This window comes from Acomys russatus, chromosome 13, assembly GCF_903995435.1.
Source record: "Acomys russatus chromosome 13, mAcoRus1.1, whole genome shotgun sequence".
Classification (NCBI taxonomy): domain Eukaryota; kingdom Metazoa; phylum Chordata; class Mammalia; order Rodentia; family Muridae; genus Acomys; species Acomys russatus.
Genome location: NC_067149.1, coordinates 14,245,204 through 14,314,548, shown reverse-complemented (window position 1 = coordinate 14,314,548; position 69,345 = coordinate 14,245,204). Strand labels below are relative to the sequence as shown.

At 49.8% G+C, this 69,345-nt stretch overlaps 5 protein-coding genes across 5 annotated transcripts in view; 2 read left to right on the top strand and 3 right to left on the bottom strand.

The window, feature by feature from the left end:
• Fbxo41 (F-box protein 41) overlaps positions 1 to 5,443 on the top strand; it is a 13,013-nt gene extending 7,570 nt beyond the window's left edge. Inside the window, 4 exon segments of the mRNA XM_051154832.1 lie at positions 2,510 to 2,628; positions 2,802 to 2,960; positions 4,920 to 5,035; positions 5,112 to 5,443. Coding sequence (XP_051010789.1) covers positions 2,510 to 2,628; positions 2,802 to 2,960; positions 4,920 to 5,035; positions 5,112 to 5,174 — 457 coding nt within the window. The 3' untranslated portion in view covers positions 5,175 to 5,443.
• A 5,023-nt stretch (positions 5,444 to 10,466) lies between these two features.
• Cct7 (chaperonin containing TCP1 subunit 7) lies at positions 10,467 to 30,592 on the bottom strand. The gene is made up of 12 exons (XM_051154831.1): positions 30,426 to 30,592; positions 20,514 to 20,667; positions 19,446 to 19,552; positions 18,296 to 18,421; positions 17,873 to 17,925; positions 17,136 to 17,307; positions 14,074 to 14,238; positions 12,850 to 13,038; positions 12,196 to 12,293; positions 11,677 to 11,809; positions 11,027 to 11,233; positions 10,467 to 10,745 (listed from the first exon to the last, which is right to left on the bottom strand). Exons 1-12 carry the CDS (start codon positions 30,429 to 30,431, stop codon positions 10,530 to 10,532), a joined length of 1,626 nt encoding a protein of 541 aa, XP_051010788.1. The 5' UTR covers positions 30,432 to 30,592; the 3' UTR covers positions 10,467 to 10,529.
• A 762-nt stretch (positions 30,593 to 31,354) lies between these two features.
• Pradc1 (protease associated domain containing 1) lies at positions 31,355 to 35,618 on the top strand. The gene is made up of 5 exons (XM_051154830.1): positions 31,355 to 31,471; positions 33,964 to 34,064; positions 34,465 to 34,574; positions 34,782 to 34,949; positions 35,120 to 35,618. The coding sequence occupies exons 1-5, from the start codon at positions 31,405 to 31,407 to the stop codon at positions 35,238 to 35,240; spliced, it is 567 nt and encodes a 188-aa protein (XP_051010787.1). The 5' UTR covers positions 31,355 to 31,404; the 3' UTR covers positions 35,241 to 35,618.
• Positions 35,619 to 36,931: 1,313 nt separating this feature from the next.
• On the bottom strand, positions 36,932 to 51,172 carry Smyd5 (SMYD family member 5). Its single transcript, XM_051154829.1, is given in 14 exon segments — positions 36,932 to 37,517; positions 37,599 to 37,669; positions 38,257 to 38,280; positions 38,282 to 38,352; positions 39,813 to 39,869; positions 40,210 to 40,316; positions 40,611 to 40,681; positions 40,794 to 40,856; positions 41,643 to 41,747; positions 42,236 to 42,305; positions 42,650 to 42,771; positions 44,041 to 44,180; positions 44,713 to 44,821; positions 51,034 to 51,172. Coding segments are annotated over 14 exon segments (1,248 nt in total). The 5' UTR covers positions 51,130 to 51,172; the 3' UTR covers positions 36,932 to 37,375.
• Positions 51,173 to 55,878: 4,706 nt separating this feature from the next.
• Noto (notochord homeobox) lies at positions 55,879 to 60,981 on the bottom strand. The gene is made up of 3 exons (XM_051154660.1): positions 60,597 to 60,981; positions 59,612 to 59,826; positions 55,879 to 56,034 (listed from the first exon to the last, which is right to left on the bottom strand). Exons 1-3 carry the CDS (start codon positions 60,979 to 60,981, stop codon positions 55,879 to 55,881), a joined length of 756 nt encoding a protein of 251 aa, XP_051010617.1.
• Positions 60,982 to 69,345: the final 8,364 nt, after the last annotated feature.

Genomic DNA, 69,345 nt, shown 5'->3' with positions numbered 1-69,345 from the left:
AGTTGGGTATGTGTGTGGAGGTCAGGGAGTCATCCTTTCTTTCCACCATGTGAGACTCTGAGATGATCAAATTTACGTCATCAGGCTTGGTGGAAAGTGCCATCCTGACAGCCTGGCACTGCCACTCAGCTCTTACTTTCACAGCTTAGATAATGAGAGCTGTTACTGGCTCACTGATGTCCTGTCCACAAAGACTGTAACGTCCATAGTGTGTGATCAGTCAGCAGTAGCCTGGTAGAGTGTAAGCAGGTCAGAGACGTCACTACAAGTATACAGAGGAAGCTGTCATCTCAGCTACCCCAGAGTATACAGAGGAAGCTGTCATCTCAGCTACCCCAGAGCTAGGAGTGTGAATTCAAGAACTGTATATATGGGCAACTTCACAGGATTCCATCTCAAAATAAGACCAAAGAACAAATCCGTTGTCGTTGCGGAGAACAGAAGGTGTGGATTGACCCTTGTTCTACTTGGGAGTTCCTCAAGTTACCAGGCTTCTGGGTGCTCTGCCCCTTACCCTCCCAGTGATCCCCGTGTGCCAGCTCCCTGCCAGGTCCCCTCCTACGCTTTTTGTAATACCCTGGTGAAGTCTGTCGTGGTGGTCCCCTGCTCGGCTCCCGCTGCCGCTCCCCCAATCCCGACCCTTACTAGCATCTATTCTGTAGTGATTTCTTTTCTTTTCTTTTCTTTTCTTTCTTTCTTTTTTTTTTTTCCCCCGAGACAGGGTTTCTCTGTGTAGCCTTGGCTGTCCTAGACTCGCTTTTGTAGACCAGGCCGGCCTCGAACTCACAGCGATCCGCCTGCCGAGTGCTGGGATTAAAGGCGTGCGCCACCATGCCCGGCCTCTGTAGTGATTTCTACTCCAGGCTCCTCTGCTAGACCGTTCCCAAGGCAGACTCTGTGAAAGTCCAATGTTGACACTTGTTTTTAAATTCTATTTTATTTGGGGTATTAACACCTCTACCTCAACCCCTTACTGCTGGGTGTGAGATGAGTGTTAGTGGGGATGGGGCACGGACCCATTTACTTCTCCTAGCAGTTTAGGGTCAGTGGGTTCTTTTGGGGGGGCAAAGCCATCTCTTATCAACAGCAAACGCAGCAAGCAGTCTCCTCCAAGCTGCTGGGTTGAAACATTTCTCTCCGTCCCCACCACACGGTCAGGCTCTGGTCTCCAAGCTGCTACAGGCCGCACTCTGCCACAGCATGCCATACGTTGTGTTCCTAGGCTCTCCTGTTTATCTACCTCAGAGTCCTAGGCTGTGCCCCACGAGGCAGGCTGTTAGCAGCTGGCAAAGACGACGCCCCACATGAGATGGTTACCAGCTGTGGACAAACTAAAGCCCAAACCAAACTCTCAAATTTAGGATTAAAATAGACACATGTACAGCACATAACTGAGTTTACAAAGGAACCAGAATTTCCGTTACAGTCCATTTTTGTGTCCTTGCTCCCATGGGCGTATCAGATGACAGAGATACTGTTACCTGAGTGGATGTTGAGGGGCGAGTTCGGTGTGAGGAGGGCAGGCAAGCAGGAAATGTCATGAAGGCCTTGCTGAAAGATGAAGATCTGCTGGGCAGTGACAGCGCACACCTTCAATCCCAGCACTCAGGAGGCAGAGGCAGGTGGATCTCTGAATTTGAGGCCAGCCTGGTCTATAGAGTGAGATCCATGACAGTCAGGGCTACACAGAGAGACTCTGCCTTGGAAAAAAGCAGGAGGAAAAAAAAGTACAGATAGACCTGTGCATCTTTTCTAGAAGGTACTAGGAGATTGCCAGTTTTAAGAAGGGTATTGAGCCAGACGTGGCAGCACACACCTGTCATCCTGGCTCTTAGGAGGTAGAAGCAAGAGGCTCCTCGGGTGCATCATAAGTTTGAAGTCACTCAGCCTGGGCTGCAGGAGACCCTCTTTAGGGGGAAAAAAAAAATCTATAAACAGCTGAGCGTGGTAGTGTACGCCTTTAATCCCAGCACTCAGGAGGCAGAGGCAGGCGGATTGCTGTGAGTTCGAGGCCAGCCTGGTCTAAAAGAAAAGTACCGGACAATCAAGGCTACACAGAGAAACCCTGTCTCATAAAAACTTAAAAAAAAAAAAAATCAGCTCTCAAAGGCCAGGTGTGGTAATCTCAGCACTTGGGAAGCTGAGGCAAGAGGATTGCTGCAAGTTCAAGGATAGGTGGCAGAGGCAGATGAAGGTCATACCCTTTGGATGGGAGCTGTGTCTTCATTGTCACCTTGCAGTCTGGAGCCTGGCTCAAAATGTCTCGGTTGTAACACACCCAGATGAGTATCTGGCCACTGGGTGAGGATGAATGGAGACTGGGGTGGGGCTCTTGTCCTCAGCTCTGGATGGTTCCAGAATATAAGGCTGCCAGATGTAGCCAGAGGGGAGAGGACAGTCAGAGAGGAGCTGTTTTCTGACTTGTTGGCAAGGCCCTGATGCATGATGGGAAAAAAAAATCCTCCATGGAAGATCACACTCTGATCACTCTCTACCCTTCATTTTTCAGCCAGCAGCCCACCCGGTTCAGCAACCGTTGCCTGCAGATGATTGGACGCTGTTGGCCCCACCTCCGGGCCCTGGGTGTAGGTGGTGCTGGCTGTGGGGTACAGGGCCTGGCATCACTTGGTGAGTCTTTCTTGGGCTTGGGCTGTGTAGGTACGAAGCAGGCAAGGGTGAGCTGCTGCCTGTGAAATCCTGCCAGTTAGGGACGGCAGCCTGGGTGATGATGGTGAGAGAGACTTGAGTGCTGGGCAGGTGGGGCAGGGAGTTTGTCACCAGGCCTCTTCTTTCTCTCCTAGCAAGAAACTGCATGCGGCTGCAGGTCCTGGAACTGGACCACGTGTCAGAGATTACCCAGGAGGTGGCGGCTGAGGTCTGCCGGGAAGGCCTGAAGGGACTGGAGATGCTGGTGCTCACGGCCACCCCTGTCACCCCTAAGGCCCTGCTACATTTTAACAGTGAGCAGTGGGGGTTTGGGGGTGCAGGGCAGGGTATGGCTACAACCTGTCCTCAGATACTTTGGAACACTGACTGAGCTTTTCCTGGGGAGATGCAAACAGATGCCAGCTCCTCTCAGAAAGGGCATCTGTGGTGTACCAAGCAAATAATGCCACTGGAGTCCAGCTTGGTGAACCGTGATATTTATTGGGCTTACTTAGAGAGCATGGGTGAGGATTATTTATAGAGTGTGGGTCACCCTAAAGAAGCCATGCCACTCAAAAGTCTAGGCCCAGATGACAGCCGCATCATAGCTGCATAGATGGAGTGCCCTTTGTGCTCTTGTGCCACCAGAGACCACATGCAACTGGAACAAAACAGCACACATCTGGGAGAGACAGGGAGGAGGGAATGGCTGACGGCTCAGGTGAGGGTCTTGCCTGATGACTCCAACTTTTCCAAGGGAAAAACCAACAAGACCAATCTTGAGAGTCTCTCACACTCTGATGAAATGGTAATGGCTGTTATGCTCTCTCCCGCAAGCAGGCAGCATTAACTATTTTCTAGTGCTCTAACTGGCATGTGCCGGTGCTAGGGCAGACAGCAGTGTTTTCGCCTTGGCTCAGAGTCTCTGAGGCTGGGGTTGGCACTCCAGGCCTGGCAGCATTGTGTCAGCTGTTTAGCTGCACAGGATGTCTGTTGCTCTGTGCTGGCTCACAATGGCAGCAAGTGTTGTGTGTGGGGGGCTGTTAGTTTCTGTGTGAGCCTCCCAGTGGGGCAGGGGCAGAGAACAAACAGGCAGAGAGCAGCAAGGCTGGTGATTCTCTCTTAAGCATGTGACTTTGCTTTCTAAATTCTGCAATTACATCTCTCTTTTTCTTTTTTCTTTTTTTGTTTTGTTTTGCTTTTTTGAGAAAAGGTTTCACTGTGCAGCCTTAGCTGTCCTGGACTCGCTTTGTAGACCAGGCTGGCCTCGAACTCACAGCGATCCACCTGCCTCTGCCTCCTGAGTGCTGGGATTAAAGGCGTGCGCCACCACGCCCCGCTGTGCAATCACATCTTTTGATTGTCTAGATGCTACAGGAAAGTATGCTGAGGATTTCACTCTGGCCCCTCTGCTGCCCACATCATCCCATCTGCTCAGTCACTGTGGACCACCACTCAGGATCATGTGGCCCCCGGGAGAAGATTTCCCCCCTGTGCTTTATGCTGTACCACTAAGTTTGCTCCCAGTCCCTCCCCTCCCACCTCATGAAACAACGTTTCTCTGTGTAGCCCTGGCTGTGCTGGAACTATGTAGCTCAGGCTAGCCTCTTTCCGTCTTTTTTTTTTTTTTTTGAGATAGTCTCATCAAGCTGTCCCAGCAGACCTTGAATTTAGGATCTTCCAGCCTTAGACTCTTGAGTAGCTGGGGTGACCGGCCTGCCTGTTTCCTTGACTCACTCCCTGGGTCCTCCTATTACCTTCTGCCTCATGTCTACCTAAATGGTCCACCGGAACTCACTGCCTAGTCTCCCCCAGATCATGCTCTCCAGGCCCCTCCCAGCTCCTGAGCTCACTCCACCTCTCCCGGACAAAACAGCAGCTAAACAAAATAGCCGCTATTTCTTAAAACCCTTGCTTGAAGGCTTGGCTGCCTCCCGCCTATGCTACTCTGCACTCAGCCTTAGTTCAATAGCTCTGCCCCTCAAGTCATTTCCAAGTGCCCCCAGCATGGGATAGCTGTCCCCTATACTGGGAAGTTGCTAGGGTACTGAGCAGCTTGCTGTCACACACTTGTCCTTCAGGATATCTTTGTCCATCTTCTTGAGATGCTCCGTTGTGAGCTGCAGCCGGCAGGGGCCTGGCTTTCCTCTTGTTGTGATGTGGCTGGCCCATGTGTGTTTCTTAATGGGGCTCTTGATTTCATTCATGAGAAGAAAAGATTGCAGCCCGCTGCCTTTGCCAAGCACCTGTCCCCTTCACTTGCCTTCTCCCAGGCATCTGCCGGAACCTCAAATCCATTGTGGTGCAGATTGGGATTGCTGATTACTTCAAAGAGCCCAGCAGTCCTGAGGCCCAGAAGCTGTTTGAGGACATGGTGACAAAACTCCAGGTGAGCGGTGGTGGGGGTGGCAGTAGTTCACTTGCCTAACACTGAGGTAGAGCTAATTTAGAGCTCCTGTCTACAGGCACTGCGACGGAGGCCTGGCTTCTCGAAGATTCTGCACATCAAAGTGGAAGGAGGCTGCTAACCCGGGTGAGGGGCGGCAGGGCCTCTGCCAGCCCCACACCAAGGCGCTCTTTGGACCTCTGGAGGGGCCCGTGGCTTGGACTAGTTCAAGACAGCGGTTGAATAACCTGTTCAGTTAGGACAGCAGAGTGACAGGTGACCCAGAGCACTGCCTCTTCCAGGGCAGGGGTTTGGACGGAAGCTGCCCTGAGACTCCTTTCACGTCCCCAGCTGGAGCAGCCTTCTGTTGTCCCTACACAGAGGATCTGCAGTGGCCGCCCAGTGGCTCCTCTGCTGCTCGGGGCGAGGTCTCTCCTTCCTGAGGCCATCTCCTGGTCAGGAGCCCATCAGGCCACAGGCCAGAAGGGGCTTAAGGCAGCTCAGACATGGCAAGGCGCACTCTTCTCCCCTGGACCTGCCAGGCCCTCTGCAGGGCACACTCCCTTCAGACAGAGGACCTGTCTTCCAGATCCTCATTCTCCAGTGATAATCCAGGCAAGCCTAGGAACCTGGTACAAGGTTAGCTGAAAGTTGGGGCAAGGCCATAGGGATGAGTTTCAAAGGGTTAAAAAAAAAAAAAATGTCTGGAAGTTTGTAGGATGAAACCCACACCTCCTAAGCAGGTAAAGGACTGGCCAGTTTGGAGGAGACTATTTGTTAGGACAAAGACGCCTCGTTAATCACATCCCAAAGCTAAGCTCCTTGCTGAGGGACCGCAGAGGGCAGGGGTCCCAGCAAAGCCCTACAGTGAGATGGGGCCTCTTAACTCAGCTGGTCAGGCCCCAAGGCCATTGGGAGAGGGGACCCTTTGATACCTGCTGTGCTGGGGTTTGGGGGTAAGGAGGGAGCTTTGCTTTACTTAACAGCTTGCTTGAGGAGGTGGCTTTGGCAAGGAGCCAGATCGTGGTGCCAAAGCAGAGGAAGAATTTCCACAGTCCATCTTACAGCCCTGGGCTGAAACTACAGTAGGAGGGTACTTGGGGTAGGGTGTCAGTGGCCTTGCACTGTACCAAAACAATCTGTTTGAGCACCAAAGCCCCACAGACTGAGCATCTAGCATTGAGTTCTTCCCCTCAGAATTTGGCACAGCTGCGGCCATGAACCTTGGCAACCCTCATTTGGGCAGATCTTTCAAATGTCTGGCTTGCCCTCCAAACCTTAGGGTTTCTTTGCTACTGTATAAGGTGGGATCCTCTTGCCAGTTTTCTCCAGCTGTGCCCACACCTGGACTGGGCACGGATCCATCTGTGGGCTGCTGCCTCACAGGTCCCTTCCATTGCTGCACATGCTCAGCTCAATGCTCCCAGATTCCATAGCTCTGTCCCAGTTCATCATCGTTACTGAGTTGTGTGGCTTCTTCTGTCCCTGCCCTTTGAAGACTGAACCGTCAAGGCTGTCGTGGCTGGATACTCCATGCCTGGTCCTGCATGAAACCTTGGCTGTGTGGTATCTCTGCCCCTACCTTTCACAGCTGCCCCCAGTGGCTCCCACCTCCCCAGCCCTGTCCCTGGGAGTCACAGGCCACAGCACAACTTTCCACTCCTTCAGTGGTGGCCCAGAAGGGAGGTGGTGGTGCAGTCGGGGGGGGGGGGTGGGGGGTGGGCCAGCTGCCTTTAGTAGGTCAGCTGTTTAGCCAGCTGTATCTGTGTAGCCTCTGCTCCATGTGACTCTTAAGACCAGAGGTGCTGCCCTTCCTGTCTCCTGGATAAAGCACAACAAAGTGATGTGGTAGTTGGCCAAGCCTGCCCCTAGGGACTTCTATTCCACAACCCCAGGATTTGGACATCTCCTTGGGGGAGGGGGAGGATCACACTAGAATGCCTGGTGCTAGGGGAAATAGGTCAAGGTGCACAGCTATCAGGGCAGGAAACAAGGTCTAGATGCTAGTCCCAGCCTCTACTACATCTCAGCATCCTGATCCAAGGAGAGGGAAACCTACCCACTTCTGTTGGCACAAGTCTGTCTTCTGAAAGGCTTTCCAAGAAACCCCAAGAGTTTTCACCTGTGTTGTTGCTCTGAGTAAAGGTGGATAGGGTGAAAATGGTTTGTCTAAGCCTTTACCAACCTAAGTGCCAGGGTACTGCGTCCTGGCTGAGTCTTGGGCATCTTAGTCTTCAGGCACTGCTTGAGAGCCAGCAGCTCTGTCCCTGGCTTGTGAGTCCTTGGCTTTTCCCCCAGGGGACCAACCCTGCTTCTGGGTGCTGTGCTAATGTCCATCATTAGCAGTCACACGGCCAGTTGGGGAAAGTGGCACCTGGCTTCCTTAGAAGCACCTTAGCCTTTCTTCAGCCACTCAAAGAGGACGAGCCCCTTGCGTCTCATAACTTTAATAAGGAACGAAAGTGCATGAGGGCATGCCTGCTCCAGAAGCACTGGGTCTATAGAGAAGGCTTTGCTAGTGACAGCCACTTGGTATCTCTTCCCTTCCCACCCTCTGCCACACAGCCTGGCCCTAGCAACTGAGCTGTGGCATGTTTGGCTTGAGTACTTCATGCTTATACAGGCTGCTTTTCCCCACAGTATGGCAGAAATGTATGAACCCTTGCCCAGAACCCCAGCTTTCCACTCATCTAAGAGAGAGCACCCTGAAATAATTTTTTTTTTTCTTTTTAAACCCCATTGACAGTCGAAGCTGAGTTAGCCTCAGGAACTGCCTCAGACCTAACAGAGGTCTCCTTCCCAAGGCCTGCTGCTCTCTGTTACGAGCCCTGATCTAGAACGCAGAACACAGGCAGTGAGCTGTAAACCCCAGTCTCTGTAAGGCGCTAAGTTGAAGGAAAACTTCCCAGAGCAACAGTTGGTGCCAAAGACATAGTTCCTGGTGAACTTGGGAGAAATGAGACTAAGTGGGATGGTCCAGTGCCCAGGAGTTACCCACTGAAGGGGTCTACCCTAGCCTGTCAGCCCTGGCTCAGGCCAGCATCTCTGTATATATTACTGTGTAGTGTGTATATTTACTCCTGGGCAACTGAGCTCAGCTGTAGTTCTTGCCCAAAAGGACAAGGCTGAAGGTTGGGTGAAGAGCTGAACGTTAGGCTTTCCTTAACTCTTTGAGACCTTAGTCCCAGACTGACTGACAATCAAGCAAGCACCCCACCATGAAGCCAGCTCTGGGCCTCTACCATTATCACAGCCCTGGGGAGGCTTGGCCTGGAACCTTCCAGCGTCTACTTAGCCCTGACAGAGGTGGCAGAGGCGGAGGCCCAAGGTGGCTAGGAGGGCATTGCTGGTAGGACCGCAGTGGCCTTCCCTTGCACAGCCAGGCCACAACCTGCCCCTGCAGGCACAGTAGGCAGAGGGATGGACAGCAACTTTCCTTTTAGTTCTGTTAAAGTGGTGCCTGTACCTCCAGCCCCCAGGGGGCCTTCCCTGGCCCCACATCTGCCCTACCCAGGCATTGCCATCCCAGCACTTTGCTCCATGTCACCCAGATGCCCTTTGCCGAATGTATCTGAGCATATGTATTTAAAAGGACTCTTGGGCATCAGAGTTTATGGTTCTGTATCCAATAAAAAAGATGGTGAAACTGCAGAGGTGGCGTGTGGCTCAGGGAAAGAATGTGACATGCAGCCATATTTCAAACCCTACCTTTTGTTTCTCCATGTAGCCTACACTGGCCTCAAACTTGATACTGAAGATAGCCTTAAGCTCAAGTGCTAGAGATTGTGTCCATCGTACCCAAAATTACCTGTTAACTTCTTCAAATTAGTGTTCTAGGTAAACCATTTAGGATATATTTTGTCTCTTTTCATATGCATTTCTTTAAACTTTTTAGTACCTCTGAAATTGGGGAACTTTCTTACATTTAATGTTTTTGAAAGACAGCATTGACCTAGAACCTTTTTTTGCACATGATGGGCAAGGACCTTACTAACAGACATCCTCAGGCGGGCTTATAGCCTTCCTATAATAAAGATGCTGAGGGTAGAAGGAAGCCAGATAGCCCAGTCAATGGAACAAATGGGCACCCTCTTAGGGCTGCAGACAATGCTGGAGAAAGGCCACCCATGCCACCAGCCTGTGACTACACAAGCTTGCTTTTGTCATCCAAACAAGCCAAACTTTTATTCTAGAGTAAACCCAGACAGGCAGAACAGGAGTAGGCACTGCCCGCCCTGCAGTGGCTTAGTTCCCTTTTAGGAGGCTCTGGCAGCCAATCACCCTGATCTTTGAGAGACCAAGTTGCTACCATAGCAGCCTGGCCTTAATTTCACAAAGTCGGCCTCATGTGATTTGACTAACAGGCCCTACCTAACCTGTTAAACACTCCTGCCACACACACAGCAGGTGCCTGGCCACAGGAAGAATGCTGCACACGTCAGGAACCCTACCCTGCTTCAAGGCCATCTAACCACGCATGCAGGGCTCAAGTTCTCCAGACACCAGTTTGAGGGAGCAAGAACTTCAGTTACTTAGGATGGTCCCTCAGCTTTATCAGTGACTAGCTTGCGGCTAGCAGAACCCAGGCACTGGTAGACCTGCCAGTCTTCTGCTCCGACAGCTCTTAACTCTCTTGGTCACAAGAAAGCAGGAGCTGGGATGAAGGCACGAGCTGCAGTTGACTCAGGACATAAAAAAGCAAGTCAGCCTCCCGCTTGGGCAACTTGGTGAGACCCTAACAGCATAAAGACTGATCAACCCAAAGTAAAAAAAAAAAAAATAAAAAAATAAAAAAAACGGGCTAGGGAGGTAGCTCAGCAAGTGCTTCCATAGCAAACACCATGAGGCCCTGGGCCCTGGGTTCAATCCACAGTACTGGTTTAAACAAAAAGGACTCTCACAGTAACTAAGCAAAAGAGAACATTTTCCAAGCCCAGAGATTATATAATGCCCTGAGCTGTCACTTAAAAGTATTTTAAGAAGCTGGGCATGGTGGTGTACGCTTTTAATCGCAGCACTCGGGAGGCAGAGGCAGGTGGATCCTTGTGAGTTCAAGGCCAGCCTGGTCTACAAAGTGAGTCCAGACCAGCCAAGGCTACACAGAGAAACCCTGTCTCAAAAAACAAAGTTTAAGAGGAAACATGCCTGAGCTCAAAACATAGCAAGGGCAGGACGCAGGGAACATATTCCAACTACTGTGATACAAGCGTTGTGTGTTGTGTGCAGTGTCTTGAGATAGAAGGGCTGAAGAGGATGCTGGGAAAAGCCACCATACATCTAGCTCCTCAGAACCGCAGCCACACTGAGACCTCCAGACAACAGAAGTCTTTATTTCAAGCACACACAGCTCAAATTCTGAGAGGCAAGAGAATATTTTGAGAAAAACTCTGACCAGGTAACTTTGAAATTTTATTTAAATAACCTCCAGTAACACAGCAGACCAAGCAACCATTTCCTCACCCCCATTCACCTCACAGGGAAGTGTGCAGACTGCCTCTTAATGGAGACGGCCCCGGCCCCGGCCAGCTGCTGGGGGAGCATCCACAGTGGAGCGGGGGTTCTTGATAGTCTCGTCCACTGATACAATAAGGCATGCAGCCTCAGAAGCCGCTGTGAGGGCGTTAATGCGCACCATGGCTGGCTCCCACACAAACGTCTGGAAGTTGTCAGCGATGTCTTCGTTGTTGATGTCTACCCCATACCACACGCCTCCCTGAAAGAGAAGGGAAGCACTATGGAACTGCTTTCATTTCTTCCGCAAACCTTCCTGAGTACTCAATTGCCGGGAACTTGGCTTGATAGCACATTCTCAAGAAAATGGCACAAGACATTTCCCCATCTGCTCCCAACTCCAGGCACGCTGACTGCAATATCCAGGCCTGACACTGTGGCAGGAGGAAGTTGCCCATTGTACCCGGTAGTGGCCACATTCCCAGTAGGCACAGCACATACCTAAAAGCCTATCCCCTGGACCCCAAAGAGCAGGGAATTTACCTGTGCATGTCGAGCCCGCAGCTTGTTGAGGATATTTGTGGCATCAAAGCCAGCATTGTCACATAGCTGTCGTGGAATAATCTCCAGGGCCTTGGCATATGCCCCAATCAACAGCTGCTGTTTCCCTGGAATGGTCCTTGAGTAATCCCGCAGGTATTTGGAGAGCTCCATCTCGATGGCCCCACCACCAGCCACCACAGAATCATTCTGCAGAAACCAAACAGCTCTCAGTGCAGTGGTCCAGCTCAAGGCGTCAAGTTGGACTTAAAAAAAGCAAGTCCTCCATCCCAGAAAGTGCATTTGCCTGGTCTCCCTTTCCCAGCCCCAGGAACCCAGCATCCAGCACATCCCAGTTTCAGTCCTAGGAACTGTGAGGTCACAGAGTCAGCCATAGCTTGGGAGTGGTCACTTCAGGAGGACAGCTAAAGTTCAGCCTCAGTTTGTTAACTAGTTTCAGCTTTTGAAACAGAACTATGTGAGGCTGAAGTTGCCTCTTCATGATTTGTGGGGCAAATGAAGACCTAGTCTAGTGATTTGCAGGAGGAAATCAAAGCCAAACATGCCACCTACGGAAAGACAGGTTATATTAAATCCAAGCTCTTATCAGCTCCAGGGTCAGGGGTCTGTGTAGGCAACAGGCATCCCAGTACCTTTATGGCCCTCCTCACAATCATGATGGCATCATGCAGGGACCTCTCTGTCTCCTCCATAAACTGCTCAGCGCCACCACGGAGGATGATGGTGCATGTCTTGGCCTTCGGGCAGCCAGTGAAGAAATTGTACCTATGTCCAGAACGCAATGGTGCACACATGAATTGCCGCCATCTTACCATCTGATCTCCCTGTCAAGCCCTCCCAAGAGGGAGCAGCTTTTGTTCACTCAGGCTGTTCATCCTACCTTTAAGGTATTTTTTAGGCAAGAGTGGGGTGGCATTACTGGAGCGTTAAAGCTTGTAGAATCAGATCCAAGATCCAGTTAAACCGTCTCCCCTTCTGTAACACGAAACCTGAGCTTTTTATCCTCTCTCCCCCCAAATATCACCTCAAATAAACATCAGTACAAGGCATTTACCACACCCACAACAAGACGGGGTGGGGGGGCGTGGCAGGGGGGGTGGCGGGGTTGGGCAGACACAAGCAGTTCTTGGGCGCTGAGCACATAGGCTCACCTCTCTCCTCCAATTTGAGTTTCTTCAAACACCTGACAGCTGCCCAGGACTTCTGGAACCAGAGCGTTCACACTGGTCTGGATTGAGCCTCCACAGGCCTGCGGAGCAAAGAAAATACCAACGAGGCCAGTTGGCTTCTTGCCACCCACTCAACAAGCCAGTTTCCAAGCTGAATTTGCCACAGAACTGTAGAGCCCTCTGCTCAGGATAGCCTACCTTTACCCTGGTCGCTAGGTGATCCCAACTGCTACTCAAAAAGATGACTTCAGAACAGAACCAAACACGCAAAGGGCAAAGGCCCTATTGAAAGGGAGCAGGGACCTGATGTCTAGTGCTCTGGGTCCAGCAACTCTGCCTGGGAGCAGCTCTTTAGCCTACATGGCTCATTGAGATATCAACAGGGAAAGCCCAAGCTGGAAGCAATACTTGTTAAGCCTGGCCTGTGGACCACAGTGCTGCGGCTGTGCACCACCCACTTCCTGTCTTGGTGAATTTGAAGCAGTTTTATTAGTGGGTATACAGACACTCAGATGAAGCATTTCTTGACAAACAGTCAACACAGGGACAATCTGACAAGTCTATTCCTTTACATCAGGAACAAAGGAAACAACCCAGGCCCACAGAGGATAAGCAACGCCCATGGAGGTTTCTTACCATCATCGTCCTCTTCAGATCCTCTTCAGGCACGCGGCCAGCACAGAACATGTCCCTATCAGCAAAGTACTGTGTGGCCACATCCCCAATAGGCAGTTTGGACAAGATGACTTTGGCTCCAGACTGATGGATCTTCTCTAACTTGTCATAGAGAATACTCCACTCGGCGTCAACAATTGCCTGGTAATCCTAGAGACCCAAAAAAGATGGTGTTTTGGGATGGAGGTTAGTGTATGACAGGCTAACCCAATTGCTCCCCACACAGGAAACATGCTGATTTATCTGGGAATTAATGGGCCAACAGTCCAAATACACAAGGACTGTTAACAGCAACCACTTAACACTTCAAACACAAAATACAGAGTAGCCTCAGGGGAGAGTTTCGCTAGAACTTGTGGCACTGCTGAGGTGTGGGGAACAGTTTCACCTCTTCTGACAGCTGTGCCTATGGATTTCCCAGTAAGACCTCCTACCGCAAAGGCCATTCTGTGCTGGCAGACACTGCTGCCTAGAGGCAGTCCTGGGAACCACAATGGCAGGAACAGAGTCCATGAGGCTCAGCTGAAGGAAGGGAAGGAGACCTGTCTGACCAAAAAGAACCAAACTGCAGGCAAGCTACAGCTGAATGTGTAAGCTTGTCACTCCACACACTCAGGACTGAGGTAGGAAGAATACGTTCAAGGCCAACTTGAGTAACTTAACAAAACATCCTCTCAAGATAAAAAAATGTTTAAAGGCTGGGCAAGCTGGGCATCACAGTACATGCCTTTAATCCCAGCACTCAGGAGGCAGAGGCAGGTGGATCTCCATGAGGCTAGCCTGGCCTACATAGTAAGTTAAATGCCAGAGCTAAAAAAACAAAACACAGAGAACCGTATCTCAGAAAAACTAATGTTAAAAAGGGGGCCAGGGACTGGGGTATAGCTCAGTGGTAGAACCCTACTTAGTGCACGTGAGCTTAAAACAAAACAAAAACTCAGGCAAGCTGGAGGGCCCATCCCTAAGAGACAAAGAGCACAGTCCAGCTATCCCAGGTGGAATTTACTTAGCGAGAACATTAGTTGGCCAAGATATGCAAACATGGGAATGGACGATGAGCAGAGGCAAAAGAAAAGTGCCTACCAGAACCTGAGAAACGGAGAGCTGGTCCTCAGTAGCCTATAGACCAGAGGCCCACCCAGAAAGTTGCCCACCTCCCCACTCCTGCTGGGGGGGGAAGCCTACCTCCACCGTGTGGACTCTGATTTCAGCATTATCTTTCTCTGCTTTCAGCTCAAGTTCAACATTTAAGAGGGCGATCTTGGGGTCCATATACTTCTTGGGCTGCATTTCAAACCCAGCGTAAGAGAAAGTCTTCTTGAACGCAACACCAGCCACCAGCTGAGACTCCTGGTTAAAGCAGACAGCTCAGTGGTTTGGTTATAGACAGAAATCCAATCAGTCCATGAACTCAACAAGAGTGAACTCCACTGCCACAACTGTGATATTCTTACCACCACCACCACCACAAAATTTGGGACAAATTCACCTTTCTTAGTGAAACAGAACACATTTTACTCGCCCCTTTAAGGTAAGACATCATTCCATTTGTAGAGATGAACATGGTATCTGGGTTGTTCGCTAAAGCTGGCCTCTGAAGCAGCTGCCAGAGGACAACTACAGCAGTGCCAACAACGGAGCAGGCGGATAGGGGAAAGGCGGACACTGTGCCATGATTCTGTCTAGGCCTCAAGTCTCTTTATTGCCTGTATACATACAGCATAGACGCTGGGGCTTGAATGTTTCCTTGGTAACTGTTGCTGTGGCCCTTTACCCCTCAACCCCTCCAGCCATGACCTTTCACTTCTTCAAACTGTACATAACTCCTAGCAGCCAAATTTAAATACAAGGCACAACAAAAAATAACGCTGCATGTGGGACTGACTTCACTATCACTGACTTGACAGCTCTCTCAGCAGCCTTCCTTAGCAAAGAATGCCACAGCTTATCGATGAGCAGCAAATATCCCCCACACCTGCACCACACACATCCATAGCCTCAAGTGGCATGCCTACGCTGATCATGATGGCAAGCAGAAAACTGTCAAACTGTGAAAGAAATGGTTAGTCCCAAAAGGTAGTCAGTTGTTTTATAGACTCAGGAAATGAAAAACATTTTGAATTGCTGATATACAAAACAGATGGCAGGGACCAGAGAGTCTGAGTACAGAAGAGAGAAGAGGGAAACGTAGCAGTGACCAGTGTAAAAGAATCTTAGGGCCCCGCTAAAGCTTTGGTCTAGGACTCACCGAGATAACAGGAACATCACCCTGCAACACAAGAGTGGATCCAAAGGAACCACAACAGAAGGTGACACTGGCCGTGACTACCACACCCACCAAGCTCTTACATGGGCTTTAGAGAGCCAGGTCCAGCCCTCAAGCTTCTGCAAGTGCTTTGTCCACCAAGCCATCTCTCAGTTTTCTCTACCTAATTTCTTGAGACACGGTTTCTCCTCTGAACCTGAAGCTCAGCAGTCTAGCTAGATGGCTGGCCAGGGAGCTCTGGGTATCTTCATGCTGCCTCTACCCCACTCCAGGAAGCTTGCTTTCTTTAGTATGGGTGTTAGGATACTAATTAAGGGCCCTATGCTTGCACCCACTGAGCCATCTTATCAGTCTCTTTAACAACTTTACAAAAGGCCAGGCACAGTGGTGTAAGCCTATAATATCAGCATTCAGGGAGCAGAGACTGGAAAATCACAAATCTGAGATCAGCCTGAAGTAGTAAGGCCCTATCTCAAAACAAACAAGTTTTAGGGCTGTTATATGGTCGTGCAGCACTAGGGAGGCAGAGGCAGGTGATAGCTGTGAGGACAGACAGCAAGTTCCAGGATTGCCAGAGCCACATGGAGACCCAATCTAAAAAAAACAACAAAACACCCCAACAAAATGAAGTAAAACCTGAGTTCTTACATGGATTTAGTGAAATGTTGAGCACTCTGGGGAAAATTCAAGCATACCAGATAAAACTTTTAGTTCTAAGGCCTGGGCACACTGCAGCATTGGAGCACTTGTGTAGCATAAACACAATCTGTTTCACTCCCTTCCAAGAAGATATACAAATGGCTCCCATAGAGTAAGTACAGCAGGCCAGAGATAAAAAGGACAAAAACAGCACAGATAAACTAATGTCAAAGAATGCTTTTAGAGCCACACGTGGTGGCACATGCCTTTAATGCCAGCACTTGTGAGGCAGTGGCAGACAGATTGCTCCAAGTTTGAGGCCAGCCTGGTCTACAAAACGAGTCTAGGACAGCCAAGGCTACATAGAGAAACCCTGTCTTGAAAAACAACAAAAAGAATCACAGCTATGCAGGCCAATACAGCAGGCACCAAGCACGTGTTAATATCTGTTTTTGTTTTTCTGATATAGGGTTTCTCTGTGTAGCCTTGGCTGTTTTGGACTTGTTTTATAGACCAGGCTGGCCTCAAACTCAGTGATCTGCCTGCCTCTGCCTCCCAAGTGCTGGGATTAAAGGCATGCACCACCACACCCAGCTACATGCTGATATTTAAATAATAAAAAAACCAATTTAAAATTTAGCCTGTTTGTTGCACAAACTGTCATTTTCAGTGCTTAAACATACATGGAAAGGGTTTTTGTTCCGGACAGCACAAAAGGACGTACTAGACAGTACCAAGTTAGTGATAAAAATGCTCACTTGGACCAATTGCTACACTATTGCTAAATGCACAAAACCATGGCACAGAACACCAGTATATACTAGAAGCAATCACTGGCATTAAAATAGCAAGCTCACACACGCACACACTGTGTATTCAGAATTCTAGGTTACGTTATGTGAACTGGTAACAGTGGCTGCATAAGGGGCAGAGGTGGTTATGGAACAATTCATTCTAAGCCCCCTTTATGGTTTGAATTATAGATCATCTAGTCAAGAGAAATTAATAGAAGGCCAAGTTTGACAGTGTCTCTTTGAAGAGTGAACTGCCAAAAATCTCTAGAACTTATCTTTGGAGAATTCACAAGTAACTTATCTGAACTAATCCTTCCACACACCCTGACACTGACATAAACAAGATTCTGAATTGGCACAGGTCCACCTTCCCATGCATGATTTAAAAAAAAAAAAAAAAAAAAAAAAAAAACCGATCCAAAGACTACAGGCAGCATGGGCGGAGTGGCCACATCTGCTTTCCTGCCTTACCCCATTCTCCCTTCACCTAGTGTGCGCTGTGCTCCCACAGGACGCGGCCCGCTGTCCACAGGCTGTGACAGGCTCACCTCCAGGGCTCCGCCCTGCACCTTCTTGATGCCAATCATCTTAAGCTGCAGCAGCTCGTCAAGCATCATCACAGCATCGACCACCATCTTGGCGAAGAAGGCCTTCTGCTGGGAGATCAGCTTGGAGCTCAGGGCTGTCATTGCACACTTCTCCAGCATCTTCCTCTGCTCTCTGCAGCACAGGGCAGAACTGGTGTGAGCTTCTTCCCTGACTCACCACAGCACAGGAGAGGTGCTCTATACATCCTAGCCATTACAGTGTGGCTGAGAGCTCACATTTGACACCAACAGCATCAACTCGTCATTTAAATATAAGTCACCTTAGCAGCTATACATATCACCCCATTACTCGTCCTTTAACCCAAAATTCATCGCTTGCTCCTCTCTTTGCCCCTTCTCTATTGTTAGGGTAGATCATTAACAGACAGCAGATACAGTCACTCACTACAGCCACTCCAGTGCCAGCTTTCAGCACCAGTCTGCAGACAAGGGTGTGTCAGGACACAAACAGCAGGCTGGGCATGTGGCGCAGGCCTTTAATCCCAGCACTATGGAGGCAGAGGCAGGGGATCACTCAAGCACAGCCTGGTCTACAGAGCGAGTCCAGGACAGCCAAGGCTACACTGAGAAACCCTGTCTCAAAAAAACAAAAGAACCAAACAGCTTCCTGTCTACACTTACACACCCTATGAGGCCGTAAGATACCGAGGCTCCGACAAAGTCCAACGGAAACTTACACTTTATCTTGCTTCTTCACAGTCACAGCAATCTCTTTGATTTTGTTAACAGCCTGGCAAAAACACAAGTTGAGTGAGTCTCATGCTAACCACAGAACAGTGAAGTGGATGCAATTAGTGCCAAGATCTTAAGCACATCCTCTGGGCCTGCAGCTGCCAAGGAGAAGGTAAAGCTCTGCCACCCAGGAAACTCTCAGAAAGGTAAGGCAGCCACAGTGTTCTGAAGAACCATCAGGCTCTTCCAGGATTTGGCTCTGGACTGCCAAATAAGGACACAAGGACAACAGCTGCTGAAGGGTGGAGCAGGGAGACGGCCACACTGTCCTACTCTGTGTGGCGCCTCCACACCCCTGGAAACGCATTATCCTAACAGAAATGTGAAGGTGCCCAGGCGTTAGGCCAAGCAAGCTGACGTAGCCATACCAGCTGGGTGGCGGTGCGGAAAGCTCGGATGATGATCTGAGGATGTAAGCCTTCCTCCACGTAGGGCTTCACCTGCTTCAGAAACTCCGCAGCCAGCAGGGTGACTGAGGTGGTGCCATCACCAACCTGGAAGAGAACAGCAAGAATACATGTTTTCTGGTACTCAGGGAATGCGAAGCCTGAAAACCATTTTTAGGCACATTGTTTAAATAGCTGTCAAGCTCTTTTTCCAGAAACCCACATACAACAAATGGAAAGGTGAAAGTATCTGGGGAATCAGCTTTTCTCAGATGGCCTTGAGACACAAGTAACTCCCAGAGAGCACCCGTCTCCAGAGGGCCCAGGGACAAGCCATTCTCAAGATAGAGCTTGCACACATGAGCCTTAATCAGGGTTACTACTGCTGAGGCGAAACACGATGACGGAAGAAACTTGGGGAGGAAAGAGTTTAATTGGCTTACACTTGTACATCACAGTACGTCATCACAGCAAGTCAGGGCAGGGACTCAAGCAGAGCAGGGACCTGGAAGCAGGAGCTGATGCAGAAACCACAGGCATGTTGCTTACTGCTTACTCAGCCTGCTTTCTTAGAGAACACAGGACCATATGCCCAGAGGTGGCACCGCCCACAATGGGCTGGGCCTCCCACATTAGTAACCAGGAAAATGCCCTATGGCCTGCTTAAGTCTGACCTTATTGAGGCATTTCTTCAATTGAGGCTTCTTCCTCTTTAATGATCTAGTTTATGTTAAATGACCTAAAACTAGTCACTACACTTTATTATATACAAAGTTAGTAAGAAACAGTTTCACACTCACAAGAAAAAGATAAATAATCTTTAAAAAGTTTTTAATTTTAAAAAGCTGGGAGGTGGGTATGCACCTTTAATCCTAGCACTCTTTAAGGCACAGGCAGGTGGATCCGTGAGTTCAAGGCCAGTCTTGTCTACATAGCCAGCTCTAGGATAGCCCGAACTACAGAAGACACTGTCCCTGTTCCCAAAATAAATTCTAACTACTTTTGTAAGTGTGAAATATTTACACGACTATAATTTTAGACCTAAATTTAAAAAAACTTCAGTGAGAAAACAGAGGTAGCAAAGGAAGCATGCATCCTGCCTCCACTAAGTTTTTATGACTGACTTTCTTACCTCAGCGTCTTGGGATTTGGCAATGTCCACTAAAGTCTTTGCTGCAGGATGGACAACGTCGAGGAGTTTCAGAATTGTGGCTCCATCATTAGAAATTGTTGCTTTGCCTTAGAGAAAGACAGTAACAGTTAAAGCCCCCTTTCTTAATTCTGTTTACTGAGCTTAGACTCCACATACTTTTTTTTTTCCTTGGGAATGGATCACACACTTTTTAAATAACATGGACTCTTGACTTTATTTTGAGTACAGGTTAACGGAACACAGAGAAATGTTTAAACAGCCAAGCACAGTGGTGCACAACAGCAATCCTGACACCTGGGAGGCTAGCCTGGGCTACACTGTCTCAAAATAAGAGCAACCACTTAAGATACTTTTAATACAACTGACATCCTTTTTTGTTTGTTTGTTTCTCAAGACAAGGTTTCTCTGTGTAATCCTGGCTGTCCCAGACTCCCTTTGTAGACCACGCTGGCCTCAAACTCAGAGATCCGCCTGCCTCTGCCTCTTGAGGGCTGGGATTAAAGGCGTGCGCCACCATGCCCAGCACAACTGACATCCTAGTATCATACAATATAGCTTAAAGGGCAATTTTCTCCTGTGTCAGCAACATGTTAGAGTGGAAGATTTCAGTTTAACTCTGTGTGTGTGTGCGCGCGCATGCAGGTACCCTCAGAAGCCAGAAGAAGGTATCAGACCTCCAGAGTTTGGAATTACAAAGGCAGTTATGAGTTGCCTGACATAGGTGCTAGGAACTGAACTTGGGTCACCTGAAAGAGCCACAAGCTCTCCTAACCACTGAGGCATGAATCAATCTATCTATCTATCTATCTATCTATCTCTTTAGCTCCCAGTTTGTTCTAATTATGTCTCTTGGATACACTTTCCTACAGGGCAACAGGCTCCTGAGCCCAGGTTCTCACACAGATTCTAGGCCTTGTATGACTGAGAGTGACTAATCCCTTAGGAGATCCTACAAGCAGTGGGATTTCTGATTAACAGCCCTGAGCCCAAACACTCCCTAGGGACCTAGTCTCCTGAACAAAGCCCTGAGGAACCACGCAGACTTACCTCGGCCATCCACAATAAGTTTGTCCATGCCACGGGGACCCAGGGTGGTTCTTACAGCCTCAGCAATCACCTGGCAGGCACTGATGTTACTCACAAGCTGAGGGATGCCTTGGGAGCTGTCAGTGCCCTCTTTCAGCAGGATAACTGGTGTGGGCTGCAGAAGACAGCAGTTGACTGCTTTTAATCATCACCAGCTACTTGAGACTCACAGGACTGTGAGAAAGGCTCCCCCAACTCCACCATGGGAGAGCTAGCCACACCCTCTGCTACACACACTGCCTCCCCAGCCATGCCTATCTCTAGAGGAGCAGCTAATACTCGTCTTAACAATAAATTATGATTTCTGGTGTCTAGAGGATCCAATATGGCCCTTTCAACTCTTGACATTTTGTCCTGTGCTTTACAACTGGGCCACACCACAGAAAGAGTAGATCCTGCTTTGCGCCCCCACCCCCAATAAAATACCCACTGGTTTGTATTAAAGATGCAGAGGAGAACAAGTATGGAAATTGAGACATTGCCTTGGAGATACCCAGGAAGGCAGCTTACCAGAGATCTCAGCTGAGATACAGCAAAACAAAAACAAAACAAAACAAAACAAAAAAGCATCTTTGCTTTACCTAACAAACAAAATATTGACTCCACCCTACTCCAAAATGCTCCCATGTGACTCAATCAATCCTACTAGTCAGATGCCTCAGAGAAATGTTTTTTCTTTAGCACTGTTCCAGAAGGGTCACTAACCCTCAGTGACTTTCTTTGTACTCTCATCCTAGAAACTACTAGAAATGCGGCTAGTTCAAAAGGCCTGCTTGGAGACTGCACTGGTTAGTTCTTTGTCAACCTAACATAAGCCAGGATCATAAGGGAAAAGGAACAGAAATTGAAAAAAAAATGCCACCAGCTGGGCAGCAGTGCACACCTTTAATCCCAGCACTCAGGAGGCAGAGGCAGAGGCAGAGGCAGAGGCAGAGGCAGGCAGATCTCTGTGAGTTCAAGGCCAGCCTAGTCTACAGAGCAAATTCCAGAACAGCCATGGCTATCTAGAGAAATCCTGTTTCTGGGTGGGAGTGAGCAAACAAAACCCAAAAAACAAGAAAAGAAAAACGCCACCAGTAAACTGGCCTATGAACATGTCTATAGGGTATTTTGAGATTTTTAAAGTCCAGGTCAGGTCCAGTGTCTCTCTGTCTGTCTCCCTTCCCCACTGCCTGTTGCCTGTGGGTCAGGATGCAGCTCTCAGCTACTTCTCCAGTGTCATTCCTGCCTCCCTACTGCCATACTCCTCACCATGATAATAATGAACTATAAGCAAGTCCACAATTAAATGTTGTCATCCATAAGTTGTCTTGGTCATGGTATCTTTCACATCAATAAAACATTACAGTATTTAATCACAGCATCAGAAACCTAGCCAGGACAGGTATCTTTCCTCCAGTTCACACAGTAGCTGACAAACTAGAGCTCTCTCTATCTAAACCTGAGCCATCTGGAATAAGTAGTCAGCCATGCCATCTTCTCAGTACTGGACTAACTCTGCATGTCAAATAGAAGTAGTTAGAGGGACAGCATCTCAGCACATTCAGTCACCCCTTTGTTAGCAGGTACAACTGCAATTTACCTTTTATTCTGCAGTGCTATAAAAATGCTGAAAATAATTGTCCCTTGCTCACTTCAGATACTGAGCAAGAAATGTTCAACAGTGGCACCATGTAAAATAAAGGAGTCTGGGGCTAGCGAGATGGCTCAGAGGTTAAGAGCACTGACTGCTCTTCCAAAGGTCCTGAGTTCCATTCCCAGCACCCACATGGTGGATGATAACCAGCTATTAATGGAATGGCATGTGCTCTTCTATCTGATGCTCTCTTCTGTCGTGCAGGCATACATGCACTAGAGCACTTATGTATATAAATGAATAAATCTTAGAAGGAGGGGGGGAGGACTAACAACAACAATAGCAATGAGGGGAGGAATAACAAATAAGAAGGATGCCCCATGCACTCTAAGGGATGAATGAGGTGCAGTCTAACGCAACACCCACTACAGTTTTTGAAAGAATATTTGCCAGGTAGTGGTGGCACATACCTTTAACCCCAGCACTTAGAGGCAGGCAGATAGATCTCTGTGAGTTCAAGGCCAGCCTGGTCTAGAGCTAGTTCTAGGACAGCCAAGGCTACACAATAAACCCTGTCTCAAAGAACAAAAAGAAAACAAAAGGAGCATATGTTGAAAGAATGGTGGTACAGACATGTAACCCCACTATGAAATGAATGCCATGTGTTGGGCCTGCCTGCCTACATGAGGCTCTGTCTCAAAAAACAAAACAAAACAAAAACCCAGAACAAAATAATTCACAAAGCAAAGAAACAATTTTAAAACTTCAAGAGGGTAGGGGGCTTGGGAGATGGCTCAGCCAGTGGTTAAGAGCAGTAACCGTTCTTCCGAAGAATCCAGGTTCAATTCTCCCCAGCACCCATATGGGGGCACACAACACCTGCAACTGTCAGATCCTGTTCCAAGGGATCTGACACCCTCACACCAATGCACACAAAACAGAGTTATTAAAAAAACAAAAAACAAAAAGCAAAACCCAAAAACTTCTAAGTGGGAACTGAAGAGAGGGTCCAGTAATTAGGAACACACACTGCCCTTGCAGAGGCCTGAGTTTGGATTCTGCGCCCACACCAGATGGCTCACGTCCACCTGTCATCACCTGCACAGGCACTGATATGTACATACCCATATACAAACACACAACACACACACATAATTAAAAATAAATCCTTACAAAGGCTGTTTGTAGCAGTAGCCCTAAACACCAAGAAAGCATGCAATACATTTCAAAGAGCAAGTAACTACACCCAAGACTGCTATACACAACAAAGGTGTCTTCTAAAACTGAAGGAGAAATAAGGACATTTCAAGACACACAGGCAGCTCATGACCACCAGCACTACAAAAGGTACTCAGAGAACTACAATACAAAAGAAAAAGTTTCCTAATTTGAGCCATTCTATTGACACGTGCCATTTTAGTTTTTCTGTTCCAGTCATTTTATCCTTGGTTTCTCTCTTAAAGTATAAAGGTCCATTTCTGCCTTTTGTCAGAAATGTTTGCATGCATTTCCATGTGACTGTGTAGATGTGGTGAGGCTCTTTACTGACTGACATTGGAAATCAGACCCAACCTCTTGTTCACTATTTGAGGAGTTTGGGAAGATGCTGAAATGACATTAAGAACTACAGTCTGAGCTGGACATGGGGGCGCATACACTTGGAAGGCAGAGTCAGGCGGACTGCTGTGAGTTCGAGGCCAGCCTTGTCTACAAAGTGAGTCTAGGACAGCCAAGGCTACACAGAGAAACCCTGTCTCAAAAAACCAAAAAGAACTACAGTCTGTGCACAGAAAACAAAACGACATTTCTGTCTTAGTTAGGGCTACTATTGCTGAGATAAAACACCATGGCTAGAAATAAGTTGGAGAGGAAATAGTTTATTTGGCTCACACTTCCGTATCACTCTTCATCACTGAAGGAAGTCAGGGCAGAAACTCAAAACAGGACAGGAAGCTGGAGGCAGGAGCTGATGCAGAGGCCATGGAGTGCTGCTTACTGGCTTGCTCATCCTTCCTTATAGAACCCAGGACCACCAGCCCAGGGATGGTACCAACAATGGGCTGGACCCTCTCACATTAATCACTAATTTTAAAAAATACTCTGGCAGGCAAGGTGGCGCTGGCCTTTAATCAGGTGAATCTCTGAATTCAAGGCCAGCCTGATCTACAGAGCAAGTTCCAGGACAGCTAGGGCGACAAAGAGAAACCCAGTCTCAAAAAACAAAACAATACAAAACAAAATGTTCTACAGGCTTGCCTCCTCTCAAACGGCTCTAGCTTGTGTCAAGTTGATATAAAACTAGCCAGGACAATTGTGGTTGCTAACTGCTCATTACAGTACTCTAAGCTAGCAAGGGCAAAACCTAAGCAGAGCTGCAAGTGGGCAATACAAGTCCCACACACATCAATAAGCAGAGTCAGGCCAAGTGCAAAAGCCATCACAAAAGATGCCTTTGTACACAGGCAGCAGACACCCCAGAGGGCCTAGATAACAGTTTCCAGGAAGGGAACCTAAAGCAAAAGGAAGAGGGACACTCATCTGAAAAACATCCAATAGGAGATATTTGGGCAGCATGGTAGATTTGAGCAGGCAATAGTAAGGACTGCACACACTTTATCATCAACTATAGAAAGTCACTGTATTAAAACATGCTCTGACTGAGTGTTCCAAGTCCACTATAGTCACTGTCATGAGACAGTGGTAGCTGCCTTTGCTTAGAATCACACAGAACAGACCCTGCTCCAGCTACAAGTCTGCAACCCGTCCATGGCCAGTCAACTCACTCCACCACGCCTGAGGCCTACAATAATTTGTTGCACTCTGCAGCCCGAGACTACTGCAGTTAGGGGCTTCAGAGAGACTGCCCAAATTTCTGCAATCATGTAGATTCCCAGCCAGATGTGCCTTTGTGTGGGCACAAAGGACTGGACAGTGCTAAGGGAAAGTGTCGAGGCAGAAACTTGGGGCTTCTACTTTTCATGACAGCCCATTTCCTATATGGAACCATAGATCTTTTTCTTCTTCTTGAACAGGGTTTCTCTGTGTAGCCTTGGCTGTCCTGGACTCACTTTGTAGACCAGGCTGGCCTCGAACTCAGAGATCCACCTGCCCCTGCCTCCCAAGTGCTGGGACTAAAGGCGTGCGCCACCGGCCAGAACCATGAATCTTACTGTACCTTGCTAAATACAGAGCTCCTTTCCTTTCCTCTCTCTGGCTCATTTTCCTTTCTCTTGTTGTTGAGTCCTTCCGTAGTTTTGTTTTTTTCATTCTCTGCAGACAGTGTAGTGGAGCTGTGGGGTCTCTTCCCTGCCCTCTGCCCCAGTGGGTGTTAGATCTGGAAATGACCTTGGTGAGTCTCTGCTCCCAGCTTTCTTTTCCTTTTTAAAGGCTAGGCTAGATCTACAGAACTGGGCCACATTTTTCTTTTTGGTAAAATAAATGGCCTTTCATCTTAAAATAAAAATGTATAATTTTTAAGGAAATGTACAATACGTTTTTGTCAATTTTTAAAAAAGATTTATTTATTTATTTATTATGGATACAGTGTTTCATCTGCATGTACCAAGTCTCAGTATGGATGGTTGTGAGCCACCATGTGGTTGCTGGGAATTGAACTCAGAACCTTCGGAAGAGCAGACCATGCTCCTAACCTCTGAGCCATCTCTCCAGCCCCATTTTTGTCAACTTTTTTGTTGGGTTATTTCATAAACATTTTGTGAACCAAGCTGCTTATTTGTCAAAATCCTCTGTGAGCACCGTCCAGCTGCACCCCAGACCCACTGCAGCAGGGGCTGAACTGCAGAAAGCACCCAAGTGGATTTATATACACCCTGAAGCCTGCGGACACCACAGTGCGCATGCGCAAACCCAGAAGGCCTGCAACTGGATCTAGGCTGGTAAACGGTGTACATTTATTTACCAGAGCTCAGACAAATTATGAACATGGTTTCAGCCCAACATAACTGACAGGAACAAAGGATTTAATAAGTAGTTGTCAGCATAAAGAAAGTGCTCGAAGCTGCAGGGATGGCTTAGCAATTAGAAGCACTGACTGCTCTCTGCACTGGGGTTTGATTCCCAGCACCCACACGACAGCTCACAATCGCCTCTAAGTCTTAGGACTCCATAGGTAGCGCACACAAATGATGCACAGATCTGGATACAGGTAAAACATCTACACAATTGAAATAAAATTTAAAAAGAAAACTGAGCAGTCAGTCCAATGAGATAGAAATGAAGACACACACGCTGGAAAGGGGCTCAGCATTTGAAAATTGAAGACACATTTAGCACCACACTCTAGACCCTAACTGGTCAGAAAGCCATTGTCTTTAAGTGAATGAGAAGACTGCTATCACGGTGCTGGCCTCAAACTGTATGCACAAGTCATAGAATCTACAAGACAGGCATAAGCCAAGAAAGACACCCCCCAAAAAAACCCAACTGGTTGTAGACAAACAGACTTTCAAATAGAAGAAATATTAAAATTATCAGTAAATAAAGTTGTATTGGTCTAAGAAAACATATTTTTGGACCGTAAGACACGCTTTTCCCCCTGCAAAAGTGGGGTGGGGTGAGGGTGTACCTTATGGTCCAATTGCTGTTTTTACTGTTTTTCTTGTTTTACTGCTCTAAAAACTGGGTACGTCTTATGGTCAGGTGTGTCTTATAGTCTGAAATATGCAATATCAAGAATGAAATATAAAAATAGATTTGAGGCTGGAAAAATGGCTTAGCAGTTAAGAGGGCTGCCTGTTCTCCCTGAGGACAGAGTTTGGTTCCTAATACTACAACCATCTGGAACTCCAAGAGCAAATCCAGTACCCCCTCCTGGCCTCTACAGATGTCCACATGAATGCACACATGCACAGAGGCACACCTCTTTAAAAAAAAAAAAAAAAAAGACCTGAATACTTTGAAGAGCATGCATCAGTCTGCTGGTTATGTATAAGAGGAAGAGATAAGAGAATTTTAAAAAATGAAAATAAAATAAAAATTAAAAAGACCGTAGGGTTCCTGAGAACAATGGCAGAGAGAAAGACTAGAGAGGGGAACACATGCTTGCTCGGTCCAATCAGCACCACTGGACAATCGCAATTCTATACCTACTACTCGTTATAGGCAAATTTACCACAAGATAATAAAAACAATGAAACTAGCAGATGAGGGGGAAAGAATGCTGGTCAAGAAATGGTGTCTTACTTGGTGTGGTGGCGCACGCCTTTAATCCCAGCACTTAGGAGGCAGAGGCAGGTAGAGCTCTGTGAGTTGGAGGCCGGTACTGTCTACACAGTGAGTTCCAAGATAGCCAAGGCTACACAGAGAAACCCTGTCTCAAAAAAACCAAAAGAAATGGCGTGTCTATATTCTCAGCGTTCTTGGGGTACTACAGAGGGCCTGCTCCCTGGTGCCAGCTAGAAAAGGAAATGCTTCCCGTAAGATCCCACAGTCTCATGAGCCTGCTAACTCATTCCTTAGGATAGTCTAAAGCAGTGTTCTCAACCTGTGTATCATGACCCTTTGGGGGTAGAATGACCCTTTTACAGGGTTGTTTAATACCATTGGAAAACACAGATATTTACATTACTATTCATAACAATAGAAAAATAGTTATGAAGTAGCAATGAAATAATTTGAGGGGTCACCACAACACAAGGAACTGTATTAAAGGGTCACAGCATTAGGAAGGTTGAGAACCACTAGTCTTCTGAGATACTAAGCCAGACATGGTAGTGCACAGCTATGATCCCAGCACATACCTGTGAGGTCGAGGCAGAAGAGTGGCTATGATTTCAAGGCCAGCCACAGAAAGAAAAGGCTGGCAACAGTACAGTGAGCCAAGCTATGCCAAACAAGGCAGGTCCTCTTCTGCCTATAAGCACTGCCTAGCACCTCTCCTTACTTTCCATCACAGGCTTTTCCAGAGGGGATCTGACACCTGCTGTCCTCCATGGGCATTCAATGTACACAGTACGCAGGATACATATTGACACAACACCCACAACACAAAATAAAATAAAAAACCATTATTAAACAATTAGTCAGAGGCGGCCCTAGAAATGGGTCAGAGAGTGAAGGTGCCTAACCACAAGAACTCATAAAAGCCAGATGTGAGACACGTATCTGTAACTCCAGACCTCCTACAGCAAGATGGGAGGAAACAGAAGAATCACCAGGAAGCTTGTACGCTCTGGCCCGGAGCAGCAGAAACAAGAACTCCTGCCTCAGCAAGGTGGATGGTGGAACATACCTAGAAAATTGTCCTTCTGCCCTCCCCACTGGTGCGGTCATATGCACAGGGCCCACATTCTCTCACACACAAAATAAACAAATAAGCATGGCAGAGCAAGCTTGAATAGAGCATAACAGTGGACACCTATACTCCCAGCCAAAACATAGCATCCTAAGTTCAACACTATTCCCTGTGTCTAGTGTCTGTCGTAGTTTCATTTCTGTCCCTGTGATAAAATACCCTGGCTGCTCCCCCCCAAAGGCAAAAGGGTTTATTTTTGCTTACAAATCCAGGTTGCAACCTACTACTTGGGAAGGCAGCACCAAGTAATCTGAGGGAGCTGGTCACATCTTATCTACAGCCAAGAACAGAAGGAAAAAAGGAGGAGAAGGAGGAAGAGGAGGATATATGCATGCTGCTCAGAGCTAGCGCTCTTCTTATACAGTCCCCAAGTTCAAGGAGTAGTGTCACCCATAGTGGGCTGGGTCTTCCAACATCAGATAATGCAACCAAGGCAACTCCCCCAAAGGCCAACCGAGTCTGGACAATCTCCCGTTCAGACTTTCTTCCCAGGCCATTCTAGGCTGTGTCACGTTGGCACCACCACCAGTCACTACAGTGAATTACAAAGTGACTTCCAAACAAGCCTTGAGCTACAAAGAGCCTGTTCTAAATAAACAAAAAAGAAAAAGGCTCAGACTACAACTACATGTTGTAGAACAATCAAATGAGGCTTAGGTTCAATACCCAGTACCTGAAATAAAAACAAAGCTGCCGCCACCACCACCATTAGACTTGATAGTCTATAAAAGACCAGCACTATATGTGTGCACACGCACGCGCACACACACACACACACACACACACACACACACAAAGGCATACAACTTAATGACAAAAAGGAAAGGATACTTCTTGCTATAGATGTACCAAAGGCAGAGAATGAGAATTTCAGAGGACCCTTTTAACTCTCTTTCCATTAGAAAAGGCTTCTAGACTAACAGTCTGTTGACATCGTGAACAAATCCATGGCCCTGTTACACCTTTTAAGAAGTGAGATACCCAGCAGGCAAACAAGCAAATTGGACGGGGAAAGACCTATCAATTTAGGTTAAAAGGTTTAACACCTGTTTGGGGTGGACATGGATCCCAGGGCCCTGGGCATGCTAGGCAAATGCTCTGCCACTGGTCACATCTGCAGCAACGAACAGTGTTCTAATGCTGCACATTCTAAGTCTTGGATTTACTCTCAGCTCTGGTCCTGGCCAAGCAAATCAACTTCAAGGACAAGTCACATTGCCAACAGACTCCGAAGAGGACCTCTGAGTAGGAGCTGTAACCGCAAAGCATTTGGTAGCTGGGGAGGCACTTTACAAGTTATCCGTTTGGAATCTACGGGGACAGCAAGAAGCTGCGAAAGTCAAAGGATTGCCAGTGAAAAGCAAAAACGAACGAGTGAAGCGCACAGGAGTCTGTCTTAGACGTTGGCATATCCCAGGGAAAGGGGAAGGTCACCTGAGCTCCTGTCGGGGGTAAAGAGGTGATTTAGAAAAAGACTCTCTGAGGCATAAGGCACTCAGGTCTTCCTTCCTCTGCTGCCCTTTTCCAGCACCGCGCTGGGCCTGCACGTCCAGGAGACGTTAAAAATGCACCTGCGGCGTGACTAAGGGAACGAAGGGGTCTATTTTCCCGCATGCGGCAGCCGGGATGAGCACAAGTGACCACAGTGCCAGGCCCGCACGCCGCCTCGGCGCGCTCTAGAAGCTCCCGCCTTCACTTCCGCGCCTCCCACGGCGGCGTAGCCCGGCCCGGTGGTTGCACTTACAACCGCTCAACCCACACTCGGCTCCGAAAACCCGAGTTTCTACTACAGGGAAGGGCTCGCGGCCCCGAAGCACCGGGGACCCGTGGTTTCCAGGCCCGGTGGCCCCGCGAGCCCCACCACTCGGCTCCCGCCAACCGCTCCAAGCTCCGGGCCGAGGCCGCCTACGGGCAGCGGGTCCGGCCGAGCGGACCCGCGCCGCACAAGCCACGGATGGCAGCGGATCCGCGGAGAACCACTCACCATCATCTTGGAAGCGGCTTCAGGGACCCGCAACACGTCCGGTCTCCGCCCCGGGGCCGCCCACCCAAAGCCCACAATGCTCCGCGCTGGAGAACTCCCCAGAAGCTTCTGGTGAGAAGTCAGCCCAGGAGAGGAAAGGGACGGACTACTTCCGCCACTCTATGGTTAGCTACAACCGAGAGTGGCTGGCTAGAGGAGCCGGAAGTCCCTCCTTCCCCCTCCCCCCCCGCCTAGGGACGCTCTAGGACCACGTTAGCTATGGTGAGATCATCGAGTTCCGCTCAGCCTTTGCTCTGAGGCTGCAGTAGGGTCCCGCTTCGGCCCGCGTCCCCGCAGGACACCATTGGAGACGTGCAATTGAAATGTCAACACTGAATGCCGCCTGGGAGAAGCACACTCAGGTGAGTGGCCTTACTGCACCGACACGGCTCCGTGGCGTGGGAGCTCTGTGCGTTTCACAGGTTGCCTGGGAAGTTGAGACCGGTGTCCCGGGTCACAGGTGCGCAGCCCGCTCGGGGCGCGGGAAACTTGCTCCGGGCGGCCTCTGACTCGCCGGTACCTCCTGTCGGCCGAGGCGCCGCCTTGCCGCCTGCGGAGAGTGAGGTTGCGCGCCGCCTCAAGTGGAAGGAGACCCGAGAATCCCCTACATCGGGGAGTCGCGTCTATACTGAGGAGCGCGGGGGCTGCGAATTGCAGTCGCTATTAAGAGTTTTGGCAAATCAGTTCTGAGTTCCACTTCTCCTAGCCAATAGGAAGTGACCTAGGGCGCAGAGGCGGAAAGTGCGGCCACAAGAACAGGTGTGGCAGCCAATCAGCCGCCGGCCTCGGTTTGGCGCTCCAACCGGCTCGGAAAGCGGGCCTGGGGGCGGGGGTCGGGGAGGCGGGGGAGGTGGTGGTGGGGAGCAGTGGCAGCTGTAAGGCTAAAAGTCCGGCAAGCGAGAGCGGCGGGACGGCGGTGGCGGCCGGACGGGCCCTGGAGATGAGCGGTGGTGCCGCGGGTTGGTGCTGTCTCGTGCTCTGGCTGCCCGCGTGCGTCGCAGCCCACGGTGAGCGGCGACTGGCGGGCGGGCGGGCGGGCGGGCGGGGCGGGCATCCAGTATGCTCGCTGCTCGGGGCCGGGGGAGGGGGAGGTGGGCACGGGTCACCTTGGAGACCCCTCGAGTTTGGGCCAGCCAGGTCCCGGGGCCAGGCAGCTGTAGTGGGTGGGTGCTGGTCGCTGGGGCCATGAGTAGGCGCAACCCGAGGCTCCCCCCTAACCTCCCTCCATCCGTCGAAGCAAGATCCTCTAACCCTCCTCTCACTGAGGGCGACCCTGGTGACAGCTAGAGAGTCCAGAAAGGAGAAACGTGAGCATTCATACAGGCAGGGGAACACACGTGGGCTCACAGGCACCCACTTACACAACTCGAACATAAATGTACACACCTACGCGCTTAAGTGAACACATGCATATACCCGAAGTTTATTAGATAAGCACATGAAATGCCAGAGAGGAGTGTGCTTGTAGAAAGGGTAGCTTCATGTTAATCTAGAAGGCTTCCTGAAAGTGTAGCCATCTGATGGGGTGAACCTACACTCAGGACAAAAAACTTCAAGCACCCTGAGCTCTCTGGGTGGCTTTGATTTGGACCATAGACAGACAGACAGACAAACAGACACACACCCAGTGGTAGTTGGGTTGACTAACAGCCCTGAGCATCCATCCATCAACATTCATTCACTTATCTGGGTTTAAGGAATAAGGAATCCAGGGACTCAAATCCCAGGAAAGCATTACACTTGGATGCTGGGAGAAGTTTCTCTATGCTAGCAAAGCCCTGGTTGTTCAGACAGTCCTCTGGTTCTCGACAGCAGAGCTGGGCAGTTACCTGTGCATTCAGTAACTTTTACTGAGCAGCCTCTGTGTCCTAGACACTGGGACTCATACTTAGAATCACTGCTCTGGTGGAAGAAGATGACATAGAATATTATGAATGCCCCGTATTTACACAGGAAGTTATTAGCTGAAAGAAAGTATATTTTGGATGGGTGTAAGAAAGGACAAGGCAGCATCTTTCTGAGAAATAACAGGTGAACTTTTAGGAAGACCCACACATGATGAAGACACTGAAAAGCCACTACAGCTTGAGCATGGGGAAGGGGTGACAAGATTGGGGTTGGGGTGGGAGTCAAGCCAGGCAGGCCGTTCTACACCACAGTGAACAGTCAGCAAAGGGGACACTGGGCTCTGCCGGTGGGCGGGTGGCAGGTGGAGTTTAAGGAGCAAGAATGGAGGCAGAGAGCTGGAGAGAGAGCTCAGTGCCTAGGAAATGCTAGTTGTGCTTCCAGAGGGCCCAGCTCACAACTGCCTATCCCTCCAGTCTGGGGAGCTGATGGCCTCTTCTAGACTCTACAGGCACCAGGCACACACATGTTGGATGGACATGCCTGCAGCCAAAGCACATGTATATATAAAATAAAATTTAAATTATAGAATAGAAGACAGATGGGAAGCTGAGGCAGGAGGATTGCTTGAGCCCAAAATGTTGAAAACTAGCCTGGGCAACATAGCAAGACCCCATTTAAAAAAGATGACGTGGGAGCAAGACGCGTTAAGTTGGAGCAGTCAGGACAAGAGATGATGGTGACTGGTCTAAGAGATGTCAGTGAGACCCGTGCTAACTTGTAAGTTTCGGTTAGAAATATGGGGCCTTCCATATCCACTCTGCAACTCTTAGGTCTTCTTCAGAGAAGGGCTGATGTTAACCGGAGAGCTCTGGGTCTTTGTGGCTGACCAGCAAATACAAATCTCCTTCATCCAACGTGCCTTGATGTTTGGGAGGCAGATGGGAGGAAGAGTTCAAGACCAACCAAGAAAACAAAACTAAGCCAGGTGTGGTGGTGCACACCTTTAATCCCAGCACCACTTGGGAGGCAGAGGCAGGTGGATCGCTGTGAGCTTGAGACCGCCAAGGCCACACAGAGAAACTATCTTGAAAAAACAGAAAAAGAAAGAAAACAACAAAACTAGTTCAAAGAGGTTTTTAAACAAATATCACAGGGTATGATGGCACACCTTTAATTCCAGTTCTGGGGGGTGTGAGTGGGGATATCAGAGGCCAGTGGAGCTCTGTGGGTTTGAGGCCAGCTAGGACTACATAGTGAGGCTCTGTTTAAAAAAAATAATAAAGTAGGGACTGGATAGATAGCTTAGCAGATAAGAGCACACTGACTGCTTTTCCAGAGGATCCCGGTTCAATTCCCAGCACCCACATGGCAGTTCACACCTGTCCGTAACTTCATGATTTGACACCCTCACACAGACAGACATGTAGGCAAAACACTTGTGTACATAAAAAAGAATAAAAATTTTTTAAAAATAAAGTAAAAAAAAAAAATTTTTTTTTTTTTTAGTTTCATGCTGAGGATCCAATCAGCTGATGTCAGGGTCTCTGGACCCAGACCATAGCCCACCCAGTTGGATTCATAGAGAACCTCATGGTCCAGAGCGGAACCAGCCAGCTCCTGACAGGCTTTTCACCCACACTCTTTCCTCTAGGCTTACGCATCCATGACTATTTATACTTCCAAGTGCTGAGTCCCGGGGATATTCGATACATCTTCACAGCCACACCTGCCAAGGACTTTGGTGGTATATTTGTAAGTTCAAAAGTACCCAGATCTGACCCTCACTCAGCCACGGTGACCCTCTTCTCACTTTCACGCCGGGGTAGGCAAGAAGTAGAATTGAGCTGTGCCCTCCAGGAGCTGCTGCGTACTGTAAGCCAGGGAGGGACGGCCTTTCAGCTAGAAAGCACCTGAAAAACCAAGGGCACTGGCTTCCCCCCTCCCCCCGTCACAGAAAGGCAGGGTGAGGCTGGATAATCAGAAGGGATTTTGTGGGAATTAGATTAAAACACTCAAGTGCTCAGCCTCAGAGAAGCCACTCCATTTCCTCCCCTCGCTCACTAGGAGGCACCAGTTAGATGGAATCGTTAGCCCTTCCCAAAGCCGTGCTTCCTGACACTCTTACTTGTTCAAATGTCTGAACGTTTTCTAGCACACACGGTATGAGCAGATTCACCTCGTCCCTGCTGAACCTCCAGAGGCCTGCGGGGAACTCAGCAACGGCTTCTTCATCCAGGACCAAATCGCTCTGGTGGAAAGGGGGTAAGGAGTGGGTGGGTGTGACACATGGGAAGGGCAAATTGTCATTTTTAAATAATTTTTAAATAATGTCGATTGTCCGCTTTCAGCTGTGTACTGATGAACCTCAATACAAGTTCTCTATGGTCCTTTCATCCTCCCAAGGAGAGGATGTGAGGGAGGGGCAGCCAGCGCCTGCCTTTCTTTTGGTCTCATCACCACCTCTTCCAGGGGCTGCTCCTTCCTCTCCAAGACTAGGGTGGTACAGGAGCACGGCGGGCGGGCTGTCATCATCTCGGACAACGCAGTTGACAATGACAGTTTCTACGTGGAGATGATCCAGGACAGCACTCAACGTACAGCTGACATTCCTGCCCTCTTCCTGCTCGGCCGAGATGGGTGAGGGCTCTTCTGGCTGTCCATTAAACTGGGTAGCGTGACTTGCTGGGGTGCACAGCAGTCACCAGTCCCCTCTCACAGGGTCTGGAACTCCCAGAGTACCCGGGGCAGAGGGCAGTGCTGGGGTGCTGAGGAAGTGACCGCCGGCACTGCTCTTCATGTCCTCCCAGCTACATGATCCGACGTTCTCTGGAACAGCATGGCCTGCCGTGGGCTGTCATCTCTATCCCTGTCAATGTCACCAGTATTCCCACCTTTGAGCTGCTGCAGCCTCCCTGGACTTTCTGGTAGACTGGCTGACCCCAGGCTCCAGCTACAGGTGACTTGTGGGAAGAGGATACCCAAGACTCTGCTATTTTGAGTTTGGAAATAAGACTCTGAGGACTAGCAGAGCCAGGGAGAGGACAAGGAAGCCACACTGCTGGCTTTTCCTTCGCTAGGCCTGCAAGGACATCTCATGCTCCAGGAAGAGGCAAGAACCAGGCCAGAGCTTCTGGCTAGAAAAGGTGCTGAAGGCAAGTGGCCCTGTCACATACCACCTATTTCAGCCTCCCGCAGCCAGGACCTCCTCACAGTGAGCTGTTGGTGGAGTGGTTTAAAGAACTGCTATTTTAGGGACTAATAACCCCCCTGCATTTAGCAATAAAGCCAAATAACACTTACCAGGTTCATACCTGCATCCTAAACTAAGAATGCATGGGGGTGGGGAAACTCACTTATTTCGTCCCACATCATTCTGTTACTTCTAGTGGAGGCTCAAAGACCATGGCTTCTCAAGGACCATTAAGATAAGTACTTCAAGCCGGGAAGTGGTAGCGCACACCTTTAATCCCAGCACTTAGGAGGCAGAGGTAGGCAGACCGCTGTGAGTTCGAGGCCAGCCTGGTCTACAAAGTAAGTCCAGGACAGCCAAGGCTACACAGAAGAAAAAAAAAAAAAAATAAGTACTTCAGACTGTTAATTGTAACCCAGGCCTTTGGGAAGAAGTCTTTTGTGGCCTAGAGCCAATAATTGAAACCAAACCTCTGAGACCCTTGTTCAGGCTTCAGGGACATTTGTACACAGTGTGGCTGAGTCTGAGCACTACTCAGAAACCTGGAGCACTCTGCTGCCACCCACTGGTCTAACTTGTGCTCTTTGCATCCACCCCCTTTGACTGCTACAGGCCTAGAGTGGTCCACCCAGCCCATTCTCCACAAAAACCGTCACTGGCGAGGCCTGTCACCACTCACATTTTATTGAGACCAGTGGGCAGACCAGAGAGGGAGAGGGTGCTGGCTGTTGGGAAGGAGTGTACCCAACAGGTAAAGGGGCCAGTTAGGCATGTTCCACCTAGTTCCACCTTGGAAAGAGCCCGCAGCATGGGCACTGATCCTCCTTGGAAGCCCCCAGCAAGGCCATGTGCAGGTGTCTCAGGGATGGAATGGGGAGTGATAGGTGTAATTTCCACAGTGCCCACCCCAAGAGTGAGATGGTCATCTGTGGCAGAAGAGAATAAAGTCAGGGCTCATCCATCTCCAAGTGTCCTGCCCAGTTCCTTCAGGTTTCTGGAAGACTTCAGCGTTTTGTGGAGATCTTAAAAGACGTCTGAGATCCAGAGGCCCTCTGCTGGACCACTATAGCTGGTCCCAGGGGAGCTCGAGTATCCTAAGGAGCACAATCTGTCATCTACCATACTGCTAGCCTGAGAAAGGGAGGTAGTCTCCACCCGAATGAAAACAGGCCCCTCCACACCTTATGGAGCCAGTCCCCTTGCCTGAGCCTAAGACGCAAGACGTAGGCACAGCAACTCTGGAGTTTGGAGAATAGGTTCATCTCCACATTCCCAGTGTCCAGTGGGGACAGCTTAGCACCCCTGGCAGGGAATCTTTTGAAGTGTTCAGAGGGCCCTTGCTCCTGCCTCTTGCTGCCAAGTGGCAGGCCATTACTTCAGCTGCAGCTGTGGTGTAGGTGAGCAGTAAGGAAGAGAGGTAAAGTATCATATTACCTCTTTTTGTCAAGGATAACAGCCTGTTCTCAGATTGGCCACTTTGTTGCCTCACTCAAATTAACAGCCAGTCAGTAGGAGGCAAGCCTCTGGTGGACAGGTGAGTATGGGCCAAGGGGCCCAAGAGGAAGAACACTATGAGGCCTGGAGCCTGATTTCAGTCTCAGAGCTACAGTGGAGCATGGCAGGGGAAGGCCAGTTCTGGAAGGCTTGGTGATGGCACAGAGCCAATGCAGCTCAGCAGCAGTGCTCAGGGCATGAGGTCTGGTGGGGGGTGGGGCTCGGGCAGCCTCAATCCTACCCTCCAGCAGGATGCTAGAAAGGAGAGAGCAGGCAACGGGTGCAAGGGGGAGGGGATGCTCCTTCCAACCACAGTTGTGGAGGACGGGCCCCCTTTTCCAGCAGGGTCTGGACAGGGCCCCTTCCAGGCAGGGTAACATCACACATCAGTCATCTCGTCTCCTAGCTCTGCATCTTCCGGCTCTCCCTCCTCATCTTCCTCTTCCTCTTCTGAGGTCACATTGGGGTCGTCAGCCTCTGCCAGGCATCTGGGACAGGAACAGATGAACAAGTAGTTCTCCCTTCAAAGTAGAGTGGTGACAAGTCAGGCAGTTGCTGGGACAGAAAGAGCCCCAGAGCCCAACCATGTTCCCAGTTGGCACCTGAGGATCTTGTGACGGCTGTGGCGGCTTCGCTCGCGCTGACAGCAGTCTAAGTAGCTGATACAGATTTCCTGTGGGGTAGAGGAGGGCCTGAGTGCCTGTGCACTCTATCAGGAAGGAAAGGCGCTTCCCCGACAGCTGCCTTATCCATTGCCAGCCACGGTTCCTTCCCCAGGAGCCTGGCTCAGTGCCCCTGAGCAGCTATTCCCACACCTGCAGCAGGCAAGACTCCCACCTGGGTCTAAAAGAGAAGGGAGGGAGGCTAACCTCATACCATGGGGAAAACCAGACAGTAGCTAAGGTCTGGATGGGATCAGAGGTTAATGTTGGTATGATAACTTGTGCAGGAAAGAATGTTAGGCTGTGGTCGCCAACCAGACCCCCACAATCCACACCAGCCTCCGTGGCCCAAGCCACAGAAAACTGTAAACGGTAGCTGGGGTCAGGGCCTGGGCACTGAGCACTGCCTTATCTGAGACTTTCTGAAGGTGTTTGAAGAACTGGGAGGGCTTACAGCATCCTCACAGGCAAAAAGCCTCAGGCTCTGGGGCCTGTGGTGGCTCACCATAGCCCAACCAAAGGCTCCAGCTAGTTTCTGCTGCTTCCTGGAGAGAAGCTGCAAGGCCCTATGCCCACCCCAGCCACCCAGCCCTCTCACCTCGCCTGGCTTAATGTCCTCCAGGGGCGGTAACATGTAAAAGGAAGTTGTTTTCTGGGAAGGAGGTCTCTGCATTGGGGACACAGCTGTGGTTGCCTGGGTCACAAAAGACAATAATGAGTGGAGAGAGCGAGAAAGATAGTCAGAGAGAGAGACAGAGACGAGAGCGCGCAAGCGCTAAGACCTTGAACATGTTAGGAAAGCACTTCATGACTGGTCTACACCCTCAACCCCTAGGTTTGAATCAGGGTCCCAGCACTCGGGCGGCAGAAGCAGGCAGATTGCTGTCAGTTCGAGGCCAGCCTGGTCTACAAAGCGAGTCCAAGACAGCCAAGGCTACACAGAGAAACCCTGTCTCAAAAAACAAAAACTAAGATTTAGGATTTGCTAGGAGTTTGAGGCCCAACTGGACTATACAATGAGTTCCAGTCTAGTCACTGGACACTCTCAGTGTCTCAGTCAAGAGACACTCTCAAGAAAAGAAAAAGAAAAAAAGAAAAAGAAAAAAAAACTAGGCATAGTATGCCTGAAGTCTCAGCACTTACGAGGTGGCACCAGGGGGATCAGGAATCTAAAAGTCATCCTTGGCTACACAGCAAGTTCAAGGTCAACCTGGACTACAGGAAACCCTGTCTCAAAACTTTATTCTTGGTGTTTTGAGACAAGGTTTCTCTTTGTCACTCTGTAGACCAGGCTGGCTTTGCACTCACAGAGATCTGCCTCTGAGGGTGCTGGGATTACAGGTGTGCTCCACCACCTGGTGTCAAAACTCTTAAAAAAAAAAAAAAAAAAAAAAAAGGCCTTAACTCTACAATCTCTGGGTCACTTCCTTTGTGGCTGAACACTGCAGGGAAGGGCAGGTTCTGAGACCCCATTTCCTGTCTTCTCTACCCAGTGTTCTTTCCTAAAGGCCTCAGTGCAAAATAATGTGCCTTCTATTACTTCTGGTTAAACACACACACACACACACACACACACACACCAGACTGACCCTGTACCCACAGTCTCGCTGACAGAATCATGGGACTCTGAGGGTACCCTACAACAGACCATTTATTTCTGTCTGCTAACTTGGAACCCCTGACCATGCACCCTTGGAGGAGAGGTTAGTAGTGAGGAAAGCAGGAGGTAGGAGGCTAAGATCTGGAAAAGTCTTGGCTGGAGGCAGCCAGGAAGTGCTAAGGAGACTTTCACTCGAGACCCACTTTCCAGGTCCTGCAGGCCTCAGGCTCTTGCATGCTTCCTGACCACAACCCACAGGGCAGTGGTGGTGCAGGGCCCTGTGCCTCCCCTACAGGTGGCCCCGGCCCACTATAAATACCTATTAAAACATAAGCAGGAGTCTGGGGATGAGGCCTTGGGTTTGGCTCCAGTAACTCCATGAACAAACGAATGAATGAAGCTAATGCAGCAGTAATGTCCAAGAAGATCTCCAAAGAAACAGACCTAACTCCACTTCTAGACTTGCCCTGCTCAGCCCAGAAAGGGCAAACTGGGAAAGATGACCTGAAGGGCAGAAGCCTGTCGGCCCATTCCTCCCCAGTGCCGAAACTCACAGCAGCTTTGAAGCACGAAGAGGCCAGAGCCTTCACAGTTAAGGAATTCGCCGGTGGCTGGAATGTGCAGATACCAGTGGGAAAAGGGAATTAAAGTCACAAGAATAGACACCAGCTCAGCTGTCCTGCCACCCTCCAAACGAGACACCTAGGTACCACCATTCTGCCTAGGCTTGCTTCTGGGAGAAGCCTTGCTCCTCTGACTCCCTCCCCCAGCACTGAGCTTCTGCATGGGTCTCAGATCATGTATGGCCTGTGGACAGATCTGAGGCTTCCCATGGGCACACAGGGAAGCCCTTCCCCTACCATCAGCTTAGAGCTCCCTGGCAAGAACCGTGCCCACTATCTGACTAAGGACGCCCCAGGGGTGGGGAAGCCACGGCCCCATCTCACCAACCTGCCTCGATGTCCTTGTACAACTGGTCAATGAAGGTGTCCAGCTGCTCCCGGTCCCGCGGCTTCAGCTCCAGCGCATCACAGGCATGCACCCACTGGCTGAGGGAGCTGGGGTCCCAGCAGCCCGTGGTTGGAAGTGGCCCAGGTCACAGAGATCTCCACGTCCAGGTATGTTAAGCCCAGGCAGAAGAGCCTCCCACCCCACCCTGTTCTTTTTCTAGAGTAAGCATCCTATCCTCCAGAAAGAGCAAGACTCCCAAGAACAAATTCCCCTGCCTCGCTCCTCCCATCCAGGTCATGGCAGCACCCAATCCCACCCATCTTTAAAGAATCTGTGGCTTCCTCATTAACTCCCTCTAAACCCGAAGGGTTACCTAATAGGTCTAAACATTCTCTCCTCACCTGGTTCCAATCCCTTGACCATTGGTTCCAACAAGGGCAAAGAGAGACCGGAATCCATCAGGCGTGAACCACTGTAGGGAGGGAGAGGTGAGTCTAGTGGTCTTAACCCAAGTGCAGTGGGAGCTTCTTAAGAGTTGGCCTTACTTCGACTCCAGGCTTCAGGGCCTGCCTTCCCACACGCACCTGGCTGAGGGTCTCCTCATAGAGGGCCTCCGTGAAGAGCCTGCGCAGAAGTTCCAGCTGGCCCTGGTTTAGGAGAAACAGAGGGACATTTGCAGCCCTGGAGACTTTCCCCCTTGGCACTAGGTAGGTGGGAAAAAGTCAGGTGAAAGAGAGTGGCCTGAGCTTCCCCTGGGGACGGAAGCAGTGCTTATCTCCAGCTGTCTGCAGGTTCCAAGTGAGGGTGTGAGCTTAAAGCTTCTTCCTGTTTCCAGGACTTGTTCCAGCAAGGCTTAGAACACCCATTTTCACCCCCTCTTGGAGTGGCCGAGCCTTGCTTGGCCTTCTGGTCCGCTTGGCTTTCTCTTTTATCCTTCTAGACCCAGTACAATAGCACTCACCCTGGGAGACATCTTCCCCGCCCTGTCTGCCTCACTCTTAACAGTCTCTAGCCCTGGCAACCTCCCACTTTGGCAACTCCAAAGGAAGGCTGAAGTGTCTCACTCTCACCACATGAATTCCACAGCACTCGGACCTGCGGACCCCAGCCCTCCACTCTCCAGAAAACCTGCTGGGCCTACTCCTGCCTTCCCACGTGGAGTAATGAGCACCCCGGGCAGAGCGTGCACTCCCGGGTACAGAGTGCACCCCCGGGCAGAGCGTGCACTCCCTTGTCCCTACTTCCAACCTCAGGTCTGTATTAGGTCGCAAAGGTAGATAGTGCCAGGAACACACATTTGAAGGGATTTTTAGGACCAAGTTTTAGCCCCACCTTAGCCAAGAAGAATCCAAATGTGGAGTTAGGTAGCCACAGACACCCCCCCCTGCAGGCTACCTGAGGGGTGGGGGAAAGAGGCTATGAGGAAAACCAACCTTGAATTTGTCTCCCAGCAGTTTGTGGACAATTTCCTCCTCCTCGTTGGCTGTTTTGCTGCAGAACTGGGAGAAAAGCCTGACCCAATGGTCCTTGTCCTTGGCCTGCAGGACAAATACACATGAGGACCATGGGCCCATGTGGCTTAAGTTGCTCAAGTCCCTTCTGTCAGGGAATAGCTACCACCCAAGAGCTTCTGCCCAGGTCTCCTGTCCCAGTCTGCCCACACTCAGCCATTTCCCAAGCGGGCCAGGGCTTGCCAACTCAAAACATCCTGAAAACAGAGGGCCACTGAGGAAGAGCAGTACAGACAGAGGGGTCAGCATGGCCTCTCCCTTTATGTGAAAGACACTATCCTGGGACAGTGATGCCTATCAAATTCAGGAACTGCTGCTCCCTAAGACAAACATCTCACAGAAAAACTAAGATATGCAAAACCAGTGCCCTCGGCCTACACCTGAGTTCTGGTTAGCATGTTCTGGAGTCCACATAGCAAGCAGCTGTCCTTCAGGAAACCCAGAAGCAAGAGCATCCAAGCAAGGTCAGATGGCTGAGACCCAGGGCTAATTGGGGGTCAGCGTCTCTGGCTCACCTGTTTCACTGTGGCCACCATCCGAGCCATCAGCATTATACTTGCAGTCTCAGGAGGGTAGTGAACACTCCTAGGGAAAGAGGGGAAAAGTGTAGTCTGGTAATTCCCTCCCTGGGAGCAGAGCCTGGGAAACCCAGTCTGAAGGCTACAGCACACTTCCTGCCGGTCCACCAGTTATCAAAGGCTGGACTTAGGCAACTTTGTAGCCCTTAGGGTTTGGTGGGTTCTCTCTGGTAGTGTGTAAAGGCTGGTAGGGCTGGTTGCTCAGAGTACAGGCACGCTGCTGAAAGCTGTGACTTCTGTTTGAGCCTAACAGTAGAGAACACAACTTAGGGACATAACTCACGAATGTTGCTCACAGTGGCTGAGCTGAGGCAGGAGTGGGTGGAAGGCTAAGGAGAGGAAGAGACCTACCTCCACGCCTCCTGCAGCTTATTGAGGGGGTGCCGGGGGTCATCCTGGGATGGGCCTGGGCACAGGATCTGGTGGTATTGCTCCGCAGCTGCCAGCCGACATTCTGCACTGCAGTACATCACCTGTTAAGTGGGGTGCAGGTTAGCCCTCAGGACCTGGGGTGACCACCTCATTTAAGTGCGTTCTTTCAATAACAGCCAGGGAAAGAGCTCAGCGAGGATAAAACAGGGTGTTCTGAGGCATGCACCTAACCTAAGCTTGCTATACCACATGAACGGAAGAGAGCCTTCCAGCACCTAGCAGACTCCCAAGACAAGGACACGTCCCACTGTGGTGGTTTGAATAGGAATGGCCCCCCATAGACTCATGTCTTTGAATGCTTGACCATAGACGTGGCATATTAGGAGGTGTAGCCTTGGAATAGGTGTGGCCTTGTTGGAGGAAGTCTGTCACTGTGTGGGTGGGCTTTGAGGTCATATATGCTCAAGCCTGCCCAGTGTGGGACACAAGTCTCCTTCTGCTGCCTGGGGGTCAAGGTGTAGAACTCTCAGCTGTGGAAGGAATCTCTGTGTACTGTAAGGATGGAACACCTGTCAATTAAAAACCTACAGCCAGCCGGGTGTGGTGGCGCACGCCTTTAATCCTAGCACTCAGGAGGCAGAGGCAGGTGGGTCGCTGTGGTCTACAAAGTCTAGGACAGCTAAGGCTATACAGTGAAACCATGTCTCAAAAACAAACGAAACCTATGGCCTATGGCTGAGGCAGGAAACAGGTGGAACATCCAGCAGGCAGAGGGGATTCTGGGATAAAGACAGGCACTCCAGATTCAGTGAGCAAGACGTAAAGAGGATGGATGCATGGTGCCTGAGCTCAGATAACCAGCCAAATGGCAGAATCTAGATTACTATGTGTTGATTTAAGTTATGAACTAGTTAGAGAAGAGCCTAGCTATATGGCCTAGGTATTTGTATAATATTTAATGAGTCTCATGAGGACAGGAGGAAAAACCACCCGAAACGTGACAGCCTGCCACTACACGGGCTCCTCCTGCACCATGTCTGCCTGCATACTGCTATGCTTCCCACCATGATGGTAATGGACTAAATCTCTCAAATTGTAAGCCAGCCACAGTTGAATGTTTTCCTTTATAAGAGTTGTCATGGTCATGGTGTCTCTTCACAGCAACGGAAGCCCTAACAGAGACACCCAGCAAACGCATTTTCTAAAAGTGGACACTGGCAGCAAAGAAGCAGCTGAATAATTCCTGGGCTTTTCGCTGTCACTCACTACAGCGTGAGCCTCAAGAAATGGACCAGGTCTGTTCAGACTTTACCTTACCCAAAGCCTCCTCGGCCTGCTCCCTTTCCTGCGCATTCTCCAGGCGCACTCACCTGGCAGTGGGGGCAGTTCTGGTGGAGGTCCTTGCGCACACTGCATAGCTCTGGGTGGGGTAGAACCTGGTCTGGTTTCCCAGTCAGCCTCTGGGCATTCTCCTCTGCCTTCTCAAGGGCCCGGAGACAGTGGTCACAGGCTGCAGGGAAGCCAGACACAATAAGTGCCCTTTTTCAAGAACCTCTAGCTCCCCTGATCCCACCGCTTCTCCATCAGACTCAATCTATGGGATCCCTGCTGCTCCTTTCAGTTTCTCTCTAGCTTAAGAAAACTACGAAAGAGCCTGTGGCTGGCAAAGTTAAGGGTGTCTTGCTCTGGCACCTGACTCAGTCTTCACTGAGCATGGGTTATGCACCATGTTTCGGTAGGGACATCTACTTTGGTACAGAGCCCTTCAGCATGCTGTCTAGACATTTATACTATGGGAGTAGACTCTAAGTTCTATCTGAGAGAGTCCTCCCCAAGGAGCACTCTGGAGGCACCCCCCCCATTGCAGGTGCACAACCACAAACACAAAGGTGGGCAGAGTTCTGTTCTCAGGTCCTGTTCTCCAGGGAAAGACAGCATTCCTCCCAACACCCAGAGGGTCGGCCAGGAGAGGCGCAAGGCTCTCTTCCATGCACAAAACGGGCAGGCCCAGCAGCCACCTGAAGCAGGCAAGACGTGCTCACCCCGGTACCGATAAAGTGCATTCCAGAGAAACTGCGACGCCACCAGGGGCCTTTCAACGAAAATGGTCTCTCCTTTCCGGATCAACTGTGTGGCAAACAGTCCCTTTCCCTAAGAGGAACAGAGAATGAACAGGGTAAGACATAGCTTCAAATCTGCCATGGTGACCCGCGCCTATTATCCTAGCGCATGGAAACAGAAGGATCAGTAGTTCAAGGCTAGCCTGGACTACATAAGATCTTGTTTCAAAAAAACAAACAGGCTTGAAAGATGGATCAGTAGTTAAGTGTGCTTGTTCCATAATCAAGAGGACCAGAGTTTGGATCCCGGTACCCACGTAATACTCCAGGGGTATCTATAAATGCCTGTATTGCAGCTCCAAAGAGGGCAGAGATGGGAAGTTCATTGGGGCCGGTGGGCTTTCAGCCAAGCTGAGATGAGCTCCAGATTCAGGAAGAGACCATCCCACAGGGGAATTGGTGGGATGTAATGGAAGAGGAAACACAGTGCCCTCTTCTGCACATACACAGGCCTCTGTGCACATACACAGGCATGCACACCTACACATACAGATGCACGCGCACACACATAAAAACAGGGCTAAAGAGATGGCTCAGCAGTTTAGAATGTTTACTGCTCTTTCATAAGAGCCATGTTTGCTCCCCAGCATTCACATCAGGCAGCTTACTCCACCTGTAACTACAGTTCTAGGTAATCCAAGGCCTTTGCGGGCACCAAACACACGTGAGATGCACTTACACAAATATTTTTAAAAAATTAAATCTTTAAACAAAGCTAGCTACAGCTCCAAGAGCTCAGCTGCACTTCTCAGCTCACAGTACCTGGCCAAGGGGGGGGGGGGGTGCCACCTCAGCGGACACCTAGACACCTGGACATTCCAGAATGGCCAGGGCACGGCCAGTGCTCATACCAGGCTGGAGCCTCCATACCAGCAGTAGCTACCAGGGTGGCACCATCCTCGATTCCCTAGGAACCCCTGTGCTGCTGCTCAGGGTCACAGAGACATCCTATATCCCAGCAGAGAGCAGCAGCCTAGTCAGGGGAGAACTGACCTCTTCCTTGGTCAGTGCTCAAAGGATGCACAAAGCTCTGAGCTAGTTCTAGAACCATCTCCCAACACCTCCTGGGAACCTCCCAGCCAACTGCTTCCCACTGGAGAAGTGGGTACTCCACTCAGTCTACCAGGCAGTTTCCAAGGTGGGGCGATAGAGTGCAAGTGAGCACCCTCATGAACTACCTCCTCATGACCTAGTGTTTAAAGGGCAAATTCCGAGGCCCTGCCCAGACCTGCTAAATCAGAATCTGCATCTTCCTTTGTGTGTGTGTGCGCGCGCGCATGCAAATGTGTGTATGATGTGCATGCTTGAACACGGGTGCTCTGTAGCAATCAGATGACAGCAGTCAGTTCTTTTTCCTTCCACTGTGGGATCCAGGGAATGAACTCAAGTTGTCAGGCTTGCATGGCAAGCACTTTTTCCACCTGAGCCATCTCACAGGCCAAAAAAAAAAAAGCATTTTAACAGGATGCTGGCAATTCCTGTGCATGCTAAGAGTTAAGAAGCCTAGCCTGCGCCAGGCAGTGATGGTGCACACCTTTAATCCTAGCACTAGGGAGGCAGAGGCAAGCAGGTCTCTTGAGTTCAAGGCCAGCCTAGGGTCTACAGGTCCACAGAACATAATCTGAGACAGCTGGGGCTATACAGAGGAACCCTGTCTGGCGGGGAACACGTTGCACATCAGGAGCCTAGGTAGTTAATGATTCTGCTAACACTTACTGCTTCAGCAAGTGATGGTACCCCTGTCAAAAAGACAAGAAAATGCCTGTTAGAGCAGGAAAATGCTGTCACCGTGGGTGCCACGGCACTTCCTGTTTCCCTTCAACACTGGCACTGGGTACAGGTGGCCTTCGCCACACTCACTGTAAATCTCAACCTATGCATAAGCCAGAGAGCTTCTTTGTTTTTGGACAGTGTCTCCTACATGCTCCTGAAATTGCCATAGTTCTTCCTTGGCAGGCTAACAGGTACATGCCACAGAGGCTAAGAACAGAGCAAGTGAAAGACAGAGGCCAAGTTCAGGACACACTTTTGGCTAGCCTTCCTGGGGGCCCCCCGTCCATTCGCTTTCTTGCCCCTGGGCTTAACTAAGCAAAAGTAAAGCAGCATTCCTGGATGGGATAAAGCAGCAAGAAGACCCACGAGCTCTCATGACAACTTCAGATCATGACATTGGGTGGCTAGCCAGGTGTGGTGGGGCATGCCTTTCAACCAGCACTGAAGGTTAAGAAGCCTAGCCTAGCACACTTGGCACATGGGATAGAGACTGAGGGAACCACCCTTGAACTGCTCATTCTCTCTCCACCTCTCCCCCTCTCTCTCCCCCACCCGCACACACCCCACATACGTCCAACGTGGCTTCAAACTTGTTTCCCCTTCTGGAATGCAGAAGCAGGCAGATCTCTAAGGCTGAGGCCAAGGCTAACCTGGTCTCCAGAGTGAGTTCCAGGAGAGCCAGGGCTACACAGAGAAACCCATGGTGGGGGAGATGGTGGGGGGAGGAAGGATAACTATAGATCTCCCTCTCCCTTAGGTCCTGAAAGACCAAATGCAGAGAACAGTCACTAGCGCACAGGCAAGCCAGAGGAATGGGGCTTGATGCCTGTAACCCCAGCATTTAGTAGGAAGGAGGATCAGCAGTTCAAGGTCACTCATAAACAACAACAAAAATAAACAAATAAAAAACAAAGAGAAAAGAATCAAGAGTTGTTCCTTTCTATTTCTATTAATTCCTCAAACATACAAAAGTTATTTCAAGAAAAAAACAACTCTGCATCTCCAGTGCATAAGATGACGAAGCATGCAGGGTCAGGCACTGAGGCTCACGCCTGCTGTCTTGGAATCTGGAAGAGGACTGACCACCTTATGCGTAGGCTGACCTGAATTACATGACGCAGTAGGTCTCAGCATCCTAGTGCTATGAGCCTTCATGTTGTGGTGATCCCCGCCATAAAATTATTTTTCTTGGTACTTCATAACTGTAATTTTGCTACTGTTGTGGGTTGTAACATAAATATTTGTGTTTTCTGATGGTCTAAGGTGACCCCTGCGAAAAGGTCATTAGATTCCCCCCCCCCCCCCCACCCCCCCCAAAAGGTTCTGACTCACAAGTTGAGAACCACTGACATAATAGATTCTATATCAGAAAGAAGAAAAGGAAGAGAGAAGGGAGAACAGAAGGGAGGGAAGACAAACTTCAAGAAAGAATTATTCAAAACTCTTAGGCCAGTCAGTATATTTGACAATCTTTAATAGGCCTGCCCAATGGCTCAGTGGGTGAAAATGCCTCATGACCTCAGTTCCATCTCCAGATCTCAGTGAAAACAGAGAACCAGAAAATTGTCTTCTGACCTCTACATGTACGATATGGCACACATACCTCCATGTGTATAGACACACACAGACATCATACACACAAGTCATAACAAAATAAGGTACACGAGGCTCCATTAAAAATAGAAAATCCTGCCGCGCAAGGTGGCGCACGCCTTTAATCCCAGCACTCCGGAGGCAAAAGCAGGTGGATCTCTGTGAGTTCGAGGCCAGCCTGGTCTACAAAGCGAGTCTAGGACAGTCACAGCTACACAGAAAAACTCTGTCTCGAAACACACACACACACACACACACACACACACACAAATATATATATTCCCAGCTGGGCATGGTAGTGCAAACCTTTAATTCCAGCACTCTGGAGGCAGAGGCAGGCATTGAGTCCAGGACCAGCCTGGTCTACAAAGTGAAGCCAGGAGAGCCAAGGCTACACAGAGAAACCCTGTCTTGAAAAACCAAAAAAGAAAGCAGAACAAAATTACTTTCCTAATTTTTCTAATAATCACTTACTGTGTGTGTGTTTTCGAGACAGGGTTTGTGTGTGTGTGTGTGTGTGTGTGTGTTCAAGATAGGGTCTCTCTGTGTAGCCTGGCTGTCCTGGACTCACTTTGTAGACCAGGCTGGCCTCGAACTCACAGCATCCTCTGCCTCTTGAGTGTTCGGATTAAAGGCGTGTGTGCCACCACGCCCAGATTTTTGTTTTTGAGACAGGACTTTACTCTGTATCCTAGGCTGGCCTGGAACTCCTAAGAGTCCTCTTACCTCAGTCTCCTGAGTTATTGGAATACGGGCCAGGGCCACTAGGCCCAGTCACCAGCTACGGTCTTGGGAGAAGGTTAGGACAGAACTGGGCAAGGAGACTGATTGGTAGAAGTGAAAATGAGAAGGAAGTGAAGAAAGGAGGGGGCAGGGTAGCAGAGGGGTAGGAGAGATGAAAGGTGAGTATTACTGAATCCAAGACACCTCAAACTGTGGGCCCCCAAGAGCACCAGAAGCTCTGGGTGGTGGGGACATGAGCAGCTAAGGACACAAAAGGTATGAGAAGGACAGGGGTGCCCCTAGTGCCAACAGAGCAGAAAGGCAAGAGGCTTAGGATGGGAACCCAAACAGAAATGGAGATGCTAACAGCAGATGACCACAGAGCTGCCACCTTGGGCCAAGGACCAAGGATATCACATTATTATTATTTGACCTGGCTTTTACCCAGAGGAATGCAAATGAGGATAAAACAATACCATTTTGCATATGTCAACTGGCCAAGTCAGAGAGGAAAAAAACTAGTGCTGCCTGCTCTGAAACCCAGCAGCAAGAACTCTGCTCTCAGGGGATAAGGAAGCTATGGCTAAAGGACCCATACGTAAGGATGTAGATGTGCGATGTTGGCCCTCCCCTGAAACACTACCAGTTAACCCTTTAACCAAGTAGAAATGAGCCCATTTATATCAAAGTACTGGAAAGATGTATTAAAAGAAACGCTCCCCCCTCCACACACACACACACAAAGGCCAGCACTCGGGAGGCAGAGGCAGGTGGATCACTGTGAGTTCAAGGCCAGCCTGGCTTAAAAAGCGAGTCCAGGACAGCCAAGGCTACACAGAGAAACCCTGTCTCGGAAAAAAAAAGAAAGAAAGAAAAACGAGGGGTAGGGGTGGGGGTGGGGGGGTCCAGCCACCACCAAGCCCTGTAACCCAGGATTTGGGAACTGATAGGAAGATGGGTTCAAGGCCAACCTCAGCTACACGGGAAATGCAAGGCTATCATGGAGTACCTGAGAATCTTCTCTCAAATGAAAGAGGTGGCTTTTAAAGATTTTTTTTTTTTTTTTTTTTTTTTTGGTTTTTCGAGACAGGGTTTCTCTGTGTAGCCTTGGCCATCCTGGACTCACTTTGTAGACCAGGCTGGCCTCGAACTCACAGCGATCCGCCTGCCTCTGCCTCCCGAGTGCTGGGATTAAAGGCGTGCGCCACCACGCCCGGCAAAGATGTATTTTTTTTTAAAGATGTATCTTTAATATACATATATGAGCACAGGTTCAATACCACGTGATTTTTATCTTTACTTACGTGTATTTCCTATTCTACAAGGAATAAAACACGATAATAGAGCTGGGAATGGCACACGCCTTTAAGGCCAGCACTCGAGAGGCAGAGGCCAGCCTGGTCTACACAGTTGAGTTCCAGGACAGCCAGAGCTACATTGTGAGACTATGTCTCAAAACCACCAAACCAAACCAAATAACCCCCCCCCCCCCCCCAACCCCCCACCTCCCCCACCCCCTGCCTCCAGCACTCAGGAGGTAGAGGCAGGCGGATCCCTGTGAGTTCGAGGCCAGCCTGGTCTACAAAGTGAGTCTAGGACAGCCAAGGCTACACAGAGAAACCCTGTCTCAAAAAACCGAGAAACAAAACAAAACCCACGATAATATAAATCACGAAATCGTGCCATTCTCTTGCTTTAAAACCCTTCTGATGAGTGCTTGGTGAGTGGTTCTGGTCCAAGTTCGCTACCTCTTCAAGTCTCCACCCACAACACACTCAGGAGGGTCGATGTGGGGGCCAGGCTGCTCTACATCCCTCTGCAGAGCACCCCCCACCCACTGCCTAGTCAAGAGTCCGTCAACCTGGCCCAGGACATCTCCCCAACCCCAGGACCTCCTAGAGCCTCAACTCCACCCAGAACCGCAGCAGCACGCACCCCCGTCAGTGGGCAAGGGGCTCCGCTGGGAGGGGTGCGCACGCAGGCTCCAAGGCTGGGCTTCCCCGCGCGTGATAGCGCCACGAGCCTGGGCACGAGAACAGACCGTGCGCCCCGGGCCCGAGCAGAGGCCAGCACTGCCCGGATCGGGCCGGACTCCAAGCTGTGGGCACCGGGTCCCCGGCGAGGTTCTCCGAGCTGGGTCCGGCCCGGCCTCACCTTGGCGCTGCTCACAAAACGGACTTCCACGGAGCCCCGGGTGCCGCCCGCCACGCCCACGCAGAAGGAGAACACGTCGCACATGGAGGCCGCCATCTTGGGCACGCCTCCGCCTTCTGACCCTTGACCTCACCCCCTGAGGCCCCGCCCACCAAGCCGGCGAGCGCTCACTTCCCGATCCCACCCCGCCCCGGGATGTGCCGAGCAACTCCCACAACTTGCTCTGCAGCAAGTCATGGCTTTTCGCGTCTTGGTTGCTTGACTGGGAACCGAGCCTGCCTGTGTGCTTACATTTCTGGTAGTCTGTGTCTCACTCGGTGGAGTCCACGAATGTCAGCTGATGGAATAACCCAGTGGGAGACCCTAGCCTATCCCTGTCTGTGTTTTTGTTTGGTTGGTTTTTGTTTTATGGAGACAGGGTTTCACTGTGTAGCCATGGCTATCTTGGACTCACTTTGTAGACTAGGCTGGCCTCGAAATCAGAGAGATCTCACCCACCTTTGCCTTCCGAGCGCCACTGCGCTGGGCTTCATTCTGTGTGGTTTTATTTCGTTGTTTTTTGGAGACAGGGTTTCTTTGTGTAGCCCTGGCTGTCCTGGACTCGCTTTGCAGACCAGGCTGGTCCCAAACTCATCCACCTGGCTCTGCCTCTGCCTCCAGAGTGCTGGGATTAAAGGTGTATGTGCCACCACACCCAGCCAGTCTGTTTTTTTGTTTTTTGTTTTTTAAGATTGATCCAGTCTGTTCTTAAGTGTTGACCCCCCCCCCCCCCCCCCGCTGTCTTGTTTCTGAGACAGGGTATGTATCCGAGGCCGGCCACGAGCTCGCAGCCATCGTCCTGCTTCAGAATCCCCTCACCACCCTCCAATACTGAACAATGCCTTTTTTTAGACCCAGAGAAGGTGTAGGCCATCGGATGGCCGACTTAACTCATTGTCGCTTTGACACTCATCCTGAAAAGAAGCAACAGTCTAGTTGCTGGGGCTCACTCCGTTTAAAATGTCTCCCTCCCTCCATAGGCCACATTTCTGTTCTGCGGCTGGTAGAATGTTTGCCTTCAATGCATGTGTGCTGAGGTTTGAGCGCCCCAAGACAGTTTAAGCCCAGTATGATACCTATGCCTATAACCTCCGAACTCAGGGAGTGAGGCCAGGAGGACTAGAAGTTCAAGGCTAACCTGGAATCCTGAAACCCTGTCTAAAAAAAAAAAAAGAAAATTGCAGCCGGGAGTGGTGGGGCACACCTTTACTCCCAGCACTCGGAAAGAAAGAAATTGCATGGGGCTGGAGAAATGGCTCAGCAGATAAGAGCACTGTCTGCTTGTCCAGAGGTCCTGAGTTCAATTCCTAGCCACCACATGATGGCTCACAACCATCTACATTGGAACCTGATGCCCTCTTCTGGAATGCAGTTGTACATGCAGATAGAGCACTCATACATAAGTAAAATCTTTTTAAAGAAAGGAAAGGAAGAAAAAGAAAATGTAGGGTTTTTTTGTTTTTTGTTTTTTGTTTTTTACAGTTAACACTTGTTACCCTGAGGACCCAGGTTTGGTTCAAAACTCTCTGTATGTAACTCTAGTCCAGGGGCCTCTGATGCCCTCTCCCAGCCTCCTCAGGCACCAGGCACCCACATAGTGCACATATATACACAAAGGCAAGACAATCATATACATAAGTAAATTGAAACAAACAAACAAAAAAAGTTATCAGGGACTTTCTTGACTTGGCAGAGCATGGTTATCGAACAGTAGTCAGAGGCTGCCTCTGCCTTGAGCATGGAGATTAAAAGCATGTACTGCCACAGCCCAGCTGAAACAAGGTCTCTCTCTCTAGACCTGGCTGTCCTAGAACTTGCAATGTAGACCAGGCTGGCTTCAAATTCAAAGAGATCCACCTTCCCCTGCCTTGTAAATGTGACTTTTTTTAAGTGAGCCAATCGGGGCTGTGCTTGTGACATACACATGAGCACATGAGTTTGATCCCCAGCACCTATGTGACAAGCTAGGCAGGTGGCACACATTTGTCTTGTTTTAAAATTTTACTATGTATAGTGCTCTGCCTGCATGTACACCTGCCCGCCAGAAGAGGGCACCAGACCTCATTATAGAGCTATCTCATTATAGATGGTTGTGAGCCAATATGTGGTTGCTGGGAATTGAACTCAGGACCTCCGGAGGAGCAGTCAGTGCTCTTTTTGTGGCGGGGGGTGGGGAGAGGCTGTTTTTTGTGACAAGGTTTCTTTGTGTAGCCTTGCCTATCCTGAACTCACTTTGTAGACCAGGCCGGCCTCCAACTCACAGTGATCCACGTGCCTCTGCCACCCGAGTGCTGGGATTAAAGGCGTGCACCACTACACCTGGCTCTGCAGTCAGTGTTCTTAAACTCTGAGCCATCTCTCCAGCCCTGGTAGCACACATTTGTGATCCTAGGGCTGAGGTGGTAGAGACAGGATGGTACCTAGGGCTCCTGCCTAACTAGCCTAGTCAAACAAATGGGCTAGTTCTAGGTTCAGCGGGAGAGCCTGACTAAAAAAAGTGAGGAGAGCAATTAAGACACTCAGTGTTGACCTCTGGCCTCTGATGAATATTATGGGTGTCCAGTTGTTCCTGGATGAGACAGCTGTGACTGGATTCCTTTGGTGAGTAGGACTTTTGAGCCCAGCAAGGATTTCCCTGAGGATATGGACAAAAGAATTGTTTTCAGGCTTCCCCTCACCTCGGCCTTCATTGTTTTTGTAAATTTTTAAGTTTATTTAGTCTTTACATGTGTGAATGTTTGCTTGCATGAGCCTAGTGTCTGCAAAAGTCAGAAAAGGGCTATGGGTCCCCTGAACTGGAGTTTTAGATGGTTGTAAGCCACCATGTAAGTACCGGGAATCAAACCTATTTCCACTGCTGAGCTATCTCTCCAGTCCCAGGTTCTTATAAACCTTTTTGTTGTTGTTGTTGTTGTTGTCTTAGTCATTTTGAGTGTCTCTGTATGTGTGTGGGTGTGTAGGTTCCAGGCTTGGCAGCAAGAGTCTGTACCTATCAAACCTTCTACCAGCCCTTGCTTTTGAGACAGTGCCTTACTGCTTGCTCTAGGCTTGCTGCAGACTCATGATAGTAGCTACGGCTGACTCTGCTGTTCTTCCTTCACCTCCCTCATGCTAAGACTGCCATGGCGCACACCTTTGATCCCAGCACTTGGAAGGTAGAGACAGGCAGATCTCCATGAATTCCAGGCTGGCCTGGTCTACAGAGTGAGTTCTAGACAGCCAGGGCTAAAAGAGAGAAATCCTGTCTAGAAAAACAAACAAGCAAACAAGACTACAGGTTTATACTATGCTGCCCAGCTCTAGAGGACGGCTTCTTGCTCTGGATTCCCTCAAGCCTGCCACTTAATGTTTATAAATCCACTGTGTGTCCTCCCCCCCGCCCCCCTGACTTTTTTGTTTTGTTTTTCTTGGCAGGGTTTCTCTGTGTAGCCCCGGCTGTCCTGAACTTACTCTGGTGACCAGGCTGGGCTCTGCCTCGAGGGTGCTGGGATTAAAGGTTTGTACCACAAAGCCTGGCTAATATCCACTGTCTTGTGTGCTGGTTTCTTTCCAAGCTCAGCCGCCACCTTCCTTCCTCTTTACCCAGAAAACTAGGCCCCAAGAACAACCTCATGGAGGAAGATCAGGCCCTCCTTCCCCCATCTCCTCACCTCAGCTCAGGAACTGCTGGTGAACAACAGTCTGCACTAACTACAGAAGTGTTGGGGGCTGACTTCACAAGAATAAGCTCTAAGCAGGTTTCCTGGCAAGAAACTGAGCAGCATCAGAGGGTCATTCAGGGAAGAACTGTATTGTTAATGCTGTGTGAAAAAAATGACAAAATGAGGGCAACATAAATTCAGAGAAAAAGATAGGAGCTCCAGAGAAAAAGTAGCTTGTTGCTCCAAGGAAACAATTATCACAAACCTGAGTTTATATCAGACAAGCCAAGAAAACTTTGAGCAAAGCATGGCAGCTCCTGCCTCTTATCTCAGCACCAGAGAGGCTAAGGCAGGAGAGCTTCCATGAGTTGGAGGTCAGTCTGTGAATTTGTCCCCCCTTAAAAAAAAAAAAGCTGTAATCCTAGCATGTGCAAAGCAAAGGGTCAGGAATTCAAAGTCATCCTCAGATACAGAGGAGGGAGACAACGAAGAGTAGGGTTGAAATGCAGGAAACTCGCCCGGCATGGTAGCGCACGCCTGTAATCCCAGCACTCGGGAAGCAGAGGCAGCCGGATCGCTGTGAGTTCAAGGCCAGCCTGGTCTACCAAAGCAAGTCCAGGACAGCCAAGATAACGTAGAGAAACCCTGTCTTGAAAACCCAGGAAAAAGAAAGAAAGAAAGAAAGAAAGAAATGCAGGAAACTTTGAAGTGAACTAAGCAACCTGCTTCCCTCCAGAGTCTGGGGGAAGGAATTCTTCCACACTCTGGTGCTGATTCAAGGAGGCCCCTTCTCCACAGCCAGGCCATCCATCCATCCTCAGGGCAGATCTGGGATAGCACTTCCATTCCCCTAGGTGAGAGGACCCATAAACAGCACCAGTTCCTCACCCTCACCACTGGGTACCCTGACCTCTGGGCTAGCACTCCACAAGTGTTTCACAGACGTCAGCTCGCCCCGGGGAGGGATGTGTAAATTGTCAATATACCTGCTAGCCACAGGAAGAAAAGCCTGGCCTAGCACAAACAAGCCGTTATTCTGTTCCCAGGGATCGCATGATTGTCCAAGTACATTCGGTGGCCTTTGACCTGAAGGAAGATCTTCATTGAGATGAGGGCCAGGGAGGGCCAGTCGGTGCCACAGGAAGAACTAGCCCACAGAGCATGGCTAGAGCCTCTTGCTGCCAACTCGTGCCTCAGCATCTTCACTCTGGATGTTTCCATCTGAGCTGCTAGAGGGCTCCTCTGTGGCAGAGGAGGAAGGCGATTTCAGCCTTTGCTGTTTCTGATACTTCACCCGGCGATTTTGGAACCAGATCCTCACCTGTAATTGGAGGCAGTGAACAGGCATCAGAATCTGGCCAGCGTGTCCCCTGTCACGGTCACTCACTTCCAGAGGTGCCCACTTCTGGCTGGCTGTGCAAAATTTGTTCTTGCCGGACAACCTATGCACCTCCTCCCAAATGCCATTTCTGTATTCTCAGTCACCACACCCCCATCCCACAATGAACCTTGGTTGTTATTTTGAGCTAGAGTCTCATATCACCCAGGCTAGCACCAAACTCACCATGTAGCTCAAGATGATCTTGAACTCCTGGTCCCCCTGCCTCTACCTCCCAAGTGCTGGGACTACAGGTGTGTGCCACTACGTCCATTTTATGTGGTACTAGAAATGAAATCCAGAACTTTGCACATTTGAGGCAAGCACTCTACCAGCTGAGTTACCTTATGACAACAACATGCCTGCGCTGTTACTAGGTGACAATGACAGTGGTGAGTAAGAGGCATGTCCCCTGTCCTCTGGAGCTCACCACCTGGTGGAAGAAGACCCAATGTAAATAAATAAGAAATAGATATAGGCGGAGGCATGCACAGAGGCTTGGGTTGGGTGAGCTCCTTGAAGTTGAGGTCCATCCTAGTAGGGACAGAGAGGGGACAGAAATGTGGAAAACAAGTGGCTTCCAGTTGACATCCAACTCAAGGTGAGGACCAGAAAGAAGAGCATGGCTGCAGGGGAGAAAGAAAGAGCAGAAAAGTGAGAGGCCCACAAGAGCCAGAACACCTAGGACCTTGAAGGCCACGGGGAGGGAGAGTCCCCTTTGCCACATGACATAGTTCTGAAGTAATGGCACAGCTGGCTGGCATGTGAAGGCTAGATGAAGGCAGAGGCAAGAAGGCAGCTGTTGCAGCAACCCAGGGGCGGGGAGCGAGGGATATAGGACTATAAAGCGAGGGCACTGGGGTAAACGAAGAAGCAATTCCGTCTGTCCTCCAGAGGTGTAGAGGGCAAGGCTTGCGGAGGGTTTGAAGTGGGAAGGGAAAGAGACAGGCTCTAGGATGACTCCATTTTTGAGCAGCTGGATGGGTAGTGTGACCATGCATTGAGGAGAGAGACAGACTTAGAGAAGAAAGACAGTTGGGAATTAAGTTTTGTAACGTTTGCAATTCCTTCTCAGAGATGTCTAAGAGGAGTTTTTTGTTTGTTTGTTTTTTGGGTTTTTGAGACAGGGTTTCTGTGTAGCCTTGGCTGTCCTGGACTCACTTTGTAGACCAGGCTAGCCTCAAACTCACAGGGATCCACCTGCCTCTGCCTCTGCCTCCCGAGTGCTAGGATTAAAGGCCTGTGCCACCACCGCCCGGCTTTTTTTTTTTTTTTTTTTTTTTTTTTCTCCTTTTGGTTTTTTGAGATAGAGTTTCTCTGTGTGCCCTTGAACTCACAATGATCCGCCTCTGCCTCCTGAGTGCTGGGATTTGTGTGCCACCATGCCAAGCCTAAGAGGAGATTTTAAGGGGGTGGTTAGGGGCTGAGGATGTGCCTTAGTGGGAGAGAACTTGCCTAGGATGAGGTTCAATTCCTAGCAGAGAAGGTTGGACCAGGAATATACATTTGAGCCGACATTTTAAACCATGGCTAAGGCGTGAGACTAGATGGTATGAAGTCCCAAGGGGAAGAATAGCCTAGAAAGGAGACAGTAACAACCAGAGAAGTGGGAAGAAGTTCATGAAGAAAATTTGTCACAGTGGGGAAGGTATAGTCAGTCATCCTGAGAGCCCTGACACTCAGGAGTCAGCTGAAGAAAGGAACACGTCTGTTGGCTTTGGTGAAACAGAGGAGGAACCATCTTGTTGGGATGACTTCAAGAGAAAACAGTGGGCTGGGATGTAGCTCAGCTGGCAGAGCGCTGGCCGGGCACACAGAAATCGCTGGACCTGACACTCAGCACCACGGTGAAGGCATGTCATCGTAGCACTTGGGAGTTGAGGGCCGGAGAACTAGGGGTTCAAGATTATCTTCAGCTGGGACTGGAGAGATGGCTCAGCGGTTAAGAGCACTGACTGCTCTTCAAGAGGACCTGAGTTCAACTCCCAGAACCAATGTGGCAGCTCACAAGACATACATGCAGGTAAAACACCAATGCACATAAAATAAAAACTAAGAAAAAATAAAAATAAAGAAATTTAAGGGGCTGGAGAGATGGCTCAGCGGTTAAGAGCACTGATTGCTCTTCCAGAGGTCATGAGTTCAATTCCCAGCAACCACATGGTGGCTCACAACCATCTATAATGTGATCTGATGCCCTTTTCAGCACTGTATGCATAATAATAAATATTAAAAAAAAAAAAAGAAATTTAAAAGGGGGTGGGCTGAAGAGATGGCTCAGAGGTTAAGAGCACTGCCTGCTCTTCCAAAGGTCCTGAGTTCAATTCCCAGCAACCACATGGTAGCTCCCAACCATCTGTAATGTAACCTGATGCCCTCTTCTGGCCTGCAGGTACACATGCAGGCAGAGCACTGTATACATAATAAATAAATAAATCTTTTTTAAAAAATTATCTTCAGCTATGTAGCAAGTTCGAGGCCAACTCGGGAGACATGAGAACCTGTATCAAAACAGACAGACACACAGAGAAATAAAAAGAGTGAACGGAGGTGAGGACAGGATGATAGCGGGCACAGCAGACTCCTGAGAAGTTTGCCTGGCACAGTAGCAAGAAAATATGAGGTCAAGGGCACAGTCACTATGCAAATATGGAGTCTCTTGAATACCTACTTGGTTTGCTCACAGCCCCTTATTTAGCATGGAAACAATCAGAAGGTGCTAGAGGGGGCTAGGGAGATGGCTAGGAAAGCCTGAAGACCAGAGTTCAGGCCCACCTGTAATCCCAGCCTCAGCAGGCAGAGGCAGAATCCCCAGAGCAGGTTGGCTCAGTGAGATTAGCCATATTGGCTAGTTCTGGGTTTGATTGAGAGTCTGCCTCAGTGAACAAAGTAGAAGAGCAACAGGGGATGATTCCTGATATCAACCTCAGGCCTCCACATGTACGCACACACTCATACATGTGTGTGTGCCTGCACACATACAAAAACATGCATGCATATATTCAACACACACACACACACACACACACACACACACACACGAAAAATAAAAAGATGCAAGCATTAGAGCGACATTATGTTATGCCTATAATGTGACTCCAAATAGGAATATTGGGTCTTTTGGTTGTTTGGGGGCTTTTTGTTTTGTTTTAATAATTTTTTTTTGTTTTTTGTTTTTTAAATAATTTATTCTATTTTTTTAGTTTTTTGAGATAGAGTTACTCTGTGTAACAGCCCTAGCTGTTCTGGAAGTTGCTTTGTAGACCAGGTTAGCCTTGAATTCACTGCCTGCCTCTGCCTGGGATTAAAGGCATGCAACACCACACCCGGATTCAAATAGGAATATTGTATTATTTGTAGGGAGTGTGTAAAACAAACAAACAAACAAACAAACAGGCCTATGACCTCAGCATCCCAGTCCAGAGGAAAAAGGCCATGTCTTCCCCCCATCCCTTACTCCGAGCTTATCGGAAGGTGGTGTGGCAGTCCCCTTCCCCTGTGCCTGGCTTCCTGTTCTCACCTGGTTCTCCGTCAAGTGCAGCCTGGCAGCCAGCTGCGCTCTCTTCCTCCCCACCAGGTTGTGCTGCTTCGAGAACGCCTTTTCCAGCTCTTCCAGCTGCCCCAAGTTAAACATTGTGCGAGCCCTCTTCTGGTGTCTCTCGGTGCCCTTCGGGTCCACGGTAGGTGCCCACTCGAGAGGCTTCCGGGGGCCTGGACAGTAAGGCAGCCCTGAGCCTAAAGAACAACCGAGGCCAGAGGAAGTCAGTCAGCCAGCAGCCTCCTGCCCCACAGGGCCAAGAGGAGAGAGAGAAAAGGACCGGCCCAATGTTCTCCCTTCCCTTTGCTCAGCGTGGAAGAGGCTGGAATAGAAATCACCTCCCCCCCCCCCCCACCAAAGAGCTGGGGAGATGACTCAGTCAGTTAATGGCGCAAAACTGAGGACCTGAATTCTGACCCCCTAGCACCAAGGCTTAAAACAAACAAACAAACAAACAAACAAACAGGACCGAGGAAGTGGAGACCCGAGGACGGTTACCCTGTAAGTCTAGCCAATTGGAGAGCTCCAGATTAGGTGAGAGGCCCTATCTCAAAATTAAGATGGAAAAGGGCTAAAAATAAATAAATAAATAAATAAATAAATAAATAAAAGATGGTTTGGTAATTAAGAGTAATTGCTGCGCTTCCAGAGGACCTGGGTTTGGTTCCCTGCCCCCACGTCCAATGGCTTACAACACTTGTAAATAGCTCCGGGGAATTCGAAAGGTGTCGAGGAAGACACCTGATGTTGACCCTCTGATATCAACATTCTTGTGCGCTCACCTGCGCACATATGAATATAGACCAAACTAACTCAGAAGTATGAAAGAGGCAGAGGAAGGAGAAGGAACGCTGTGGAAAAACCGTCTTCTGGATTTGACGCGATGGTTATCGCTGTGAACCCGCATCAGCTGTGATTGCAGGCATACACCATTACCCCTGGCTGATTTCCCTTTGATCCCCAGTACCTGTGACGCTAATTCCTTGCTGGCAGAGGAGGTGAGCCACGTTCAGTCCCGGCACGCAGGACACGGAGCACAGCGGGTAGACGCCCACGCTCAGGTAGGCGGGCAGCCAAGTTGCTGAGGAGCACACCCAGGGCAAGACAGGGCACTGCGACCCAGAGCCGAGGTTCAGATTGGTGCAGGTGGGGAGCGGTAGAGGGGTGGCAGCCGGCTCACGGGTCTCGGGTCTCGCCAGGATGGCCTCCACAGAGAAGGAGGACTTCAGGTGTCCCTGAGCAACGCGGCGGCGCGGTTCCACTCGGGAAGCAGCCACCGGACAGGGACCCAAGCGCCCGGGCTGGACCTGAGTGTCTGAGGCAGCAGGCTGCTGGGGCTGTGGGCTGGACATAGCGAGACCCCTGAGGGGACCTACACGGGAGAGGAGCGGGAGGACCTCCCAGGCTGGGCGAGGAGTCCAATAGGAGAGAAAGAGACCACCCTACTGAAAGGACAGGAGGACTTGTGAGTCAGGATCGCCTAGGGCCAGCTGTTCACAAGGGCTCTTAAACTTAGCGGGTGGGAGGAGGCGGGGCGAAGGTCAGATTTAATCATCCCAGAAAGAGGAGGCCACGCCTCTAAAGTCCCCACGGCAGCTGCAGGTTGCATCCCATCAGGGCGGGGAGTGGGAGGCAGAGAAGGGAGCCTCCTCCAGCCTGGTGCTTTGGGGGAAAGGACCTTGAGTTTTCCACAGCTCACTGTGGGGGCCCCTCCCCCCTCCGCTCTTTGTTTTTAGAAGGTCTTACTGTGTTACTCTGGCTTGTCCTGGACTAGGCTACATATGTACATCAGGCTGGCCTTGAACTCATAGAGATCCACCCACTTCTGCCTTGTGACTGCTGGGATTAAAGGTGTGTCTCACCACAGCGCCCCCTCCTCCGTCCGACTCTCCTTAAGCTATGTATTTCCAGGCTGGTGTCCAAATCATGAACCATGTGTGGCACCCTTGCCTCAGCTTCCTAAGCTTTAGGATTACAGGCATGTGCCCCTGTGCTTGGCTTCACAGTGGCGCTCTCATGATCCTGGATGTAGCTTCTTTGCCAGACCTCATGCTGTCTGTGATGCCCGTCTCTGCCGCTGGTGTGATCTCAGAAGGATGGGCCAGCGCTTGCTGTCCTGAACTTTTTTGTTTGTTTGTTTTCCGAGACAGGGCTTTTCTCTGGATAGCCTTGGCTGTCCTGCACTCCCTTTGTAGACCAAGCTGGCCTCACAACTCACAGAGACCCACCTGCCTCAGTCTCCATGAGTGCTGGGATTACAGGCATGAGCCACAGTGCCTGGCTCCTGGCCTTCTTTTTTCTAATCTTCATCTTCTTTCCAAAAAAATGTGGGCGTGCCTCACTGTAACTGGGACTGGTACCCCACTTGCTAAGCAAGCAGCCTACTACTGAAGTTCCTGGGAGAGCCATGTTTTCTGCCTGACTAGAATCTCTTAAGGACTAGGACTTTAAAATATGCAAAAAAAAAACAAAAAAAAAATTTAATATGTAAACATTTTATCCATTAAAAAAAATAAATAACTTCCCAGACTCCTCTTATGCCTGCTGCTGCTGCGGAGGCTGCTATGGTGGTATCACTTGCTCTGAGCTCCTTTTAGGAATGTCCTCGCCCCCAACACAAGGTCTTGTTAGAACCGGGTGTGGTGGCGCACGCCTTTAATCCCCACACTCAGGAGGCAGAGGCAGGTGGATCTCTGTGAGTTCGAGGCCAGCCTGGTCTACAAAGGGAGTCCAGGACAGCCAGGGCTACACAGAGAAACCCTGTCTAAAATAAAAAAACAACAAAGAGACCTCAGAAGTTCATGCTGCTCTTGCAGAGGGCCTGGGTTGGAGTCCCAGCACCCACATGGTGAGTCACATTTAATCCCAGCACTCAGGAGGGCAGAAACAGATGGTTCTCTGAGTTTGAGACCAACCTGGTCTACATAGAAAGTTCTAGTGAGACTCTGTCTTTAAAAAAAAAAAAAAAAATTAGATAAGGGCCTGGGAAAATGGCACAGTGGGTAAAGTGATTGCCGTGCAAGTGCGGAGGGCAAGTTCAAGTTTCCAGAATCCCATAAAATCAGATGTGTCAGCAAGTATCTCGTGTTCTCTGAGCTCCTATGGGGAGATAGGAAACAAAGAAGGTAAAAGTCTCAGAAGCTCCAGGGCCAGCTAGTCTAGGAGAGAGAGGGAAAGAAAGAAAGAGGGAGAGGAGGGGAGGTGGGGGGGATGGGGGGGGACTGGTTTCAGACTAGGTGGAAGGGGAGGACAGGCAGCCAAGTTTGTCCTCTGATCCCCATACATGCACCATGGCGTGTTCATATGTGCAGGTGTGCAAGCGCGAGCATGCACATTTAAAAAAGGGGGGGGAGGTAGGGTTGGGAGGAAGAGAGAAAAGAAAGAAAGGAAGTGGGCCCAAGTTAGTTTTCTGTGGGCTGTAAAGGGAGAACGACCCCCAGCTCCCGGCCCCCGGCTCCTGGCCCCCAGTATAAAAGGTAAGAACAAAGACACCATACAGACTTTAACTAACACCAGGCCAGGGAAACACTAGCCAAGGTCAGAGAGTGGCAACACCTGCAAGGTCAGCCAGGTCTAGTGGCCAGCAGAGGACCCAAGGTCAGCAGACACAAACCAGAGAGACAGAGGAGCTTCAACACGTGGATACCCCCACACACACACCCGGAAATGAACAAGTGGTACATGGGAGGTGTCTACCTGGTCAACCCAGGAACATGCCCAGAGTGTGTGGACTCCCATTGCTTGGCCTGTGATCAGCCTGGAGAATTAACCAGTCTCAGTGGAAATGTCCTCAGCCTTTACCCAGTTTCTGCTAGAAGTCCTATAAAAGTGGCTCTGTAGTTTCCCCTCTCTTGGAGCCCCGCCCACTCTTAGTCTCTGTCATCCCTTCCCCCCCCACCCCTTACTTTCTCCTTTCCCTTCATAAGCTTTGTTTGCCTTGCTTTGCTTACTCCCACAAGCCCCAGTATTTATTTAATCAGCATTGTCCTGAGACTGAAACAAGGAGCTCAAGAGCCAGTCTCAGGGCTGGGCGTGGTGTGGCACACGCCTTTAATCCCAGCATGTGGGAGGCAGAGGCAGGTGGGTTTCTGTGAGTCTGAGGAAGTACAACACTTTGCATTTGGTGAGTTGCAAGTTCCCGTTTGTATTTACCACCTGTGAGGTGTAAACTAATAGTGGTTACCTTGGCTTTGAGGTGGGGCTTGAGGTGAGGGAAAGCACCCAATGCTTTAAAGCTGGTCTGGAATGTGAGCGCTGAGCTGTGACAGTGGAGCCCCGAGAGTCCCAATCCCCCTGCTCTCCTGGCTTCCTGCCTTCCCAAATCAATGCCTAGCGCTAAAACTGCACCACCATGTTGCACCTGGCTCTGGGTCACCCCCACAGTCCTTGGCTATTTGGGACTTGAACGTGGCCCTTTGTGCCAGGCGTAGTGGCACACGCCTTTAATCTCAGCACTCAGGAGGCAGAGGCAGGCAGAACGCTATGAGTTCGAGGCCAGCCTGGCCTATACAGCAAGTCCAGAACAGCCAAGGCTACACAAAGAAACCCTGTCTTGAAAAACAACAACAACAAAAAGTGGCCCTCTGCTGCCCTAGTTTGCCACAATCAAAGCAAACTGGGGAGGAAAGGGTTTATTTCTGCTCACAGATTACAATCCGTCATTGAGGGGAAGACAGGGCAGGGATGAGGGAGATGGAGCACTGCTTACACCCTACGTGGGGAGGTTCCTCCCACAGTGGCTTGGCTCCTCCCACATCAATCAACAATCCAGAGCATTCCCCACAAACATGCCCAAAGGCCAATCAATTCTTCAATTGAGGTTCCCATTTTCCCAGGTGGCTCTAGTTTTGTCAAGCTGCCAATAAAAACTAAACAGTACACACCTGTCCTGCCTTCTGAGGGGCCCAGCAAAGAGCCTGGCAAGTGAAGCTCTGTGGATGTGGGTCAGACAGTAGAGTGTCAGGCTAGTACATGGGACGCTCTGGCCTCAGCACCTCAGCGAACTGGGCATGGTGGTGCGTGCCTGCAATCCCAGCGTAATGGGAGAGAAGAGAAGCAGTTGACGGTCATCCTTGGCTATGTAGGAGTTTGAGGCCAACCTGGCCTACGTGAGACCCTTTCTCAAAAGGGAAAAAGTAAAAGGCTTGGTGCGAGGTTGGGGGTGTGATTTTTGTCCCACACATTCAGAGCTGTTGTTCTGTTTCTTTGTTGTTGTTTGAGACAGGGTTTCTCTGTGTAGTCCTGGCTGTCCTGAACCTTTCTTTGTAGAGCAGGCTGGCCTCGAACTCACAGAGATCTGTCTGTCCCTGCCTCCTGAGTGCTGGGATTGAAGGCGTGTGCCACCATGCCCAGCTTGTAGCAGATTTTGCAACAGCAAACTGGAAGACGGCTGGGAGATGGAGCTCAGTGGTAAGGCACTTGGTGCTGGGGTCAATCTACAGAGCCACCAACAGAAACCTGGAGGATGACAAGTCCTGACATTAAAATCAGGCTTCCACATTTTGTGCACCTACAACACACATGTGCCCACATGCACAGCACACACAAACGTAAAAATGGAAAGACGGAAAACAAACAGAGACAACAACTCACACATTTCCCGGGTGCATAATGCCTGGAAGGAATCTGCTGCCCAGAATTTTCTGTAGAAATTCATTTTTGCCATTCACCTGGGAGAATCAGTTTTCTTCCTCTCACTCAGTTGTGAACACTCCCTTCCCCCAAAGTTATCGAACTTGTCCTTTGTAATTTTGGTGAATGTGCAGCACTCCACCATGGAGCTACATCACCAGTACTAATTAGTTAATTCATTTTATTTTATTTTGAGATAGTGTCTCACTATATAGGCCAGACTATAGTCTCAGACTCACAGAGATTCACCTGCCTTTACCTCCCAAGTGCTGGAATTAAAGGAGTGTGCCACCTGGGGCTGGAAAGATGGCTCAGTGGTTAAGAGCACTGGCTATTCTTCCAGAGGTCCTGAGTTCAATTCCCGGCACCCATATGGCAGCTCACAACTGTCTGTAACTCCAGTTCCAGAGGATCTGACACTTTCTCACAGACATACATGCAGGCAAAACACCAACAGGGAAAAAAAAGTGTGCTATCATGCCCAGGCCTCTCTTTCATTTTTGAGACTAGGTCTCACTTTGTTTTATCGGCCTTGAACTGCCTCGGTCACTTAAGCCGTCGTACTTACTGGCTGGTACCCACACCGTGCTATAGCTTGTCTTCTGTAACTGCTGCATTAGGCCCCATGGTGCAGGCAACCCACAACCACTCAGCCATTCCTTTCTAAAGAACATGCAGCACCTCCCTAGTTTCTGCCTCTACAAACAGAACAGGTAACAGACACTACTTTTAATATTTAATACACAACCTGTGATCTTCTATACGAAATTCTGCAAATAGAGTGAATGGGCATGTTTCTATTTTGTGCCACATTGCTCTCCAAGCTAGTCTTTAATAATTCAGCCCCTGCTCCCCGCTATATCCAAGGGTCCAGCACAATGCCAAGGACTCAGTTGATCAAGTAAATGATACAAATTTTTAAAGCATGGTGGTGCGATGGTGCGCGGTCTGTCTGTATTCCTAGCATCAGGAGGTGGGGGCGGGATGATCAGGAGTTCAAGACCAGCCGCGGCTACATAACAAGTTTGAGACAAACTCTGCTTATATTAGAACTTGTCTCAATACACACACACACACACACACAGAGAGAGAGAGAGAGAGAGAGAGAGAGAGAGAGAGAGAGAGAGAGAGAGAAGCTGGTTTAGAATGCGGCTGATAGACTGCTTGCCTAGCATACATAAAACCCTTGGCTCAATCCCCAGTACCCATAAAACTGAGTATGGGTGGGGGGGCACAGGCCTATAATCCTAGCATGGGAACATGAAAGTAAAATCAGGAAGTCAGGAAGATCAAGGTCATCCTCAACTGCATGGCAAGGTCGAGGCCAAGCTGGGCAATAATATGAGCTCCCCTCAAAGCATCAAACATAGGCCGGCAGGATGGCTCAGTGGGTAAAGTGGCGTCACCAAGACGCCAACCTGAATTTAACTCCCCAAGCCCTACAGAACAGAAGGAGAGAAGTGGCTTCTGAAGGCTGTCTTCTGGCTTCCATACGTGTGCTGTGGCCAGAACATGACTGCCTATGAGCACTCATGCACACGTGTGTGTGCCTGCACACAAATAAACGCAGAACAAAAATGGCCAGGCATGATGGTGCATGACTTTAATTCTAGACCTTAGGAGACAGAAGCAGGTGGATCTACATAGTGAGACTCCAGTGAAAAAACAAAGCAAAACCCCAATACACAATATATCAATATATTGTGTATAGGTGTTTTGCCTGTAGGTAGGTTTGTACACGGTATGTACGCAGTGTTCAGAGAAGCCGGAAGAGGATATTAGCTCCTCGGGAACTGGAGCTGTAAGTTGCCATGTGGCTATTGGGAGCCAAACGTTGGTCCTCTGCAAAAGCAACAAATTCTCTTGACCTCCGAGCCATCTCTCCAGCCCCCAAATGTGTGTGTGTGTGTGTGTGTGTGTGTGTGTATATATATATATATTTTTTTTTTTTTTTTTTTTTTTTTTTGGTTTTTCCAGACAGGGTTTCTCTGTGTAGCCTTGGCCGTCCTGGACTCACTTTGTAGACCAAGCTGGCCTCGAACTCACAGCGATCCGCCTGCCTCTGCCTCCCGAGTGCTGGGATTAAAGGCATGTATATTTTTAATGGTCAGCAGCAGACACCTATAACCCGAACTCTTGGGAAGTTGAAGCAGGTCAGGGGTCAGCATGGACTACACAGGGAAAGCCTGTTCTCTTTCAAACACAGTAACTAAGAGCTCTCCCAGTGTCCCCCCAAACTCCTCCCTCGTCATCCTCTCTGCAATAGGGGCTCGCTCTCCTCTCTCTGAATGGGTAAGAGAATGGGCTGTGTGACAGGAGGTGGGAGGGATCCCAGAAATTGACATTCTGCATCGTTGGGCCTGTGCTCTGCTATCCCTGCCGCTGGATTGGGGAGTGCCCTGGCTGAGATGTTCGAGCCACTGGGGAGCTGAGAGTTGGGGAGATAGTTAGACCCCCCCCTTGCTGCTCTCTCTCCCAGAATTCCTGTTTCCTGTTTCCTTTCTTCACTGTCCCTATTACAATGGTCCCATGCCTCCATCCCACCCCATGCCAAAGGGGAGTTGTCTCCATCCTAAAGCCACATGCTTGGCAGATAACCATGAAGATCTATGGAGCTAAGGCCCACAGCCCACAGCATAGGCCCCCTGGAGAAGCCCCTCATGGTTTCCCCTGCCCAGGGTCCAGCACACACCTGCTCCTCTTTCTCAGCCCCTCCTCCTGCCCTGCACCTGACCAAGAGCAAAGAGCAAACAAGGTTGTTTGTTCCTCCCTCCCTGGAATGCTCAGGCAAAGGAGGTGCTGTGTGTTGACACACATGCACTTAGGCAGTTTCCAAGGGCTTCCTAACTTTTTCTTATGTATGTCGCTTTTAAGCCCCTCAGAAGTCCCATGCTCTTTAATTAGACTGAAGTTAACAAAGGTGTATTTGTTTGAGCTCTTTTCTGTGAGGTGGGTTTTATGAGGGGTACAAAGAGCTATGGGGGGGGGGTGTGTGTTGCAGTTTCTGTCTTGGGAACTACCGGCCTCATGGTGGGGTGGGAGAGGAAACAGAGACATAGCTACAACTTGTTAATGCAGCTGCAAAGCCAGGGGCAGAGTCTATGGGAGTGTGAAAGGCAGAACGGTTAGGGATAACTTATTTTATTATTAGTTTTGTGGGGGTGTTTTTTGTTTTGTTTTGTTTTGTTTTGCAATGCTGGGGAATAGAACACAGGGTCTTGTGCATGCTAGGCTAGCTCTCTGCCATCGAACTGTAGCCCAGCACACTTTGTACTTGGAGACAGGACCATCCTAAAGTGTCCAGGCTGGCCCCGATTTCATTCTGTAGCCCAGATAGGCCTTGAGCTTTCGATGTTTCTGCCTCAGTCTTCCAAGTTACTGAGCCAGCAGGCCTGCACCACCAGAGGTGTGAGAAGGCTGCCCAGAGACTTGCCTCTGTAGTTAGGTTCCAAGTGAGCAAGGCCTATGGTGTGCCAGAAGGCCGGGGAAGACCCAGCAGAGGCAGCACCACTGAAATGACAAAGCAGCGGGTTAGGATGCCTTGTCAGTGGATGGAGGCAGAGAGGAGACAGTGTGATGGGACCACCTTTTCACAGAGTGTCTATTCTCAAAGGCAAGAACAGCAGGCTGCCAATGGTGTGCCCTGTGGGATGGATACCAGGTGCTGCAGCACCAGGGGACAAAGACAGATGTCACTGGCCTACGGATCTGCTCAGACCTTCTGTCACCCCTCGTAACCTCTAACGCTCTTCTACAAGTGAACTCTCTGGTTGATCATTAAGCCTTTGCCGCTGGCCCCAAGGCTGGGGTGCTGAGCCTGACGGCCCGGGCTGAGAGGGCTCTGCAGGGTCTGGGGAAGCTCATTTCCCAGGCCAGGTGCAGAGCCTGGGGGTCTCCTAGTGGGATGGGGGCCTGGCTGGCTGTTTGCTCAGCATGGACCTGAGATTCCCATGAGGAAGTTGGTGTCCAGAGTGATTTGTTTGCTCTTCACACTTGCCAGAAGGGCTACCCCCTTGGGGGTGGCCTAGGAAAGGGAGTAGGCTGAACTCGGAGTCCCCAGAATACAGAGAATAGCCTCAAAAAGC

Coding starts and splice junctions, on each gene's coding strand:
- Cct7 (XM_051154831.1), bottom strand. Junction 18,422..19,445: donor CCAAATCCCAAGACGCTGAG/GTAAGAAAGTCA, acceptor GTTCTCTTCCAG/GTTGGTGATGGCACCACCTC. Junction 12,294..12,849: donor ATCTGAAGAGGACGATGATG/GTAAGAAACCTC, acceptor TTTGCTCCGCAG/GCCTGTGGAGGCTCAATCCA.
- Pradc1 (XM_051154830.1), top strand. CDS start 31,405: ATGAGCGGTGGTGCCGCGGGTTGGTGCTGTCTCGTGCTCTGGCTGCCC. Junction 31,472..33,963: donor CGCGTGCGTCGCAGCCCACG/GTGAGCGGCGAC, acceptor TCTTTCCTCTAG/GCTTACGCATCCATGACTAT. Junction 34,950..35,119: donor TTCCTGCTCGGCCGAGATGG/GTGAGGGCTCTT, acceptor ATGTCCTCCCAG/CTACATGATCCGACGTTCTC.
- Noto (XM_051154660.1), bottom strand. CDS start 60,981: ATGTCCAGCCCACAGCCCCAGCAGCCTGCTGCCTCAGACACTCAGGTC. Junction 59,827..60,596: donor GCAAGGAATTAGCGTCACAG/GTACTGGGGATC, acceptor GTTGTTCTTTAG/GCTCAGGGCTGCCTTACTGT. Junction 56,035..59,611: donor TGCACTTGACGGAGAACCAG/GTGAGAACAGGA, acceptor CTCCAATTACAG/GTGAGGATCTGGTTCCAAAA.